General features: G+C 43.7%; 3 protein-coding genes and 2 long non-coding RNA genes across 7 annotated transcripts; 2 read left to right on the forward strand and 3 right to left on the reverse strand.

Annotated features, from left to right (window-relative positions):
* Positions 1-623: 623 nt before the first annotated feature.
* Positions 624-3,003, reverse strand: LOC128807615 (uncharacterized). Its single transcript, XR_008437213.1, has 2 exons — positions 2,921-3,003; positions 624-2,623 (listed from the first exon to the last, which is right to left on the reverse strand). It is a non-coding gene; the product is annotated as an uncharacterized LOC128807615 (long non-coding RNA).
* Positions 2,727-11,981, forward strand: PHYH (phytanoyl-CoA 2-hydroxylase). Its single transcript, XM_053978109.1, has 9 exons — positions 2,727-3,106; positions 5,305-5,360; positions 5,480-5,590; positions 5,682-5,847; positions 6,445-6,526; positions 7,488-7,669; positions 8,434-8,583; positions 9,599-9,730; positions 10,963-11,981. The coding sequence occupies exons 1-9, from the start codon at positions 3,008-3,010 to the stop codon at positions 11,014-11,016; spliced, it is 1,032 nt and encodes a 343-aa protein (XP_053834084.1). The 5' UTR covers positions 2,727-3,007; the 3' UTR covers positions 11,017-11,981.
* Positions 11,982-15,773: 3,792 nt separating this feature from the next.
* LOC128807969 (uncharacterized) lies at positions 15,774-16,222 on the forward strand. Its single transcript, XR_008437334.1, has 2 exons — positions 15,774-15,877; positions 16,130-16,222. It is a non-coding gene; the product is annotated as an uncharacterized LOC128807969 (long non-coding RNA).
* Positions 16,045-32,850, reverse strand: MCM10 (minichromosome maintenance 10 replication initiation factor). Of its 2 annotated transcripts, none has more exons than XM_053978713.1 (20): positions 32,672-32,850; positions 31,887-31,937; positions 30,773-31,093; positions 29,888-29,992; positions 29,171-29,305; positions 28,801-28,975; positions 27,926-28,091; positions 27,240-27,407; positions 25,783-25,899; positions 24,552-24,751; positions 23,524-23,624; positions 22,415-22,516; positions 22,199-22,316; positions 21,637-21,865; positions 20,647-20,806; positions 19,858-19,976; positions 18,883-18,996; positions 17,991-18,136; positions 17,737-17,779; positions 16,045-17,356 (listed from the first exon to the last, which is right to left on the reverse strand). In XM_053978713.1, exons 2-20 carry the CDS (start codon positions 31,891-31,893, stop codon positions 17,273-17,275), a joined length of 2,610 nt encoding a protein of 869 aa, XP_053834688.1. In that variant the 5' UTR covers positions 31,894-31,937; positions 32,672-32,850; the 3' UTR covers positions 16,045-17,272. The 2 variants fall into 2 exon arrangements, with proteins under 2 accessions (XP_053834688.1, XP_053834687.1); XM_053978712.1 differs by having other exon boundaries at positions 32,668-32,850.
* A 1,875-nt stretch (positions 32,851-34,725) lies between these two features.
* Positions 34,726-51,233, reverse strand: OPTN (optineurin). Of its 2 annotated transcripts, none has more exons than XM_053978174.1 (14): positions 51,130-51,233; positions 50,288-50,464; positions 48,438-48,640; positions 46,106-46,261; positions 44,949-45,025; positions 42,747-42,878; positions 41,568-41,649; positions 40,203-40,318; positions 39,385-39,534; positions 38,306-38,399; positions 37,482-37,640; positions 36,669-36,799; positions 35,855-35,934; positions 34,726-35,694 (listed from the first exon to the last, which is right to left on the reverse strand). In XM_053978174.1, the coding sequence occupies exons 2-14, from the start codon at positions 50,451-50,453 to the stop codon at positions 35,573-35,575; spliced, it is 1,668 nt and encodes a 555-aa protein (XP_053834149.1). In that variant the 5' UTR covers positions 50,454-50,464; positions 51,130-51,233; the 3' UTR covers positions 34,726-35,572. The 2 variants fall into 2 exon arrangements, with proteins under 2 accessions (XP_053834149.1, XP_053834148.1); XM_053978173.1 differs by having other exon boundaries at positions 42,747-42,881.
* Positions 51,234-70,111: the final 18,878 nt, after the last annotated feature.

A 70,111-nucleotide genomic window follows, 5' to 3' on the forward strand; every position in this document is an offset into this window, starting at 1 on the left:
CCTTAGGGTAAGGGTTGCCCAAAGCTTGGAATTCAGCAGAGGCCAGGAACTGAAGCAAAGCCCAAGGCAGAGAAGTCATCGAGACCCTTGACCTTTTCCATGTCCTTTGTCACTATGCCCCTTATTTTGTTCTCTGGTTAATCCGTATCTCCCTTTCCCTCCTTCTCCCTTCTACCATCCATAGAAGCCCTTCTTGACTCCTCTGGTGATGAGAAATGAACCTGCGTGTTGGTGGTGGATTTTGTTGTTATTGTCTCATCAACATCTGTTTTCCCTGGCATCTCAGTTAAAAAAGCTAATTTTGCTGAGTTGGAGCAGCTGCCACTTGCCACCACAGTAAATTAAGCTTTCAGAAGACCTCATCTTTGGAATTACAGTTCTGATCATAATGTGGATTTTAATAGTCAATTGAGATGCTTATTAAATTATAAGACTCTGCATTAGGAATGTTCCTGTGCTGCTGGAGGAATCTCAATCGTTTAGTTTTTATTAGTTTTGTGATTTAATGAACAGAAAACATTAAAACAAAAAGCCAAATGCAAACCATCTGTATAAAAATGTTCTATAAAATTCAGGAAACTGACAGACATAGCTGTAAAAGTACTTTGCAAAGACACAGCCTCTCTTAAATGCCATCCATTTTAATACAATGATTAATGCCACCATCAGTTTCCTTAACAAAGAAAATTTCTCCCTTGTTTCTTTTCCTGGGTTCATGAGATTCAGTCTGTATTTCAGTGATGCTTATCAATGGGTTTGAAAAATATTAACTCTGGTCTGTTTAGATGCAAAGGATTTTTTTTTTTTTTAGGTGTCCACACACTTGTAGTTCTAGGGGGTGTGGCTACACCGCAAGCAGCCCCCGTGTCACTGTGTGGTGCCCGCAGCGGCCGAGATCGATCTTTTGTTGTGTTAGAGTTCGATCCATCAGCAGGAGGGTACAAATACAGGGCAATGACCTCAGCCACCCGCTGCTCCTGCCAAGGTGGGCGAGGTGTCCTGAGTTCTTTGGTGTGTGATAGAATACAACAGGGCAGTCCTGTGACACGGGAGTCACTGGTAGAGATTGCCAGAGAGGTTGTATGTAAAAGGAATAATGGTATTTAATGCACAGAGATATTAGGGTTTTTGAGGCTCTTCTTGTTTAAAAATACTTATATTAGGAAAGGATTCTTCATCCAGAGGATGGTTGGGCACTGGGACAGGCTTCCCAGGGAAGTGGTCACAGCACCAAGGCTGACAGAATTCAAGAAGCCTTTGGAAAACATTCTCAGGCACGGGGTGGGATTCTTGGGCTTGTCTTGTGCTGGGCCAGGAGTTGGACTGATGGCTCTTGTGGGTCCTTTCCAACTCAGGATGTTCTATGATTCCATCTATATTTATGTGTATATTATGTATATATAAAAGCATCTTAGTTCTCCTAAGTCAGTACAGCCAAATCCCTACTTTTTGTTCATTTTTTACAGGTATGAAAGACACCTTTGCATAAGATGTTGTCAAACACATACCTGTGGAAGAAGTATCTATATTGCAAACAGGTCCATGCCACAACAGGCATTTGTAGTATTATTCTGCTTCATCTTTTTGATGGGGCTTTTACCTAAACTTTGAAATAGATGAGATTTATTGAGGTTCCTGTTTCAGTTTGGATTGTGAAAGCAATTGCAGCATAGATCTAAATTATATATAGGCCTTTCAATGCAGTTATAATTAGGAGTTCAATAATAAAGCTATTACTCTTGTTGCTTTTTTTTCTGTTCACCCTCACTAGTTTGATTTGAGGGACTTTTAACTTTCTGTTTTCTTATGACTAAGAGTTTTCCTATGGCTCAGGAGTCAAAGGTCTGATTTTGTTGGCAGTGAAAGGTGCTGTCACTCTGTCACTGCTGCTGCTGTTGCACCTTCACTCTTGCCTCTGTGACTAAACAAAATTGTTTAGAGAGGATTTTTTTCCTGGGCTCCCAACCTTGTTTGTCCCACTTCTGTGAACAGCCTGTTCTGTTATGCCGCTGAAGGGAGTGACTCCACCAAACATACCATAAGAGCCATAAACACGAATGCATCACTGACCAGAGCAGTAAACCTGCTGTAGGTTACTTAAATCAGTGGGACTTTGGCCACTGAGTTTTAAAGGGAACCAGCTTCCAGGATACAGGTTATGTACAGGAGCCCTTCCTACCCATGCCTTGGCTTCTGTTCATCTGCATCACTAACAGGAAGCTTAGTGTATGGACAGCTGAGTTTTTGATCCACCAACATATCACCCCAGATTCCAGCAAAACCTGTTGCAGAATGGGAATTAAGCTTCCTAAAGCAGCTGTAAGCAGAATTTTGCTGCACACCCTGTCATCATGGGCCTGCCTGGAGCTACAGGAGACTTGTGATGGTGCCTCTTTGGGAACAGGGCCTGGACTGCTCATGAGCGAGGGTTTTATGGACAACCTGGCAGCTGTGAGATCTGTTTTCACATTGGGGCTGCAAGAATCTCTCCAAACGTTTTCATGGAGGGAAGAGGCGAACTCTGACAGTTTCCTTGGAGACAGGAGATAAGGCATCGATCCATGCCGGCCTCAAGAGTGCACTGTGCCAAGCGCTGCTCTCCACACGGGGCTGATGAAATTCACTGCTGGCAGAGAATGGGAAAAAGAGGGGAAGCGGGAGGAAGAACGTAAAGAAATCCGCACGGAAAATTCCAAGCTCTCCGCATGCCCGGCCTGGCCTCCCTCAGGCCCTTTCTGCCCGGGGGTGCTGCCGGCCCGCGGCTCCGGCGCTCTGAGGGCGCAGGGTCCGTCACGGCCTCCTCCCGCCCCGCACACCCGTGGGACCGCGGCGCCCGGCCGGATCCGGTCTCTGAGGGCACCGGGCCCGCCCCGGCTTCCCTCAGGCCCTTCCCACCGCCGTCCCGTGTCTCCCGGCTCACCCGGGGCTCTGAGGCCGCTCGGGCTCTGAGCATGCGGCGGCCCCGGCTCCGCCCCGGCCGGGACAGCGCTGAGGCCGCCTGGGCGTCATGGAGCGGCTCGGGGAGCGGCTCGGGGGGCGCGGGGCGGCCCGGCTGGACACCGTCCTGCGGCACCTCTCCCCGCGGCCGGCAGCGGCCCCGGCTCCTGTATCCTTCCTGCTGTGGGATCGGGAAGGGGCGGCAGCAGCACGGAGGCCCCCCGTGGGCCGGGGCTCCGCTTCGCCCAGCCCGGCGCGCTTTGCCCCTCGCCCCCCGCGGCCTTGTGGGCCCGTGGTTTGTCCGACAGGGACACCGGCCTGGGAGGGACACACAGGGCGAGTCCTGCCCTGTGTCCTGGTGCCGAGGACAGCGCTTCCGTGGCAGCCCCGAGTGGAATTTTGGGGTCAGTACCTGTCCCACCCCAAAGCCTCTCCCTGAGCTTCAGCCCCGCAGGCTGTGGGGAGCCGGGATGTGAATCTCGGCAGTGCCCCTGCACAGCCCCCCCAGCACCGAGCCAGAGGCTTCCCTGCAGCGAATTTTCCTCCTAGAGATTCAACTCCGCATGACTTAGAAGTTGCACGGCAAGTCACAGATTCCGTTGAAAGGTACAGACTCGACTGGTAGAGCAGCAGCAGGAAAAACAACAGGGTTTGCTTTGTGAGCGGGAACCGAGGTGGAAATGTTGGAAGCTGCCAACGTAAGGCAAAGGAAACCTGGGTACCAATAAGTTTTTACGTTGATATGTCCGTGGTTCTAAAAGTTAAATGGAGACTGCTTGCTGAGAATATTTTTAAAGCTGCTCTCATAAATGTTGCTTTAAAAAAAAAAGCTTTTTCACAGAGCAGAATGCTGACAAGTTACCTCTGAATTATAATACGTACAGGAAGATGTGATCAAACAGGATGTAGAAGTCCTCAAATCGATTAAAAATATGAAGGCAGATGGATAGTTGTTGACTTAGACTGACATAACGCAAGTAGGAACACAAAATTAGGAATAAATGACAGGAAAAACACCCTGGTTGTAAGATACAGGAAGTAAGGAGAGGTGCTGCACAACCTGTTTTTAAATCTGGGTGATGATGCAAATAGCTTTGGACAAAAACATAACTAAGCTGGGCTGGAGCAAGAAAGGTGTGTGCATAAAGTAAATGGCAGACTGTAATAGGAATAGATTTATTTGATACATCAAATGGTACATCACTTCACTGGTTTTGTTTTAATTTCTGCACCTCATGGTTTCAGTTGTCCAAGCAACCCAGACTTGTCCTCTGAATGTTGCAGTGTCAAGAGCAAAACCAGTGAGAGGAAGAGGCAGTGCAGAGCCTGGGAGGAAGGTGCTGAAATGGAATCCAGGACTGGGTGGACTTGTCTGCTGTCCCCCAACTCGGGGAGATGGAGGTGCTGAGGAGGGCCCCATGCTGGGATTTAGCCAGTGCCTGTGTCTCTGTCAGCTATCTGTGGACATTTAGGAGCCTGAATGATCAGGAGTCCCATATTGACTGAAATTAGGCCTGAAATGTGGTGTGTGGAGCACTGGTGCCCTCAGTTGGGGGATTCCTTGCTCTGGGACCTGCTGTGGCAGTTGCCAGCTGGTCTCCCATGTTCTCGCTGTCTTCCATCCAGTTCCCAGCACCTTTTCCTCCCTCTGGCTCATCATTTTTGCCAAACATTTTTGCATGTGTTGTTCTTCTCCCACTATATGTGACTCTTGACACGATAATGTTTAAGCATCCTGGCGTGGGGACCACAGATACAACTGGTGTGATGAAACCTATTTCTCATTCCCAAAGCATTCATGGTTTTATGAGCAGTAGAGGAAAGTCAGCGGTTTTCATAAAACCCTGAAGCAAACATGCATGTGCAGACCAAAAGATCAGCATGAAAATGCTCATTTTTGTTATGGATGACTCTTCAATACCATGCATAAAGCTCTTGTGAGGCTTCTTTAGCAAGTGGGGTTTAATTGCCCTTTTGATGAGAATGTGTCTCTGCATAAGAGAAAACAAATGCTTTTTTAAAACCTGTTGAAATGACTTGAAGTGGAGGACAAGCCTAAAGCTCTCCTCTCTTCCTTCTGTCCCTGTCATTTGGAAGGAACCTGGTCTTTGCAGTAACTGGAGAGATGGTGAGGGTTTGCAACACTGTAGAACGTGAAACCTCAGGTTTACTTCTATTGCTTTATTGTTTTAGATTCTTTTCATTTATAGAATATTTGGTATTATAATTTATTATTATAGAAGCATTGAGTGTCCAGCACAGCACCTGCCTCTAAGAGGAACAGCACTGTAGGATCAAGGACTCATGCCTGTAGATAATGTTCTAATCTATTTTGCTTGATTGTATATTCCTTAATTCTCACCCCAGATAAGCATTCCTACTTCAGCCCAAGTCAGTGTTGTTCCTCATTCAGGGAGGTTTTGGTAAGCTCCATCTTCCCTGGCAGAGATGAAAGCAAAACAGCCTTCAGAGCTCAGCTCTTTCTTCCCCAAGCACACGTGTTGGTCACTAGACATGGTTAACGTGTCCCTCTGTGTCCCAGCTACACCCTGGACAACGATCTGCTGACCACAGAGCAGAGGCAGTTCTATGAAGACAATGGGTACCTGCTCATCAAGAACCTCGTTTCTGACGAGGACATTGAGCGCTTCAGGTTCGAGGCACTTGCCTGATGGTCTGGGGGAGCTCTGGGAAGCTGGAGATTGTTGAGTTCTTCCAACATGGATGTTCCCTCTGGTTTGCAGGAAGGAGTTCACGAGGATCTGTAGAAGAGAGGTGAAGCCACCAGGAATTATGATTATGAAAGATGAGTCCCTGAGATCCCAGTTTGGTCAGTCTGAAAATGTGGTTAATAAAGTGCAGGACTTCCAGGAAGATGAAGAGCTGTTCAGATACTGCACTCTGCCAGAGGTAACACAAAGAAAGGGGGGTGGTGGTGGAAGAGCCTGTATGGAGGTATCTGACCCCACAGGTCACTCCCATAAACACACAAGTGAGGAAGGAAGATCAGGTCAGCTTTTAAGAGTGTTCTGCATGAACAGGGGATGGATGGAGGTTGGGGCAGAAGACTTAAAGCAGTGCTGTTCTGCCCCTGGTGTGGAGCCAGTCAGGAATGTGACTTGGCCAAACTGTGCCAGGCTAAAGGGACAGATCAGCCACATGTTCTGAATGTGTTTTATCCAGGCAAACATCTGGGCAGATCCAGCCTTGCAGCCAATATTCATGTGGCAGATATAGCTCTGTGGGAGTACCCTCCCCATCTTTTCCACCCCTCTCAGCAGCCTGCAGCTCCCTCTTCCCTCTTGGCCTCCTCCCCCCATTCCCCTTTGTGTACCAAGCCAGATCCTGCCTCCTCTCCTGCATCACTCCATGATGACACTCCTGACGTTCTCCTCCTGTACCGTTGTCCTCAGCCAAACATCCAGCTCCCAGTGCTTCCTCAGCAATATTTCCTCTTGTTTTTCATGTTTCTGCTTTTTTTTTTTGCTAATGTTTTCTTCCTTGTAGGTCCTCAAATATGTTGAGTGCTTCACAGGGCCAAACATCATGGCAATGCACACCATGCTGATAAACAAACTTCCAGATTCTGGTAAGGAAAACTTGGATTAGAGGAAAATGGATGAATTATTGTGTGTATGCCAGAATTGAACTTAGTATTTTAGAAAAGCTGTAAAAAAATTAAACCCAAATAACACTGAAAATTCACAAAGCCATTTTGGTGAAAGTTTATTTTCTTTTTACCTCGGTTTAATGAGACAACATGAGAAAACACAGGAGAGTTTTTGAGGCTGCACAAAGTCTAAATAGTATGGAAAATGAGGCAAGTAGAAATGTCCTAAATGTATTTATTTAAGGTGCAAAATCGATGGCAAAATAAGTATATAAATTATATATAACAGGCTCTTCTGGTGTGGATGATGTTTCCATTTCCACGGGGGAAAAAGAATAATAAGCAAAACTTCAAGAATATTTATTTATGTTTAGACTTCATGGAAGAGAGCCTCTAGGGCAGAGACTCTCTGTGGAGGCTGCAGCCCATAAATTGAGATATTTTTTTTTTTCCTTCTTTTAAAGAGAAAGCTAAATAAACATGAGCAGGGTGCAGCACTGGTTGATTCTGCTTGCATCACAGCAGTACATCCAGTGCCTGCAGACAGCACAGCTGTTGGAAGCTCTTTGTGCTGAGGAGGTTTGTGCAACACTGTGCTGGTTAAAGTTCTCAAAACTGGAAAGCAGCCAAAATGAGTGATGAAAATGTGTGGTGGTGGTGGTGGTGAAGGCCAGCAAAAGGAAACTTCTGAGGGGTCACAGAGCTAAGCAGCCTCCTGGCTTTCACTGTGTGACCCAAGAGCCACCACCATGGTCCATTTTGGGCTGGGATGGCAGCTCACCTGCTTGGCTTCCATGGCTGGGCTGGAGCAGGCACTGAGTACACTGAGTGACTCCAGTGGGAAGCAGCAGCTCCTTAGGATGTGCCACAGTGGTTTAACAGGAAGGAAAAGGCTGTGTCACGTTTGATGAGGCTGAAGGTTTCTGAACCTGTGTTGCAGACAAGCAGACCTTTCTGCACCCCATGCATCAGGACCTGCACTATTTCCCGTTCCGGCCGGCGTCCCGCATCGTGTGCGCCTGGACTGCCATGGAGAGGGCTCACCAGGACAACGGCTGCCTGGTCGTGCAGCCAGGAACACACAAGACAGCCCTGAAGCCTCATGGTTATCCAGAGTGGGAGGTAGAGAGTCATGGAGGGTTTGGGAAGGGCATGCAGGAAGGGGATGTATTTTGGCTGGGAAGGACTCACTGTAGGGGGAGGATGTGCAGGTCAAAGCTGAGGTTTTCAGTGATTTCTTTTTTCTGTTTATGCAAATATTGACATTGATTTGGGAGAGAGTTTCTTGGGTGACCTCACTCCATGTAATGTGGGTAGATTTACCTCTGTTCCCACCTTCACCTGGAAAATGTCCAGCATGTTGTGGCATGACAGTATAAACACATGCCAGCGTTTTCCACTGCCCTTGCCAAGTCTGAGGGCTCTGTCTCCTCCTGTTTCTGCCTGGTAGCATGTGTACTGTCCCAAAGAGAAGTCTGACAGTAAACAGCTGGATGGAATAAAATACCAAGTGGTATCTTCCTTTTAAGAGTGTGTGTTTCCTGGCCTGGATTGTCATTGGTGATGGTTGTATCAGGAGCAGAAGGCTGGACTCCAGCAGTGGCATCAGTCCACCCTTGTGGGGTTTCCCAGTGCTCTTCTCTGTTCTCTCCAGCTGAGAATGTCTTTGTCCAAATCCAGCTGTAGAAAATACAGAAAGTATCGTTTTTCTGTGTGTCAGGCTTGAGGTAGAAGGACTAGTAAGCAAAAGTCAGACTTCTAGCTTGGCATATGGAATACTCTCTCGAGGGGAAAGCAGATTCATAGCTGTCCCTGCTGTGCTCTGAGAATCAGCACTTCCTCTAATTCTAGCTGAGTGATTTCAGTTCAGCCTTTTTCTTTCCTAGGGTAAAACCAACAGACTTTTCCATGGGCTGCTTGATGAGGAGGAGAAGATTCCCAAGGTTCACCTTGTCATGGAGAAGGGAGACACAGTGTTTTTCCATCCCCTGCTCATTCATGGCTCTGGGATAAACAGGACATCAGGTTTTCGAAAGGTAGGAAAACATCCCTTGATACAGCTTTTTATATTCTTGATTCTAAAAAAAAAAATATCCAACTATCCCTCTATTTTTATCCCCCACCCCCTTTGAATCCTTTCTCAGTTCATGAATATGTGGATGAATGTTTTAAAGAGTTTTTATCTTCCTAATATACTTCAGCAGTCTCTTGCTTATTTATTATTTTATTTTTAAACATCTGTCTTCTGTAAGAAGAGCATGCTGTGCAGCTGCTTGAGAAAAATAGACCAGGAGTAGAAATTAGATATTGAATCTACATTTAAATTAAAGCCTGTCTGGCTGTAATTGCTTTTCTGAAAGTTCCCTTTCAGCTGTCCCAGATATCAGGACTTTACCTAATCTTTTTTCCCTGTCTTCTTGGTATCCCATCTCTGGATAACAGGAATCTCCATCATTCAGTAAATAATATTTATTTATATCATTGCACAACCCATTTTTCTATAAAAGATTTGTTGACATGCATGATGATTTAACTGAAACAGGGAAAAGTGCCCTCCTTTGTAGGCCTGGTCCTGTCTCAGAAGGGATTCATCCAGGCACTGCAGCACAGGCTGCTGTTTTTATTTTGGTTTGCCTATTGTGTGGCCTCTTCTTTCAGCCCCTGTGGCAGTTTGTTGGTTGATTCAAAACAAGTGGGTTGTGACCCTAGGGTGCAGGAACTAAGAGCCCTTACAGAACACACAGGTCTGCCCCAGCCCTGACTCTCCCTATTTCCACTCCAGCTGCTGATATTCTGAGATCAAGTAGTACAGCTCATGCTGAGGGAGTGAGGGGGAGAAGGGAAGGAAGAAGAGCAAGAGAAGGAGGTCAGCAGCAGGAGTATTTCTCCAGGGGGACACTCTCCAGAGCACTTGGAAAAGGAGGAAGGAATTTTCTGACATGATCTGTAAGGAAGGAGTGATGTGTCCACAGTCTGGAATGCACAAGGGTTTTTTCCAGCAGTTGTTTGTAGTTGATGTGACAGTGAGTGACACCCACTTTCCTCACACAGAGCATCAGCTGCCACTTCGCCAGCTCAGAGTGTCACTACATTGATGTCAAGAACACAACTCAGGAGCACCTGGAGAAGGAGCTGCAGGAAATGGTTTGCAAGAAATACAATGTAGCTTCTGTGGATCTCAAGGTGAGACTTGGCTCAGTGTCCTTTGTTACAAACCAGGTCAGTTCCCCTTCCCAAGTCTCTCGTGTGGCACATTGGTGCTCTTTGCTATGCCTAGCTGGCAGATCAGGCTGTACCAGGCAGAGGTGCTTGGCAGGATGAAAAACCTGATGTTCAGAGGATGACTGGCAGGCTTTTTGGGGGCCTTTTTCCTCATAATGCCGTGTTCACTGGCAGCCCCTTCACACCATTGATCTCCAGAAGTTCCTTCTGAAGGTCTACTTGTAAATAAAAAAATGGGGTCATTTGCCCTGAATTCAAAACTATAAGTTGGAATAATTTCAGTGTTTGCCCAGTTTTTATGTCCACACTTCTTACAATTTCCCTCCTACTGGTAGGTGGGTTTTCCTTTTAAAACAAGCAGCCACATCTGATCACAATAACAAATGGATTTTTTTTGTTAAATATAATCCCACATCAGTTGTTTATACTCAGGGCTACAGCAGGTTTGTCAGCAGTGATATACATCTGCCTCAAAAAAAAAAAAAAAGGGACTAATGGACTCTTGCTGAATAATGAGACCATTGAGTAAAATAGAAAGCAAATGTAAATGCTTCAGGGATCCAGCCACTGAAAGAAAAATAAACCTTGTTACTGGGGTGAAAGAGTTCTGAATATCTTAATCTGCAGCAGGTCCTAAGCGTGTGGAAAGCCAGTATCAAGGCAGTAAAGTCTAGATGTAAAAGCAGCAATTTTCTTTTGAAATGTACATGTTTTACAATATTTGGGGCTTTCTGGAGGCGGGGACTTTCTTTATCACCCTTGGCGTTTTTGTGTTGTTCTGCACATTTCCCCGCAGTGTGCCTGGGTGTGGTGGGGTGCCCAGCTGTGTTTTGCAAGCTGATCTTTCATGTCTGTAAAGTCACAGCTTGCTTGACTTTCAGTTCCTGGGGTTATTTAGGTGCTTGGTGAAATCCAAAGGGATGTGTAGTGGGGCTCTCTCCTTCTCCTGAGTGGAAATGAGGTTGTTCTTACAAACCCCAGAGAAGTCTCTGTGTTCACATGTAGCTTTAAGGATTTTTTTTTTAGCCAGAGTTGGAGTTTTCTCCCAGAGGAGTGCCCAGGTCTTATTTCACCTTCACAAGATGATAAGAACTAAGTAATTCTCTACAATCTCTGTAAACTGGAATCCTGGTCATTTTTTTCTGTGACTGGCCCTCAAGGTGCTTTTCCTTTGTCTCATTTGTGTTTTGAAGGATATGTGGAACTTTAGAGCACGGCTTGTGCAAGGAGAAAGAATCAACCTGTAGAAGACCCTGTGCAGAGCAGGATGGATCACATGGGCCTGAGAATGAGCTTCTCTGAGGGAAGAACACAGACCCTGCCTGGGCAGGCAGAATTCCCTTTATTGACCTCTGTAATGGTAACTTAGCCAAATGCTCCACTGCAAAATCGTTCTATGCTAATTCATAATAATTGCACTGGGCTTGGACAGCTGATGTATGTCAAAGGAAACTTAACCTAGAAAAACAGATTTGCTGCAGGTGTCTTAGACAATCGAAGAATCAAAGTCTTGAAAGAACACCTTGATTTTCTTGGTGTTTTCATTCTTGTTTCTTAAAAGTTTTTAACATGACACACCTTTAGAATGATGCTATACCAACATAAGATTTTATGCAAGAATTTCCAGTATTTCCAACTTCCTTTCCCGTGCCAAAAAAAAAAGAAAAAAAAAAGTTTCAGACAAGCCCTCAGTGATATGGGGAGTTACTAGTGTAGCTGATGAAGAAGTGGGTGTTAGCACCAGCAGAATCAATGGTGTAAGGAAGTGGCTAAAGAGAAAACAGCAGCCACTCACAGAGAAAAATGGGATTTATGGGCAGGAATATGATTGCTGGTAGAGTTCCTCAAGCATGGCTTGGCATGGCATCATACCTGACCAGGCAGCTCTGGCACAGGTGAAATAGGAGTCTGACAGTGTTGGGAGCTACTGGGCCAACAAAGCAGCCTCCCACTGGCCTTGCACAACTGATCCAAGGCTGTGTGAAGTGGGGGAATCCTTTGAGTCTGGCAGGTCTGGGATAAGGAGCCTTTTGCTGCTGCCAGGTTGAGGAAGTGTTTGGATGCTCCCCGGGGTGCAGTGGTGGCAGGGTGGAGTGATGCACACTGAAATGATCCTCTTGCCTTTGACAGTGTTTTTCCTTGCTTTCTGAAAGATTCTTTTGCTTTCAGAATATATTTTTTGAAATAAAGAATAAACCAGAGCAAAACTGCACTTGAGGGCTGTGTTGTGTCATTGCTGCTGCTCAGAAACTGGTGCTGGGGATGTCACTGAACACCCCAGTGCAAAGCATCAACACTCAGCTTGTTTCCACTCCCTCCCAGTCCACCCAAAAAAGAACCAAAGGCTGCAATGATGGGCTCTTGTGGCACCTTCTGCCTCGTTTTGTGATTCTTCATCTTTGTGCAGCATATCTAGATTTTCTTGTTTGTTTGTTTTTTAAAGAAGGTGAGGTTTGAGCACAGTTAAGTATTGGTCCTACACCCTTGGTGCTGGAGTGAGGTGTCTGCACTGTGGTTCCCACCTGGAGCCAGACATAACCTCTCAGCAGCCTCTGGTTTGACAACACCAAGAAGTCTGATGAGGGGTCGCTTAGGACAGACCCCCGGCCTGGCTCAGTGGGTGATTTTAGGTGTCCTGGTTCCCCATGCCCTCTATAACCCTGGCACTGACCAGCTCCTGTGGAGAGCATGAGCCCAGGTGGGTAATTTCCCGTGAGTTGGAGATCCCTCTGGTGACTTTGCTGAGTCTTTTCCATGGGATTTTTGTGAGAACTTGGTGCATTCTGTCTGGTTCACAGCACAGGACTGATGGAGACTTCCCTGTCTGGTGTCACTGGTGGAGCTGGGTTGATGCAGAGGGAGCTGTGACCACAGAGAAGAGCTACAGGTGTCACATTCCCAGTTTCAAGACTGAGTTTCTCTTACTATAGCTAGGAAAGAGAAGAAAAGGAAGAAGTTTACCTTTGTTTTTAAAAATTTATGCATCTCTGCCTATGGATTTCAGCTTAAAATTGCCTCTTTCAGAAGAACAAACCCATCAATGACCTCAGAGATCATCTAAACTCAGCAGTTGTCCCACCTGATGAGAGACTTGTGTCCTCATTCCTTCCACTGTGCTCATTCTGCTGGGCAGAGCACAGTTGGATGAAGCTGGATTCTCCCAGAATGGATGTGTGGTGTTGCTGGATACTTCTTCTGTAGCAATAATACCTTTGAGAAATAAACTTCCAAATCTGTTACGCAGAGCTTCAGGAGACAGGGAAATGCAGAAGCTGTTGAAATGCTTGGGTTGCTGTGTATTTTAGTGAAGCAACTTACCCTATTAGAAATGTTGCTTGAATTGAATCAAATTAAAAGCAAAATATTTCAAGTTATTTTGGTAATAGTGTGTTTTAGTTTAGCCCTGGCTTGGTGGGATGTCTCTTATAATTTGGTTTGCTGTAGGTGTTCAGGTTCATGTGTTGGAGGTATGTGTGTGCTCCTAAATTGATGTAACAGCATGTTTCATCTAACTTCATTTTCAACTAACTTCATGTTCCTGCAGGTTAGGTTAACCATGTTAGCCCTTGGTTAATTTTTTTTTAATAGCAGCATCCAAGATTCAAAAAGAACCATGTAAAAATTAGACATCTGGCTGCTTATTTGGCCATCTGCAGTTGCATGAAGCCCCAGTCTTTCAGAAACTTTTTTTTCTGCCTTGACATTTCACACGTGTTGAAAATAAAAGCTTCGTGGAGCTTGGTAAAAGACAATAAACACAGAGAAGATACTTTGCTTCGAATTTATGTGCTCTTTTCCAGACTAGCAGTTCAGAAATGTCAGATTTAGTCTCACTCCTGACCTTGCTGACAGTGGTTGCACGCTCAGTGCTTTGATGTGAAGACACTGGGTAGGTGCCAAAGGATTTTGAATCCCAGCTTTGGCTTCTAGTGCTGTAGATCAAAGTCTTACTTCATGCAAAAGAAATGGGGAGGAAAAGCAAGTTTAATTAACTACATTATAGTTTTTTCAAAGTAGATTTGACTCTATAAGCCAATCTGGGATGTAGGAGATCCTTTTCCAGCAGTCATTTGTAATCAAAGTGGCAGTGAGTGATGCCCAATGTCCTCACACAGCTGTCACCTCACCAGCTTAAGAGTGCTACTACAGGGATGTTAAGAACATGATCCAAGAGCAGCTGGAGAAAGAAGTAATTGAACTTGGACATGCAAAATATAAAACGGTTGCTGCTCCAGACCTTGTGCTAATCTTAAATCACTACCTTATCTTGTAACTCACAAGTGATTTTGGCCTTTCTGCTGATAAGGTTTCTTGTTGCCTGCCTGTGCTGGAGAAGCATCCTTGCTCCACACACATCCCTGAAAATCAGCCCAGGAGCTCTGCAAATCCAGCTCTACTCATCACTATTCCCACCTCTGGGCTGGCAAATTTGATTTCATCCATGTTCTTTGTTATCTTTTCAGTGGAAATCAACCCAGGTAGGACGAGCTTGTGCCAGCAGCCATTTAGATAGGAGAGGCTGTAATTCAATCCTTCTGTAACTGGATTTGCAAGAAGAGGACATAGTTTATGAAACGCCCATCCAAGCACCTTCTCTGCTCACCACATCAATCCAATGAGCCTTTTGGCTTACACCAAGCAGGGTTTTGTGCCTCGGAGCTTGTAGCTTTTAATTTAATTTAGTGTTGTCTGTACATTTCTGTTTGAGACTTGGAAGAAGCGGTAAGTTAATGGGTGTTTTTATGGCCAAACAGATCTGCTCATACCAGGAAGAAGCAGGAAATACTGCATTCAAAGATGCTGTTTTCTAGGTTTGTTGTTGCTGGGGTTTTTAAATGCAGGTAGTTAGGAAGAAATTAGCAAAGGTAGTGTAAGGAAAAGAATCAATCTTTAAAGTGACCTCTAAAGACCAGGATGGGAAACCTGTGCTGAGCATCAGCTTGAGGAGCCAGATTCATGTGCTTTTTGCCCCCTGTGTAGGGAACTTGCCCCAAATGCTGCATTACAGAAGTATTTAATGCTAGTAGAAAATAGATGCAGCAAGGTGGAACAGCTGATGGACTTCAAAGAAAACCTGACCTACAAAATCAGATTGCTGCAGCTAGTTTAGGTAATGAAAGATTATGACGAGTTGTGCATTACTTATTTTTTCTAGTCATTCTCTTGATTTACTTTTGGGCTGACACTGTTAATGTAAGGTTACTAACAATATAGTTGGTAAAATCATATTAATATCATATAGTTGGCACAATAATATTAACACATATCATAAAATTCCATGTGTAATTATGTGTTTAAAGTTTTTAACATCCTTCTGCACAAAATCAACCAGTGAATCAGTTTCAGTATAAGCTTACATGGGAAGTCATTGTTACACCTGATGGAGAATGTGGATTTTATTTTGTTTTTGAAATAAAGATTAAATTGTAGCAAAACCAGGTTAATGGCTGCAGTGGATTGTTTCTGTGGCTCAGAAATTCTGTTATGGCTTGTGTGGCTGAATAACCAAAGTGAACCCTGGAAAGGCAGGTGCTGGGTATGAGACAAACATTGGGGTGCTGCAGCTGAGAGCCACCCAAAAATCTGGTAACTGCTGGTCCTGCAGGATGTTTGGGCCAAGCCCATTTTGGAGACAGCTTTGGGCAAAGCACCTGCCACTATCTCCTTGCTGTAACCATCCTGACTGATCCCAGCTTCCCTGTTGTTAGAGCAGAGTATTCAGGAATCGGGGTAGTAGTGCAATTTCTGGCATAAGAAAAGCATCTCAAAATAGTGAGGCATATAAATTCATCCACCCATTCATCCACATCCATCTCCCCCACTCCTTGTTTACTGCTAGAGCTTAAGCAAAGCAACTGGTTTGGTTTCTTCACCCTATTTTTGCATACAAGCATTGCTTTCACTCCCATGGAGATATGTGTCTTACATATCCCAGTCCTGGAGGCATTTATGAAAATAAAGCATTAACCCTCCTTTGACATTTTAATTTCTGCAGAATCTCCTTTCCTTGGGCCCAAGAGACAGGAACTGGAAAAAGTGTGAGCTTTCAACATGCTGGCTGAAGGCTGATACCAACATGGAATTTCATAGTGGTTTTGTGGACTCCAGGTAAGAAACTCCTGTTAAGTCTGACTGAGCAAATTCTGTGAAAGCTGAAGTTACAGACCACAAACTAGTTCCTTTTGGTGATTCAGCACTGAGCTTGTGAGAAAACAAAGATATTGAGGAGGCAACTCATCCTCTTCCTCAGAGAAATACCATGCAGACCTAGGGAGTGTTTTATTCTATACTCTATTTATTCTGAGGAATGCACAGGAGGTGTTGCCAAGCAATGTCACAGTTACTGATTTTGTCCCCTAGCAGTGACACCCCACTCAGCAAATGGTACCAACAGGAGACTGAAATGAATGCTACACGCCAAGTTGCACCAATAAAAGCACCAGTAAGAGATGAGGGCTGCAGAATGCTGAGGTGAATCTGTCCAGTTGCTTCAAATGAAGTAATTTATTTCTCTTCCAGCCCCTCTGCAAGCAAACAAGAGGCATTGACAAGACCTCTGGTCCATGTGAGATGTTTAGTGGCACTTTGATCGAATCACTAAGGTTAGAGGGGGTTTTGGTACTTAAAAATATCCTGTGATCCTACTGGACATGAGCTAGGGGCAGGAAAAGGCTCAGGTCCAGGATAAGCTGGTTAAATGCCTCAGGCATCCCTACAGAGGTGTGCTGTCAGAAAAATGCCAGTATGGAGACAGCAGTTCTCAGGAGCCACCTCTTGGTCTGAGACAGCTACTGTTCCTATTTAAAATACCAGAAAAAGGGTAAAAATTTTAAAATGTAATCACTCAGCTCTTTAAAACCACTCACAAAGTGGTGCCAGATTCATTAAAATGTTTTTTAAAGTAGGAGCTACAGGTCTGTAGCTCTGTAGTGTGGATGGTGCTGAGGGACAGGGAGCTCTGAGTTTCCACCATAAACACTGCTGGCTTGCAGGGCCAAAGCCATGGAAGGGTTTTGTAACAGGTAAGCCAAGGAAAAACTCGGGACATCTGTTTGACATCTATTTCTAAAGGCTCAGAGTAATTTTGAAGCCAATGGAGAATGCTCTGTGCCTACAACCCTCTCACACCCCTTTTTGTCCAAGAGCTGAAGACAGGTTGGCATGAACACACCAGAGTATTAATTTCATAAGTGCTTATGGAATCTACAGTCATTCCCATTCATGATGATTTGTCACCTAATAGCGAGGACACTCTTGTGTTGTTAGTTGGAAAGAATAGGCATGACTGTGCATTTCATGTGAAGTCTTACTCAGTCAATTAAAAAAAGATCAAAGTTCAATATCCATGCAGCAGCCTGGTGGACACTTGGCAGATGATCTTTTCATCAAAAATTGATTCCCCTACTGAGTCATCACAAAACCTGAATCCTCTTGGCGGTCCAGTATAAATGTGTCTCAGATACAAAAATCCATCCATATGTTATGGAAAAGATCAATTCCAGGTCACTTAAGACTATTGAGAAATTTTGGTTGTTCTTCTCCTCTTGGTAAAAGCGTTTCTCCACCAATCTTCGGACCTTTTTTCTCCTGGAAACATGAACCACGGAGAAAAGAAGTTAAATGTGTGTTAGGTGTCTCCCAAACACTTTTCTGGCAGAAATTGTGGTAGGGCTAAATTACCTGACTAAGCATTGACAGACCCTCTAGGGACCTTGACATTCTGAATTCTTACAACTTTGTTCAAATGCCATTTCCCCACGGTTAAACAAAACAAAGCTTTGAGAACAGAAAGCAAAAAGTAGAAGTCCACTATAACACAGCCTGCAGGCACCTGTGTGTACCTGACAAAATGCAGAGCTGTTGGCTCTGCTGGGAGCTCGTAAGGGCACAGAACCAAAGAGGGGGACAGAAGTACCACAGAAAGCAGCCAGAGTGCTGAGTGCTCAGAACTGCTGGCTTACACTTACCTTTAGCATCCCATCTCGCTCCCACTTGAAGAGGCCACAGTTACTGAAAGATGAAGATGGCATGTGAGGACCACTGTGCTGTGTTTGCTACACAGTATGAGGGGATCCTAAAGTAGCCCCACACCCAGCCCACGCTCCTTGGCACAAGGGCTAACATTGCCCTCTTAGGACACAGTTTGGTGACTCACAACAAGTTACTTGTGAAGGGACCGTACCCAAGTCCCTGTCACTATTTTATGAGGTTCATTTCTTACCTGCAGGGCTTTTTTGGAAGCCTGTCAAGGGAAATAGCTCTGCTTCCACAAGGACATTTGAAAAATCTCTTGATGGCATCATGCCAGAGGTAGTCGTGGTTATTCTGCACACAAGTCTCCAGAGGCTTGAAATAGGTGTAATTACACTGTCAGGGAGGAGAGAGAGAGCGTATGAGACCTGTTCTGGGGGCTGGCAACAGCTGAATGTTCAGAGGAAAGCATCCCTGTCCTCTCCCATCCTGAGGAGCCCAGCAGTTGGATCACCACCCCAGGCTTTGTCACTGCTCCTTCTAATGCCATCCTCCCCTTGCCACCACCCTGTGGTCCTGTTTCCAGCACTTCGTGGGGCACAAGTGTCCCTCTATGCAATCCCAAAACAGGTAGGGAAGGCAGCAAGAGGGAAAGCTCAGCAGGGGCTGAAACTTTGGAAGTGGAAGGTAATGCTTTCCTTCCTCTCAGTACATTTGGAACAGTCATAAAGCTCCACTCCTCTTCCTGATGGCCAAGTCCCTGGAAATGCAGATAGAGGATTCCCACCCAGTGTTAATGTTTTCAAGGACTTTGCTTATTTTTTCATGAAATATGGGGAACTGAGGGTCCTGGTACAAAACACTTCATGGAGGAAACGGAGAAATTCAGGACAGCAATACCCATGGAACCACTGGCATAAGCACTGAGCTGAGATGTTGAGCACAGCACTAAAGCCTTGCCATGTCTCAGTCACTCTGTGCACAAACTGCTCTCAGCAACAGGCATAAGGAACGAAACATCAATCCCTGCCCTGGATCACAGCCAAGAGAGTGACAGATGGGAGTCTGCAGGATACTCCAGTACCATTTTGTAGAATCCATGTTCCACTCCCCTGCTGGTACCCTGGCTCCCCTTCACTCACCGTTTTACATGTCACAACTCGGCATTTCACTGCTTTAATGTTCCTCATCTTCTCTTCCAGCTCTTCCTTTTTCACCAGTGGCTGAAAGTATTGCTCCTGCAGTTCAGCCTCAGCCTGCAGGGCACACAAAATGGGTTGTGAGGACACAAAGAGGGGAGAGGCCACTCCATAAATGGCCTTAGAACAAATTATTATCAGGCCTGCTTGAAACAGACTGCAGTCTGGGAGCAGAGAAGCACAACATCTCTCTTGTTTTAAACAATCTATTGTTGTACACGTGCTGTACACCAGCACTGACATGAGCCACCTCTGAAATGCACGAGTGGGAATGTTTAAGAACAGCAGGAAGTACTGAAATGAGCACATACCCAGGAGGACAGTGCAGAGAGAAGTCAGGTAGGCAGATGTAATTAATGGAATAGGTTCTTAGGCAAAATATTACTCCCCAGAAGACCTTAAAACAACTACTACTTCACGCCAATAAGTGTCCAAGTGCCACTGGAGGTGCTGTAACCTTGGGAAAGTGCTCAGCAGAGACCCCAAAGTGAGAAACCAAACCTCTCAGCTCTTCAGGGCACCTGATGGCATTTCACAGCTGACATGAGCCCCAGATGAAGGTGGCAGCTGGCTTTATGTGGCCAAGATGTCAAGTAATGAGGGACAAAATAGGTATGTGGCTCATTTGATTTTAAGGCAAAGGGATTTCTTTGATTATCCACCAATAGGAAACTGCACTGATTCTTCCCAGCACAACAAAAAAACTGGTGTCAACTGGCAACATGACCTTAGCCTGGCTATGGCAGCAGTGCTGACTTGTAGGCACTGTGCTTTGTGTGCCCAGAGACACCCAGCCCTACTCCTTGGGACAATCTGGAGCCTGTGAGATGTTTGGGTGCCTGCTTCTTGCTGAAATCATGAGGAGTCCAGTCAGGTCCTGGTTCTAAGCTCTCAGTCACAGCTGGATGGAGGTCATACCTCTTTTAGGACATCTGTGTGCTTGGACTTGGCCTTCAGGATTTTCTGGAACTCTTCTGACTCCAGATAGGCCAGCTGCTCACGCCGTTTCTTTTGGGCAGGTTCCAGTCCATCCATTTCTAGGGAGACAAAAAGGTTCAGTCCTACAAAACAAGGCTGTGATGGCTAAACTTGCTCACTGCAGGAGATTTTGGAAGTCTCAGGTCTCTTGGGCAGATGTTCATGTCAAACAGCAGCCTTTCATAGTCTGGGAACATGAAAATAAGTTCAAATATGGCTTCAGAAAAAAATAAAAGTATTTCATAAAAATAACATTGCATCTTCTCTCAAAGCACTGTACTAGGAATTTTCACATTACTCCCAGGAGTGCAAGCAGTGTTCCCTCACTGACTGATGAAGAAACTTTAAAGGGAATTAAACAATTCGTCCAAGATCACACAGTAAATCACCAGCAGGCAAACTCAACTTCCCACAAAAAATTCAGATACCTTCCCAGGTGGGAAGGTTCTTGTTTTCCCTTGGTGAAGTCAGCCTTGTACTGCAGATGCTCAAGTGCCAGAAGAAAGGGAACAGAGGTTAGCACAGAGAGCTATCAGGGATTACATCTCACACTTTCTCCACAAGGTTAGAGATTTTTTTTAGTCTTTCCAACAAACCCTTGAAGTTCCAAACATACCTAACTTGGCCTCTTTTCAGCACAGCAATTAAGTCCTTAACCCAGAGCAACTACTTCTTTGTCAGTAGAACAGAAGCACATTTTTTTCTGTTCTAGAAGCTAACAGTACATACCATTGTCTGCTTCATCACCTTGTGGCTGAGCAACATTTTTCTCAACTCTTTCAACAATTTCTAGGACATCCTCAACATCAGTCCGTTTCCTCTTGACGCTGTTTGGGTCTGTTTTAGGAATAATCTGGCCTTTTGCTCGTAGTCGTTGTATTGCAGCCAGCTAGAAAACAGGAAAGAGCAGGGGAAGTGTTGGTGACCTGTCTGGCTCCCAGCTCCTACTTCCAGAAGTAGCAAAGGAAGGCTGTCAACTGGAAGAGAGAACATCCACTGGCCTCAGCATGGAGCTGGCTGGAGAAATGCCCAATAAAATTCCCAGCTCTGACATGTACCCAACCTCTTGTGACTTCCCAAACCATAAAATGACCTCTCCACAGGTGCTACTAGGCCTGGTGTCTCTGCAGCTGGGCTTTACCTGCTTCACAAATCACTAAGTTTTTCAGAGAAATCAAATAACTTGAGATTTCCACATAAATTGATAATAAGTAGGAACTAATAGAAAATTTATTACAACTATTCCTTCTAATACTCCCAGAATGCTAAGACTTCCTCATTCTAGCTGGAAAAGTTTATTTGACAAACAAATTAACGTATTTTTGCAAAAAAAAAAGATGCAGTCTGTTTTGGTTAAAAAACAAAATTATCCAGAGTCATGACAACACAACTAAACCAGTTGCTTACCTACCTGTCAAACAGAAAACACCTGCAGTTCACTACACTAGCAGTGCCAGAGTTTAGCACTCCAGGAATTTTCAGCAGAAATCCCTTCCCTTAAGAGATTGGCTGAAGGCAAGATGGCAGCATGGACTTTGGCACTGACAGCTATCAGGAACCACAGGTATCCTGTGTGCTGGAATATAGGCCAGTGTGATCCCAAAAATGAGAAAATTCACCAACACCAAAACTGAGCTGAACAAAGACTATTCTTTTACTACAAACCAAACTTCCCTTAACCTCTCTTTAATACTTTAAAGATTGAAAGAGAGCTGGTACCTTTTTGGCTTCTGCCAAGCTGTCTAGCTTTGGCCTTGGAGGAGGAGACTTGTCAAAGAAGAGGATATCTTCTCCTTCTGAGAAGCCTGTACCTAGCCTGGGCCTTTGAGGAGTTGACATTTTTGCAGCTTTGGGAAACTCTGCCCCAGGCACTGGGGAATGGAGGGAGGTCTGTCTGGAGGAGGATGGGAGAGCAGGAGTGCTGGCTTTACCCGTGTTCTGGAGAAACCTTGTAAGACAAGAATAATTCATTCAATTAGGGATACAAATCACAGATAAAAAGGTTTAAGAAACAAATAGGAGGGGATACAGACTACTATTTGGCCTTTAATTGCCAAAAGAATCACACAGCAATTTTGGCATTCAGGAGAAGAAAAGGCTGGTAAAGGACTTGCTGAAATCAAGAGTGACTTGAAGAAGTCACCAGAAGGAATGAATGACCAATTGTTTTGAAAGCTAAAATCAAAGAGAAGCATCACACAAAGCTGAGAAGAAGTGAAAACACAGCTGTCCTTAGGGCTACAGTAACAGAACCTTTCCTGTGAAAGACAGGGTGTCTTACCGCCTCTGAATCTCTTCAGATCGCTTTTTTCTGGCCTCCAGCAATTTCTGTTTCTGTTGCTTGAGCAGTGCTGAAGCAGAGATAGACTGGAAATTTGCCCCTTGCTTCTTTTCAGCATCTGGTAAAAAATAATAAAGCAAAATAAAAAGCCACTTTGTTCAGAAGGAGGTAGAGTGATTTTAGGAGTGGGTTGTCCTTCAGGCAAAAGGACAATACCTGTTTTGGTCCAGTGCTTGCGGAGGTTTCGTGCTCCAAAGGTTGGCTGTGCCAGCAGTTCCCTGAATTCTTCAGAACACTGCATGGGTCTCTTTGCTGCACCTGAGTGGAAGAGGCAGAAATACAACAGATTTGACTTGAGGAAGAGAAGCAGGCCTGGCTTTTGAGATGTAAAACTGTCTAGTTTGGAGGAAACCCTTGTAGGTCAGCTGACCACTTCTCAAAGCAAGACCAACCTTTCTATTCTATTTGTTTGCCCAAGGTCTTGTCATTTGTCATAGACATTTCTATCCCTTCAGCAACCCAATCACTCAGTTCCTCATCAGCCTTGGCTGTCTGTGTTACTCCCACCATTCCCATTTTTAGGATACTTGACAGTCCTGAAGGCTCCACACTTTATACCCAGAGAATTTAGAGCAGCTAAAAGCTGCTATGGACATACACTATGTTGTCTGAAATGGAGTCAGCGAAGTGATGGAACTGAAAAATGTAAATAAGACTAAGTGGCACCTAGAACACAGTTTGAATAATCTGTCACCCGCTGTCCAAGGAGCATAAAGAGTGTAATATTAAGTGCTTTACAGAAACAAAACAGAGGCAGGGAAGACTGATGACATCCCAGGGGCTACAAAAGGAACATGCTTTGACACAAAAGACAAGCACTAGAAACAATGTGGGTTCTCAGGAGGTTGCCTGCATTGCCGACCTGACTGATTTATACTTGGTATTCCTTAGAAGCTTTCAAGGTGGCAGAAGTAATTTGTTTTAATCAAATAAAATAAATCCTCTGGTTCAAAGTTCTTAAAACTTCCAATTCCCATTAATCTGGAAAAGATCTTCTGTCACTGTCCAAAGACAGAACAGGAGACTTAATTTGGGGGCACTGATGAAAAAAAGATGTATGAAGCCACACAGTTGCCTATTACATTTGCCTTGAAACTGTGATCTCAAGAGGGAAGAGGAGTTTTGACCAGCTGAGGAAGCAAATCACCCCTTCTGCAGCAAAGGGACTGCCAGGTTCAGTCAGTGACTAGAAGGCCCTGGGACACATCTACACATCGAGCTGGGAACATCTAGAGACTGAAGAGACTACTTAAGTAATTGGGTACCAATTTTCTGCCTGGTTTCCTGGACAATTGCATCAGATCCTTTCACGACCAGGTTGGAGAGAGTGGTTTGAATCTTCCTTTTCGGCACAGCAGCTGCTGCACTAGAAAGAGGAAACAAATCCAGAACATCAGAGTTTTCCCATGCTTAGAGCAAGGACAGAAGCCTGAATACTAGCCCAGTGCTACAACAAAACTCCAGCCACTCTAAAGGGCCAGCTGTCTGTGTTTTGGAAGGATGTGAATCTAAATCCAAATTCCAGCATAATGTTTAGGATCTCCCATTTCTCCCTTTGTTGAGACATGTAGTTCCTATGCATTACAGAACAACTAAACATAGATCAAAGCTTTGCTTCGCTCACAGGTCGTTCCAGGGATGGAAAGGAGGTTGGAATTGCTTCATTATTGTGGAGTCACACCAGGTATCAGAGGGCAGCAGTAAGGGAATAAAAGCTGTGCCCAAGCACAGGGCTGGATCCAGCTGTGACTCATCTTTCCACAGCTGTCTTCATGGGATTTGGATAAAGGACCTGGCCACTATGAGATGCATACTGATCTTGGTCAGTCCTGTTTCCTCACTAACCCAGAGTAACGCTGTATTATTTCAGCCAGGGAAGACATGAGGAAATACAGAAAACACCAACTCTGGCATTAAATGCAGTAAGCCATAAGAAAATACAGTTACAATCTCAGAGACTCAAATGCTTGGGATCTCATGATCTCAAAGTCCATTAATCTACTGAAACACAAAGCTGCCTGACTTCACACCACAGTATTAATGTAGAGGTAAAAACAACCCTTACCACCTTAGTACCAACTGAAAAATTTCCTGTCAAACAGCAGCTTTGCTACCCCATGTGGCCAGTAGGATTATGCCAAGTGTGGGGCTTTATTCCTTTTTGGTGAACGTAGTTAAGGCAAAGGCATTCTCTAAATGAATAAATAGACTCCTTTAGACATAGCTTCAGGCTCCCTTGTATATGTGAGGGAAATTCTGTTCAAAAGCAAGGGAAATAAATGGTTTATCTTACACTGAGGCTGCATATGCTGCTGAAGAGACTCCTCCATAATAAAACCCATCCTGACACAGCCTCTCCTTCAAAGTGGGATTTTTCCGACCAACTTTTTTGGGAATGCGGCCACCAGAAAAGGTGGACTGCAGATCTGCCCGCTTCGAGCTGAGCTTCTTGTACTGGGACTGTATGTGATACTGACAATATTCACAGTCATTCTGAAAAGAAACAGGAGAAGCCTGTTACAGAACACCAGCAATTACAATTTCCTTTGTTCCTCTAGCCCACATGCATCATTGTATGGCTAAAATGAAGTAACATTTCTACTGTGATACTCCAGCATTTGACCAAGCAAAAATATGTCCACACTCGAGCAATGAAAAACAAATTGCCTCTACTAATCACTAGAAACAACCCTGTGCATCAAGGAATTTTAAGGCCATTCCTTCAAGTCAACTCCTATCTCACCCAGGACCTCTTGCCCAGATTCTGTATTCCCGACTCTACTCAGTTTTATGTACTGTATGCACAGCCTCCTCCTGGAGTGGGTCTGCAAACACAGACTTGACTGGCTACAAGTACCTTCTGTATTTTTCTTCTTCCCACTTCCCACACTTCCAGCTCCTCCCCAGTTCTTCATTCCTTCATTTTTTCTCCTCCTTCTGATACCCTACTATCTACAACCCTTCTCACTTGGGCAAGGTTCCTTTCAGGGATCACAGCATCACCATAGCCATGAAGTAACATAATCCACAAGTCCTTTAAACTAGTACAAGTCAGTAATGTCCTAAAAGAAGGATCCCAAAACTTTTTTTCTCTCATTTCCAGTGCCCTACATTCAGGTGTAAGTACTCTAATAGCTTGCAGGTATGCTGGACAAGGGAGCTTATTGGGTTAAAATCATTAAAAAAAATATAGCCATTCCCCAAAAAATCTTGTGTTGTTTTTCTCTGGATGAGTTTTCTAGTGCAGTGCATGGAAGCTTGCACTGGAGCAAAGAAGAAAGGGTGTGGCATCATGGGTCAATACCATCCCCTTTCACTGCAGCACCAACCTTGCATTGGGAAAGCCCCTGCACAGTGACAGCACAGAAACAGCTCCTCGGTTTCATTTCTCACTTTCTCCACCCACTTTAGTTAGTTGCAAGTCAAGATCCAGGAACAAGTAAAAAAGTCAGAGTATCAGTACAAAATCAGCAGCCAGATTTTCACCAACAGCTTAGGAATGCCCTAACTACTGAGATACAGACCAGGTTCACAATCTGTGCACAAGGATCACCATTCTTCTTCCTGGCTTTGCAGGTGCCCATATCCAGAGCTTCTCCCATGAGGAGGATCTTCTGCGGATGGTCAATGGACAAACACACCTAGACAGAAATCAGAACACTTCTGAATAGGCCTCTTTCTAAATGTCACTGGTTTGTCTCTGATCTGGTTCAGTACCTCTGGTACTAATAATGTAGTCTTAAAATGCAGGCCTAGCTTAAGAAAGCCACATGCTCTATTCAGATTGAGAAATGGCTCAGTTAAAAAGAAAAAAGTGAATTTATTTCTCACAAAGAGATGAAAGACATTTGAGTTCTATGCTCAGAGCCTCAGGAAACCAAAAAAACACCTAAGGCAGTTCTAATTGTGCTGTAAATGGTCCTGTAGAGCTGCTTGGCTCTGATACCATCATGACACCCACATCCAGCAAGGGATGGAAGAGCTGTACCAGGGCTCTCTGTCCTTCTCCAAATGTCTTGGTCCAATCAAAACTGAGTCCTGTGCAAGAAGAGCATCTGCTTCACGCCACCAAATACACCAGGGACTGTGTCTGTAGCCAAGGGACAATTTCAGAAGTCAGTTTTAATGTAGTAACAAATGTGAACAATTTAGCTAGGAAGAGCCACTCTTGACAGTTAAATGCAGCCCTCTTATTAAATCTGGTGTGCCTTTCTGCTCACCAACAGGACTATCTACTGCTTATTCATGCTAATTTAAGCAATTATATAGCTTAAAAGACAATTAATGAGAGCCTTAATTTTTCTATTTGGAGAATTTAAAATGCAGAACACCACATGATCAGCTACTAGACTGAAATTTCCCTTGACAGAAGTAACTGGAAACAGGTTCCATTCCAATACAATTAAAAATATACTAATTTATTAGCAAAATTAAGCCATCTTAAATGTTCTGAATTTATAAATAATCAATTAAACAAGTGAACTACTATGTATCAGCCAACAAAAATTTACATAATACATTGTTTGTTTAATAAATCAAATATTGCTGCATCTCTGTTGTGATTTTTGAACCAGAAATATTTTGTAATCGTATCTCATGCTTGAATTAGAAGAGAGAAAATGTGCTTCTCCATCTTTTTCAGCTTTTAGAGACCTCTAGGCTGAAATAGCTGTTACACTGAAGTAGCTGAATAAACTGAAATGAAAATACACTCCCTATATTTGTGGAAGAGCCAACTGCTACCGACAGCAGATTAAAAACTGGAATAAGCTCTGGGTTTAAATGCTTAATAGGACTTACTGAAGTCTCCCAGAAGGCCAGGAGCAGATACACACCATGCAATTACCTGAATGCAATTCAAACTGTTGTGCAGACTGCTGCAATTTCAAACTGAAGATGTGCTATAAAGTGAAATCTCAGCCAAATATGAAAAGGTTCAGCTATAGGTTTTTATCTACAGCTGAATGAAAAATCCTCTCACCTCATCTGAGCCTTCTTTAGGTTTCATAGGGTTGGCATTGAGCAGGCCAACAACGGTGCCTTGGTCGGTCTTCCAGTGCTCCTTGTGGACTTCACCAAACAGGAAGAGCGAGACGCACTCATTGAGGTCCCGCAGGTCGTTCAGCCGCCAGATACTGAAGGTTCTGCCCTGGAACAGACATTCCCTTTCCTTTCAGCTTTGCTGCAGACATGCTGACTGCATCCCCTCTGGCTGTTTGTTTTAAAGAGCTACTCTGACTTTCCCCCTCCCAAGGTTTTCATGATTTAGAAAAGCATGGTTTATAACCTCAGTAGAGCTTCGATACAGTATCTCCAGCCATCCATGTTGCCAGTTCTAGGGTTCTTAAAGGCCAAAATAGCAAATAATTCTGCCATCACCAACCTTTTTGATATCAAAGCTGAGCAGTACACTTGTTCCTTGAATAAAGAGGTTTTTACCCCACTGAACACACAAAACCACTGCATATCCAGATCTGTTTCATCAATGACTTTCTACAGGGCACAAACAATACTTGATGAAACCAGACAAGCCAAGATCTCTAATACAGAAGTTTTCCATTAACTACATGAAGTTGGCTGATTAAGTTGAAGATCTAGGAAAGTTTCTCAGGAAAGACCACCGGCATTTCACTTGAACAGAGCAAGGGATACAAGGAAGTTACTTACATTATTTGCGCTCTGAGGAGTGACCTTCTTCACTATGACTCCAAATGTTACCCAGTCTATTTCCTCCAGATTTTCAGTAGCAAGTTTGCTCTTCAGCTGAGACAGTCGGATGAGCTTCCTGTTAGCCATTTTCCTGTCCATTTCGGCCGAAGACACCCGGGGTTTTCTAGATCCAGTGAAAGCAGGTAAAAGACAACATATCCATTGGCTTTGATCAAGCAATGGACAAATGGACAATGAAAACCAAACAGCACTTCCCTGGGGAGACTACATCTTGGTGCAATCACCTCTGTGCCTTACTTCACCCTGAGGTCACTTGAAATAAAACCCCCCATAACAGAAAGCTACTGATGACACTCGTTTTTGTCCAAATAGCTACATTGCAACTCAGCCCTAAGCCTGCATTAATCTGCTCATTTCAGACTGACCAAGAATGGCTGACTGAGCTGGGCATACAGCTCAGGTTCTGGTGAGAACACCATGAGGATCCGGAGTCCTCTTGTGGCCACGCTGAGTATAGGGATGGTGAGTGGCTCCTGAGGCTTCTGTGTGCAGCAAAAACTGGCTCAACTAGAGCTCAGCTGGGCTTTGCACATGGCCACTGCTTCCTGGCTCCACCACTGAGGATATCCCAGGGAAGGCAGTATTAGTGAAATTAGAGCTTTTCTGTTAGAAAAGAGCAGAGGTAAAAACAGAAACATGGTATTAAGCCCAAAGTCAATGATACATGATTACTGATCAAAAAGCCAGTGCTGTGGCTTTGTGTTTCATCCCTTGACTAATCTGACACAGTTAAACCACGTATATACATTGTGTTTTCTTTGCCTTTACTGGAGGGGCTGTCCCCAGACGGGGCTCAGAGCTGGGCTGCTGACCTTAATCTCAGTCCTGAGAAGGTTTCCACAGACACTGGCTGCGTGGTTGCACTGGAGCATGCCGGCACGGGAGGAGTTTTCTCTCTGGTCACCTTACTGGGTGTGTTCCCTACGGCAGACTTGAGAGGCTGGAACGCCAGACCGAGGACTTGCCGTGGAGGAGGAATTTTGTTCTCTTTAGCAGAAGAAAAAAAGGCATAGCTCCCATTATAAAGAATACAATAATAACAAGCTCTCTGCCACTGTGACCAGATCACTTCTGGTGCACTGAGTAGTATAACACTGTCCTGGATGTGTCCACACTGCTGGGAACTATAAGCTTTCAACAGAAGTTCAGTGTCTTTAGTAAAAGGTAGACTGAGAATGGTACCTGCTGAGGATGCTTTTGATTTCTGCATTCCTTGCTTGGCTGGTGGTAAAGGATTATCCAGTTGGGCCAAGAAGCATGGTGACTCTTGCAGCTTCCGAACTTTCCTTTCCTTTAAGGGTGGACGGGGAGATTTACCTGGCCAAAGGAACAAAAAACAATGAGACTTCAGGATCCAGACTCAGACTCTAAGCACTGCTCCAAACTGTGTAATTCCTGAATAACAAGTCCGAGTCAGTGCCCCACATGGAAACCTTTCAGCCAATTTGTCAGCTGAAATGCAACAGCTGGAAAAGCACCAAAGACTCTTCCTCGTGACGACTTAAGACCTTGGATGTCACTGCAACTTCAAAGCTGTGGAAAGTAGAAACATCCCCTGTTTTGCTATCTTTCCATGAAGTTTCATTACTACATCCAGCACGCTATAGCAACAACACAGCTGCATATACTGGGTGTTCCAACATCTGCCAGTAAGAAGGGACACCTCCAGAAGAGTCTGGAGCACTTAGTCATGAAACCTGTCCAATGTAGAATTAATCCATGATTCAGAGACAAAAACAGATTTAATCTGTAGCTGTAAGAAACAACCTGTGTGGGAATACACCAGACCACTATCCCTGCTTGCTACTTAGGGCCCACTTCACAATTATTTTATGTCCTGCCTATAAACTCACATGGGAAAGCCAATAAATCATAAACCCATTTAATCAGTTTCATTACCAGGGGTTTTCTTCTCAGGGCCTGAACTGGATTGCTGCCCAAGAGCAGTCTTCTGCAACTGCTCCTGTAACATCTTCATCTGTTCTTGCAATTTTCTCAGCTCAGCTAGGAAAGAAAGGAAAGGAAAAAGGATAATAATGAAGACAGCAGGAAGCCATTGCATACAGGGATTTATGAGATCCTTGGAAGTCTGCATCATGGAAACTTAAATGAAGACTTGAGTCATAATGCAGATTTACTTGATTCTACATAGCTCATAGTGAAGGCAAACTTTTCCATACAGCCTGGAGATGGGTCCTCTCATAAAAGTATTTTACTTAATTGTGGTGTGTTCCTTCCCATGTTGAATAAAACTTTCCTGCTCACCATAAGACAATTTAAATGGCTGATGATTGCACTCCTTAGCATAAAGAAGTACTTCCTTATAAAATCAAATACACAGCCTGGACACAGGAAAGCTGTGGCCAGCTCTGCTTCCACAATGACTTCCACACTGGTAGGGCAGAATCTCCTGTCAATAAGTCCTGAGGGGGACAGAACTGCTGTGCTGGTGAAAGATGCCAGGATGATATCTGATGCCCTGAAGAGTGAGGAAACATTGCTCTTCATCAGACAAGGCACAGGTACCCAGGCAATCTTCCCTATGCTACTCAGCACAGCTCTATTAGTCTCCCTGGTTTAAGTCCTCTGTCTTTCTTTTGGGAAAACAGGTTTGGTGAGTTTGGCCACTGGATGCTGAAAACTGAACTCAGAAACTTTCACAAGGCCTTACAGTATTTCCTCTCCAGTCATCACCAAGAACAGGCAGGCCATACCTCCTGCCTGTTAGCTCTCTAGAGACAGAATATATCAAACAAAACACATCAAAGATGCTGTTGCAGAAACCTTGTAGTTCTTCATTGGTTTTCTCCTTTGTCTGACTGGGAGCTGAAGTGGGGACAGCTTTCTCTGCCTCCTCCTCTTCCAGCAGGTCATCTACATCTCCAAACAGCGTAGCCAAGTTCTCCTTCTGCTCATCAATCATGCTGTCCTCAGCATCAACCTCCTCAGTGTAGGATGCATCATCTTCTGCATCAAAGAGCTCATCGTACTCATCTGGTTCTCCATCTTCATCCTCAGGAGCATCTTCCTCCTCAGGAGAATTCCTCTCCTCAGTTGCTTCGTTTTCTTCCAGAAGGGAAGCCAACAGATCCAAGTCATCATCAGCTAAGGCAAAAAATAGACTCAGAGTTATTTCTGTCCAGTTAAAGAAAAGCTGCTAAGGAATAAACATCCAAGACACCTTGATTACAAGCTAATGACAACTGAAACTAAATCAGAGCAGCAAGTAGCATTTTTTTTTTAATACACTTCAGTTTTAACTAAAGGCATCTAGAGCAGCTTCTGGCTGTGAGGCCAGATGGAAATGTAGTTGCAGATGCTCTCAGCTTGTGGCACAAGCTGGCAAGTCGGTAGAAAACTTGCCAGCTACTCAGCACTGGCTTTTCCTCCTATGCAGTTCCTTGAACAGCAGCTGCTGTTGCACAGAAAAGCCTGGAACCTGTAAACATGTAGCCAACAGAGACACTCATGTGGCTTTTGCCAATCGAAGGGGAAGAGGGATATGCAAGGCAGGCAACAAAGCATATCCTCAGATACAGTTTGCTCCTGGAAAAACACGGAGAACAAAGAAATAGGGACAAAAATTGAAAAGAGATAAGTACAGAGAAAAGAATGGGACAGACAGAGCAGAAATGAAAACTGGAGCAAAGCAAGAAACTGATTTAGCCTTTGTTGCTGAGGAAAACACCAAACCAGGGAAGGCAGAGAGCAGCCTCACAGGAAAGCGGCAAGAAGGAAAGCAAGAGGCAACCTCAAAGGACTCAGCAAATAAATTCAGTAGAATGTAAATTCCTTTGCTAAAAGCCTTACCAGGTCTTCTGAACACTTGAACTTACTAGCTAACAGGCTGATAAGAAGACACATTTCCCACTGAAAGGAAGAGAATTTTCTCCCTTACCGTCCATAGTTTCACCAGGATTTCTCCAAGAGCCCCTCAAGGAAAAATATTCTGTTATGGGGAAAACAAAAGTGATACTGTTAAAGTACATATAGCTCATCTAGAAATATATATTATGTTCAGGCTCCTTATTTGGTAATTTGCAATCTACCAGCTTGGTTTTGTTTACAGCTGCAGATGAGGACTCCACTCAGTTTAAAACCCTCTACATCAAAACTCTGACCCATGCTGAACCCACTGCAGTCTAAAGACACTACTTTTATAAAAAAGGCCCATTACACAGAATTTAAATTCCTACCAAGTTCTCATAGTAATAACCATTTCCACCTCACCTGATTACACTGAGTACACCATAATTAGAGCTAGCATTTAACTAGTTATTAAAATCTAACAGTTGTTATTCTCAAAGTGTACATTCTGCGTTTCTCACAGCTTCTCCATAGGTCTGTGAGAAAAAATCAGCACGGGCGGACATGAATGGACCAGGGAAGCTTGGGATATCCACTGAGGCCAAGTGAGTCAAAAACCCAAACTCCAATTGTGCTTACAGATCTTCCTGCTGCAGAATCTTTTGTTTCGTCCATAAACTCCTCTTTTAATAGTTTTCTCATGCTCCAGAATATTAATTTTCAGCAACACCGCTTAACTCGCACGAGCAGGGAAGGCCAGGGACCACCGCGGACCCCGCGCTTTTCCCCTCACGGTTCCGCTCTCCGCTCGGCCGCCTCCCTCACCCAGTAGAACCCCGAGCTCCTGCGGGGCTCCCTCCCCCGCGGCTCACCGACCCTCGGCCCAAGCTCCGTGTGCCCCGGGTATCGCTCCGTGTGCCCCGGGGATCGCTCCGTGTGCCTCGGGATCGCTCCGTGTGCCCGGGGATCGCTCCGTGTGCCCGGGATCGCTCCGTGTGCCCGGGGATCGCTCCGTGTGCTCGGGGATCGCTCCGTGTGCTCGGGGATCGCTCCGTGTGCCCGGGGTCGCTCCGTGTGCCCCGCTGCCCCCGCTCCCCTCACGCACCCCGCTCACCGCCGCGCGCGCCACCAGTACCCGCCAGAATTCGGACCGGCCCCGCCCCTTCCCGCGCATGCGCGCACGCGCCATCTTTAGTGCTGGCAGCCGCGGCGCTGCCCGGCGCCATCTTGGCTGTGGGCGGAGGGGAAGGGGTGGGTGCCCGCTGAGGCGGGGCGAGAGCGGCCTGGGGATCACAGGATCTGTGGGATTGGAAAAGTCCTATGGAGTCCATCCTGTAACAAATTACCACCTGTCAACTAGATCATGGCACTGACTGCCACGTCCGGACTTTCCTTAAACATCTGCAGGGATGGTCACTCCACCAGTGCCGAATCACCCTTTCTGTGAAGAAATTCCTCCCACTGTCCAACTTAAAGCTTCCCCTCGTGCAGCTTGAGGCCATGTCCTCTCATTCTGTCGCTGGTTGCCTGGAAGATGACCCCGACCCCCACCTGGCTCCACTCTCCTGTCAGGCAGTTGTAGAGAGTGAAAAGTCCCCCCTGAACCACCTTTTCTCCAGGCTGAGCCGCCCCAGCTCCCTCAGCTGCTCCTCTTCAGACTTGTGCTCCAGCCCCTTCCCCAGCTCCATTGCCCTTCTCTGGACCTCTCCAGCAGCTCAGTGCCCTTCCTGAGCTGAGGGACCAGAACTGGGCACAGGATTCAAGTTGTGGCCACACCAGTGCTCACAACAGAGGGAAGAATCACACCTCTGGTCCTGCCGGACACATTATTCCTGATACAGGCGCTGGGTAAACCCATTTAGCTGCAGAGTTGCCCGTGTCTGGGCAGAGTGGCCTCAGGGAGGGGTCACAGCAGGTACTATCCCATCTGGATAACTTAAACAATGTCAACACTTGTTTTACACCAACAAATGCAATCCTTGTTATTGTCACATGCAGTGGACAAAATTTTGTAGGTTGGTCAGTTTTTCTTTGGTACAACTATAATTCTGTGAAAAATAGTTCTGAGGATGTACAAGGTCATTGCTGGACTGCAATTAGTAACGACAGCAAAAAATAATCTACCCTGTAACATGAACAGGTTTGAGTGAATTGTGGCTTTATTCTTTGGAGTTCTTTGCTCCTCCTGATTTGTACTATTAGACCTGTTCTTTCATCTTTCTATGAAGACCTATTTCACCTAATGCCCATGTTTTCCTGTTAGCACTCCTGTTCTAACATCCCCTCCCTCTGAAACCTCCTCAGATGATTCATTGTGACTTGACGAATGTGTAAGTAATTCCTTCTTCGGCCTTTCACATTGATTTGCTGTGTATTCATTAAGGTTAATACTTCTCAGATGAAATCAGCTCTATTATTTAGTTTGCTTCTGGCCTATAGCATTTCCATCAGATTTTAATCACTGCAGAATCTGTAACCGTCACAGCTCCCATAATAAAATTGGATTCAGGGTAAAAAAAGCCTATAAATCCTACTGTCAAAAGGAACCAATTAAAAGCCAGTAAGAGATTACATCTGCTGGGACTACTTGTAATTGAAGAAGGTGGTTGCAACGAGGCTGATGAATACCTCTTCACAACAATCAGCTCTTGTGTTACCTGAAATTATGGATGAAGCTATAGATGAGCTATAACAGAAAATAAAAATCCAGAGTCTAAAAGTGATAATTAGAACACCAGTGACAACAAGCAAAGTAAAAAACTTACTCGAATTAATGACAAAATGACAAAAAAGGGATTGTCTCCTTTGAGATAAAAACACCTGGGAGGACAAGAGTAGAACTAATCCACTACAAGTTGTTTCTACACAAGCTTTTCAGACATAGGAATTTGAAATCCTGTTCCAGTCTCCCACATACTCGCAGGCAGAGATAAATTTATAATTGTAATAGCTTTATTTTGATACATGAAAATCCACTCTACTCTTTTTAAATTAGGTTACATCCATCTCAGTGCTTTCTACCACAATACTGTACAAGTTCAAATGCTTTTATTATAATAAAGAAAAATTAAGACAACATCATAAAAATTAACAGTTCTATAAAACCAAGTGACTTGAGTACAGCAGGAGCTACATATATCAGACCTAGCTGATCTGTTTTAAACCTTACCCACATCTGGCTAAAGCAAGAAGTTACATAAGCCAAAAATTTAACATCAGATTAGTATGGTCACAAGGGCAGCAATGAAATGGCCATCTGGAGAAAGAGCAGGGTTCATTTCAAATTCTCGATGAATACAGCACTATTCCATTTTGCTGAAAGCTTCTCAAACAGCTTTTTTTTTGTGTATTACTTTCCTGGTATATAGTATATAAGAGATGAAGTATTTACAGGCTCATATATATATATATATTTGATCAGCAAATATCTCATCCCTCCTCCAACTTCAGTAATTCAGCCCCATTCTGCAGAGTAGCCATAGAGCAGAGCACTTCAGGGAATGTTCCTGAAAGGTTTCATAGCAGCAGACACACTGCAAGTTCTGTAGCACATCCATGTTGTTAATCCATGAAAACTCCTTCCCTAAAGCAGATTACAACAACATTAGTGACTAACGGCAGGGGAAGAGTGGCCCTTTTCCCATTGACTTAATAAGCAAACCCCTGAAAACCTCCTTCATAGGACATATGAGCTGAGCATAATTTGAGCAAGAAGGAAAAAAACCCAAAGTGTTTGGCAGGTGAAATTCCAGAAGACGAAAAATTGGAGGGCATCACTCAATTAATGCAGTCCATAACGTGAATCTGCAGTGTGTCCAAATCAGGTAGAATTTCTTCACATTTCGGACACGAATAAATTGAAATATTCCGCTGCTCTGGCCAGTCTTGACTGTTAGTTCCTGCAAGCAGAGAAGATAAATGATTAACTATTATATTACCTGATTTTGCTCTCTGCAGCTACCCAGCTACCAGAATAACCACAGGGAAGGTCTCTGCAGCCAAGCAAAGCTGGTTTAACCTGAACCTGACCCCGAGGGCTGGAGAAGGTGCCTGCAGTACCTCTTTGGACAAGGTGAGGTGAGTGCTCCCGATCTGGCATCCTGGCTCCGTGGCGACTCTGCATCTCTGCCAGAGAGGTTCTGTGGATAATAAACAAGTCAAGGGCTCTGAAAACAGACTCCTGTCAACTGGTCATGCATTTAGTTCACAACTGCTGCTCAGAAACAGGACCTAGAAATGCCACTGCTTTGTGAGATCATGCCAGAGGTCTGCTGAAATCAGGGTCGTGCAACTGACACCAGCAGCAGGATTTGGGCAGCCACACACCTAGGGATCTAAGGCACCCTTCTCTGGAAAGCTCCAAGGACTCTCAGCTGTTCAGGGAAAACTGCAAATTGGCTTTAAGTAGAAAAGCAAGTGATACCATAAAAAGAACTCAGTGTACAGTTAATGTGAAATGTAACTTGATTCAACTACCATAGCACTCAGAACTGTGTACTGACCACAGCCTCCTGGAGAAGCAGCAGATATCCCTGGCACACATGCAGCAAAATTAGCTGCAGATTCACAGCTAAAACTGAGGCCAAAACCCAAAGCAACTCACATGGATCAACAGGGAGAATTTACCAAGCATGAATCATATGAAATGAAAGCTTACTAAGGCACCCAACTAACACACTTTACAGAGATTCTACCAGAAAATTCAGAAGTCAGCCAATTCACTTTTTTTTCCTTTTAAATTCAAATTAAGCAAGAAATGTCTGCAAAGTCATTTGCCTTTCTACTGAGACACTCATAAAGACAACGTTGGTCAACACCAGTACACAGAGTAACAGGACAGTGCAAAGGCAGTTCAGCCAAACTCTGTTCTCACCGGCCAAGATCTTCAAAGTTTTGCTGCTCTTTTAGTAGGTATGCCAGCTGGACAGCCAACTGCTCCTTCTCCTCATGGATCTTCTCTCTTGCTGCCCTCTCAGCATGGAAATCAGAACAATAAACCTCCATCTGATCAGAGAAATGAAATCAGAAATGAAAATTTGTAACTTCGACTGAACCGTTTTTGTATATTACATGTCAAAATCACAAATCTGTATCATAATATGCATCTACTCAAAATACTGCAAAGCCAAGACCTGCACTTCCCACAAGGTGAAGGAGACCTAACACTTTCTGGACTCTGTAAAAGATACTCTTTTGTGTCTTACCTGGGACAGTATTGCCTCTGCTGTACAGAGGCAGAAATGAGGCACAGACAAGCAGTGAGGAGGTGACTTGACTGTTTACACTGGCAAATCTGTGGTTGAGATAGTGGAACCAGGCCAAGATGCCAATTCCGTGCCTTCAATATGAGGCAAACCCTTTTTAGTCACTTAACACATGCTGGTTTGAGTAAAATCATTCCTAAAACATATGCAGTGATTCTTAAGCCAGTGGTTCTGGCTTAATACCCATCTACTCCTAGCTTCTGTTCGTTGTGCCAGACTCCAGCATACACAGCTCCTCCTACAGAGCCCTAGAATACAGTGGGTAAAGGCTCTGCAGGTATCTGCAAGGCAAGCCAAGTAAGGGGTGTTATGCTTTGACGTTGAGAAAACGTATTCAGCATTCCAGAATGAGCCACTAAATACCTCCTGGTTTCTGAATATTGGGTGGGGGAAGTAGCCAGTTTGTGAAGAAGAGCTGATACCTGAGCACGAAGCACAGACATAGTTTCAAGGTCCTCCTCTTGCTTAGCAATTATCTGCTTCATTTCATCTATCTGGAGCTGCTTTGCAGCAAGGGCTTGTTCTGCCAACTCCACCTTTGCCGTCAGTTGTTCCACCACAACTTTATCTACTCTGTCCAGCTGCAAAGAAGAACTGATTATGAGATGAACTCGAATATGACCCTCCTCTAAGTGACAGTCTGCTTCTTACTCCTGTCATTGGAAAAGGTTCCCATTTTGGTCACCAAAGGAACTTGGACTAAGACAGCAGTGGGGACTGATATTTTACCTTAAAGATTAGTTTTGAGCTTTCAAACTACATTGTATCAAGTTAAAAGACAACCCCCTAGTGGACACTGAAAAAGACATTTTCCTAGTTTCTGAAATTACACAGAACAATATGACACTTCCATGGTGCTTCAGTTCCTGACAAGACCTCACTGTGGCAGGCATTCTATTTAAGAATACAAAAATGCTTAGAGATTTACCTTCCCACGTTTTTATAAATGATGCTGCAGGAACACTGATGTATCTATCACTTCTGTCTAAGGACTGGACTCTATGCTGCAATCCACTGCAGATTAGACCTTACCCAGAAAACACCATGGAAGTACTGATGTGTGGATAAAGTTTTCTGTAACTGACAGCACAGGAACTATGTTTATCAGAGCAGTGCTGCTATGTTGCATGCAATTATGTAGAAGGGATGACAGTTGTTTCCTGCCCAAATTTGATCCTAAAGATGTTCTTCCATCCCTTCCCTCTCACCCCTAATTAATTATGATTTCTTCTTGTGTTGAGTTTACCTCTTTGCGTTTCATTTCATCAATTTTTTTCATTGCCTCAGTGAGTTCTGGAAGGACTTTGCTATATGAATCCTGGAGGTTATTGTATCTTGCCCTGTTTATGACAAGAAAAGAGATGAAGGTTTGAAACAATTATTTGAAATCTAAATAACATTAGAACTTAAAAAATATCCACTACCAGCTCCTTGCATAAGTGCATTTCTGCAAGTGTGCATTTCTGGTGAGAAGAAGTCATGCTTTGTGTCTCAACATCCCTCTTCCAATGAGTTGTGTGCTGCTCTATCCATGGACTAAGTGCAAACCAATGTCCTTACTGATCACCTGCATTTCATATTGAAGAATCTATCACTCAGTTTTTTTATATGAAGCTCACAAATTCTGTTCAAAATGTAACACCCCTCTTAGGAAGACATCCAAGTCTTGACTCAGATTCCAAGTGAAGGAGAATTTATCAGAATAACCAGAAACAGAGTCCAAAGATAACGAGCAGCTTCTGCAGCAGCTGAAAATGTGTCCTTCAGGAAGTTCAGCCTCTCTGAACAGCTTGGACTGACATTTTCACACTCCTTACATGGACTGCACATGAAAGGGAACAGGGAGCCAAAGCAAACAGCCTCTCTTTACCTCAACCTGACCACACACTTGACTCTCCTAGTGCAAACATATTGTAGGGATTGCAGACCTCTTCATTAATGCCACTTTCCCAGCACTGTCACCACCTGACTTGTCCCTGCTCTCCAGGATGTGTCTGCATTTACCCCTGCTAGTCAGTGGCACAGCTGTTGTCACCTCTCTGCTTCTTCCACTTGTATGTTACACCCGGCTCTATTCCACCTTGGACTTTATGATTAAAGGAAGATACAAGACAGAGATGACAGCTCAAGTATTCCTAAGTGAGGGGTTCAGTAGATGAAAGAATACAGACTTCTACTTCACACTCTACAAACATAGCATAGTTTCAAGGGGTACAGGACACAAAAGTAGTACTTCAGACTCAATTCCCCTTTGGCCAGGTTCCCTTGGACTTTGCTTCTTCACTGACAATACCTTCCTGGAATATAAAACTAAGTCATACTCACTTTTCTTCATGTGTCTTGGCTTGTTCCAGCTTGACCTCTGCCTGCATGCTCTCTACCTGAAGTTCCAGCTTCTTGATGGTGTATATTAGCTGCTGCTTCTCCTCCAATTCTGATGCAGCAGCCAAGCTTTTTCTTTCCAGTACCTGGCACCTGATAGAAAAGGAAAAAAAGGTTGATTTCTTCTGTTCATCCTCTCCTGATGGATTTTTCCCATGAGGCATATAGCAGAAGGAGTATTTGTATGGTTCACTTTAAAGGCTTATTTTGATGAAAAACGTGGAAAGACAAAAATCAGTCTATACACAACCATTATAAAACAAAGCTATAGAAACCAACATTTATTTTCTTACTATTTAGAATCTCAAAGAACTGGAATTTGACAGGAAACTAAGCAAAAAAGTGAGGGTCTTGTAACCATTTTTATAACCTAAACAGTTTTCTTCAAAAGCCCAGACAGCTCATGTGAAAGGTTATAACCAAATCCCTTGGCTTTTCCCCCTAAAGACAGAATAGGGACTGATTATGTGAAGGAGAAAACAGGGAAGATTTTTCTTTACATCATGAAGGGTTAAAACCCAAATCTTATAATTCAAAGCACTCAGGTTCTATTTGTAGAACTAGGCTGGCAGCTCAGATTTTCTGACAATTTCTGTATTTCTGCACTTCACCACTTACAAAGAAGGAGCACTCTTTAACAGAACTTCTATGAAACAGTTATTTAAGTTGATATTTGTAGAGATGGTGAGTTTCCCAAGATGGGAGTTCATACAAGTATGTACTGGGTGTCATGACAGAACTTTTGCTCTTCTGAGCCTTACTTTTCTTGAAGTTTCTTCTGAATCAATTCTGCTTCTTTTAACTTCTCATGGGCTTCCTGAAGCTCTTTAAACAGAGCACAAACTTGCAGATTTAGGGCTTCTACTTCACTGCCAACCTTTTAGAGAAAAAAAAAGAAAATTATGTATGGACAATTCAAGATAGTAAGTTACAGGCTAAGAAAGATAAGTAGGAAGTCTCACTCTACAGAAAACAGCCTAAGTTAGTTTGCACAGTTACAGTCTATACTCAGTAAAAAGGCCGCATTTACAAGGCTTCACAATTATTCCACACTGCACCCCCTCATTGTTCCATTAAAGATTTACATTTTACCACAGAGGCAGGTAACATGAGCTCTGCTGACAAGAGCCTTTGAAGAAACACAACAGTGTACACGGAAACAGCTGCCAGCACAAGCAAGTGCTGACCTCAGTGTCCACTTTAATGAGGAGTATTGGGCCCAGGCTGTAACTCGGAGATAAGAGCACTGAAAAACATTAATTAACCAAGACATCATCAGCTTTCCCTAGGAAGGGCATCTCTTGTCCTGACTGCAGACTGGTCTTGTTTAACCAACCCAGCCCTGCCCTGAAATACTTCTCCTGACCTTCAGAAGGGCACAGGTCTCCAGCAGGTCCCATATCATATTTCCAAGCACTTCAGAAACTCACACACCTCACATACAAGCACTCTTAGTTGCCTGTATTATGCAGTTGCACTGAATGAGCATGGTCCGCCAAGGCTATGGGATTGCACTCTCACATCACACAGAAGCTTACAGCTGCAAGCACAGAAGTTTAAGTATCTGAATGGAGCTGAATCCCAACCCCAGTACTCTTTCAAATATTAATTGAGAACATCAGGACTAAGTTTTTGCCTGGAACTGTATCTCAATCCAAGATAGTTATGCCCCACCATTGTAATCCCACTAGAAACATGAACAAACCTAAAGTAGGTGCCATATGAACTCCACATTTAAAGTCTGTTTTACAGTATGCTGTCACTGGATTCTGATCCAACAGCTGACCTGGGCAGCAGTGAGGAAATTCACACAGCCTAGATGATTTCCGGAGAAATCATTGTAGAAATTATTGTATTTCTCTCTGTTTAGTGGGTATGGGCCGGGTAATGTGGTATAACTGCAGTTATGCCAAGCTTCCTGAATACTTGGCCCCCAGTCCCATGCCTTTGCAGTGGCTGGTGTAATTTGGAACCACCTCTGAGATACACCAAAGTTCACTTCCATTACCTGTGCAGGACAATTGCCCCTTGCTCCCTGAGTGCAAGTGGAAATCTAGACCCTGAGGTTGGTGACCTCAACAAGTCAGCTGTATGTTGTTATATCTTGACTGAGGACAGGAACTTACAGCTTCTGAACTCTCTTCTTCCTGTTCAGTTTGTGTCCCACTCTCCAGACAGTTTCTGGTCTCCTTCTCCAGCTTTGACAGTCTGGAAAAGAGAAGGAGCCAATAATGATGGATTCAGCTTATGCTTCAGGTGAGATTGTGTCTATACAAGGATTTCATGCAAGTGATGACTCTCTTTGTAACATCACAGCCGCAAAAAAACCCACAAGGCAGAATGGAAAGCACAGACATGCAGGAAGGCCTGCACAATCATGGGGGTTCTCGAAGAACACAGGACGCTGTGTACATTTAATTAAAATGGATGTGTAAGTCTGCAGGTGCGATGAAGGTCATGGCATTCAGTCCAAAGTTTGGTACAGTCCAAAACTGCCAACTCTTTGGAAATAGGTCATTCTGTTCACTGAATCCAGTGATTAATATTGTCTCTGTTTTCCTGTGGTATTTTCAGGGGCTGAGGTTTCTAAGAATTGTTTGGTTATGGCTCATTACCTCTTCTAGGAAGACCACATAGAAGCAATTACTGTGACACCAACCTTTCATAGTAGATAATGTCTTACTCTGTTTCTCTGAAGTGAGGATCTGGAACTTCTTGGGGAATTTGCCACTCCTGAACAGTCATGCTGATTTACACCCACAGAACTGAGCTGAGACAGACCGTCATACAGATCTCACTGTGGAAACTCTCTCTTAGGAAAGTTTGGAATTAAACTTATTTTAGACATTTCTAAGGAGCTTTTGCAAGCTCACACACTGCTAAATGTAGCCTTGCCAGTATGATGAAGAGAACTATAATCCTGTTTTAGACATAGTGATTTGGTTAAGGCCCCACACAGAGATGATTCATACAAAGCCAAATAACTACGGAGGAGTGAATGGAGACAACAGCCTCAACTAGTCATCCTATCTTTCTGAATAATCCAGGGATAGTTCAAACCCAAGAGGAAATGGGTAATTTGCCTTGATGTGTGGCACTTCAGGAAATCAAAATAAAATCCCTTGGAAGAAAACTGTGGTTTATCCCTATATGGACAACCACAAAATGTTATTACAACCGAGTGCTCAGGAAATTCCCCAAATCACACGGCTATTTCAGCTTGTTGCTGATCAATCAGAGACTTGGTAACTGCAGCAGCCCTGAAAGAAAACAGCTCCAAATGTTACAGTGCACCTGCTTCATACCTCTCTTTGTGATCCTGCAGCTCCTTCTCAAGTTTTTCCCTCTTCTGAGTTTCATTTCTAAGGCAGCAGAGCAGCTGGCTCACAGTTAGCTCCTCAGACTCCAAATTCTTAGATTCATCTGCAGATTTGCTCCTGCTTCAAACCAAACCAGAGATAAATAACAACAGCTACCCCTTTAGCAGCCACTCCCTAATCCAGTCTGAGAGGCCACCAATTCACACAGTGCTGGAAACCAGTGCTCTGTGCAAAGGGCTCATTCCCAGTTGCCAAGAGCCAAGACCACTAGCCACAGCCCCTGTGTGTGCAAATGAAGAGCACAGGCAGTCCCCTTCCAGCAGAGGGAACAATTCAGCACTTAAGCAAGGAAAGCAAAAGCAGTCATGACAATACAAAACCCAATGCACTTATTCTGACCTATTTTGCAGCCCTTTCTGCAAAGTGCTGCTGTCTATTCCTACAAACAACTTTTTTTCACAATAAAGCACAGAACATTTCTTATCTCTGCCTCACTCCTTTATGGAAAAGAAAGCATATACCACTAAAAATGGTCATCAGAAAATCACTTTCTTGTTCAGAAAAAAAAATCTCTTTAACGCTTTACCCTCGTCACATTCTATAGCTCTTTTCAAAATCATATTTTGCTACTGTAAATTGAACCAGAACAAATACAAAGCTCCAAAAAATAGGATAAGTGATAAAATACTGTGTTCCATTATATCCATTTTTATGGCCATCTAGACAGAAAGTCAAAATCCCTGAACTGTATGGAAGACAAGCAAGTTAGACTGTATATTTCAGAGTCTCAGCTGTAAAAAGTTCTCAGCTCTAAAAAGGCTCAGCATGTGTTAAAAGTTCTACTTTTGTACTTCAGAAAAGAAAGCAAAGCAGAGTCTTCTGTGTGCTTCTGAGAGCTAGAAACCTCTGGTGAGCAAAATTCAATACCCAAAAGACAGTGTTCAGCCAGGATATTTTAAGTAAATAACTTTTATCAGGGGATTTTTAGTGCAGTTCTACCCTTACAGAAATAAATCCATCCTGAGTGGATCACATTTCATTGAACCTGTTAACAGCACCCATCTAAAGTTTCAGTGCTGGACAAAGACACGTGGTGACACTGGAAATATTTTAAGAGGTACGTATGCCCCCTGTTCTTGTAGATATGGCCCAGATTCTCCTCCAAAGGTAAGCAAGTTCCACAGGGAATGTCTTCTCATAATCAGTGTTCTCAAAAGTGACAACTAACAACAAGCTTAATACTTGCAGCTTGGTCTGTGGTCAGCAACTCTTTCAGTTTTGTCCACAACTGTAACACCTTTTTTTTTTTCTCCTTCAACTTCTTATCTGCGTGCTGAGGGACAAGTTTCTCTGACATTACACTGAAGCACTGCTCTCCCTTGCAGTGACATAGGAGTGATAACATGGAGCACAGCTTTCTGGCCTGCTAGGATACATTTTCTGTATCCTTCCCTTTCAAAAGCAAAGGCACAAAGTAAATAAGAGTTCAGCCAAAACCATCTAGCTGCTAAACTGGGCAGTGTCCAAAATGGAAAGCTGAACAGTATCAGATGTCTATGTCCACGAGGAGTAAAGGTTCAGCCAGGGGCAAGAAAGTCCCTTATATCCTGGAGCTGATGTAAAGATCAAATTTTGAGAAGTAACCTGAACAGAATGCTACTATCTTAAACCCAATAACCTGAAAAGCAAGGACTGTACTGCACTGTGTGTCTACCCCATCGTGGATACACTTCATACCAACCACACTCCAACAGGGTCAGATCTGAAAGACTATAAGACCTCTGACTCTTACCATCATCAGTATAATTGGGTAGAGGACAGATATTCTATTAGATGGTCTCCAATGATTAGGAGGAAGAAGTCCCTGCAGCCTCTATCTTTGTCTTTTCTCTGTGGCCTCCCTTAAAAGCCTGAAGAGTTGGCAAGTCAGAATGTCCATAAATGCCTGGCCAACTGGCCAGAATATGCACTCCCTCTTGTCAGCTAGTAAATATTGGAAGGAAACATGTCAGAGAGCTGAGGGTCTTACTGCATGCTAGGAGGTAGAGCTACTGCAATGGAGGGATGCAAAGCCAAAGAAAAAGAGGATTTTCTAGTGCATTCCTCATTGAAAGAAGTTCCCTTACATTGAAAATGAAACCCGAGGCAGAAGTCTGAATCACACACATCACACAAGAACCTACGTACATGCAGACAGCAACATTATTGGGCATTTCACCACTATTCACTTGATGTTCCTTTGCAGCTGTATTTATTTCCCCTTCCTAGGAGAGAAAAAACCACTATTAGCTCAGTATTTTATCTAAGCAGGACAGGAGGACTTTATTTATTTGAGTTAAGGAATGAAGAAAAACAGGGAGAATTGCTATCATGGCAAAATACAGATAAATAAAAAACTCCCCCAGATAATCTTCATGTTTGGAAATTCTTAATTTAAATACTTCACATGCCTTTCCCTGTATCTCTTCCAGCTTGATTAGAGAATAGGAACAACAATGAGATTTGCCCTTCTCCATTCATCAGCAACTTCCACAGCCACTGTCCCCTGTGAAGATGACTGGGCACCACACAGCAAGTCATGGCATTGCAGGTGACTTTCAATATAAGCCTAGAGATCACTCTCCAGCCTCGTACAAGAACCTAAAAAACTCTTCTTTCCCACTACAAACCCCACTCCTTGACAAACTCCCCACTCGTACAAACCCTGCTTTGTAGTCCAAAGGAGAATCCTTCTAGCAAATAAAAAGGAAAATGCACCCCTGAGTTTTCTCTGACACCTCAAAAAATTTTTAATTATATTTTTTTAATTTCTTGTTGCACATCTACTTTCCAGAGAGAGGATATGGGGAATAGAAGGGTAGCAGAGGTCTGCATTTTCACATTTCAGTTTGTGAAGAACTTCCAGATACAAGAACAGTAAAAAAAGTACATTTTTTTGCCTCTAGGGAATACTCTCTAGAGTTTTGCACTCACGTTTTGTTTGCCTGCTTCTCTATTTATTTGTTAGTAAGAAGAAAGCCCCATTTTCAAAAAAAAAAGCCCCATTTTATGCACAGATGTTGCCCCTTAACAAAACATAGTACTGATGTTCCCAGAAATTTCAACTAAGACAAGACTTAACATTTTTAACTAGTGCAACAGAGGCTATCTATGAAATGAATTTGCTTAGAGCTTTAAAGTGGAGGGACAAAAACTAATTCCAAGTCCTTTACCACTACTTTTACACTATCTGGTAAGACACAAGTGCTCTATGGCAGGTAATGCAGGAGACCAAAGACTGACAGAATTTCTTAGCCTGGCACCTGGCTGCAGGTTACTGTTCTCCTGTTGTTCCCTTTACTTACGTTCATCCCAATCTCCACAAAGGAATCCTCTGCTGAGATGTTCAGCTTGACCTGCAGCTCTGAAATGATGGCGAGCAGATCTGCCTTCTCAGCCTGGAGCCGCTGCACCTGGGACTTCAGCTGCCTCACTTCCTTCTCGGGAGCCATGCAGCCCTCCTGGGATAAACACACCCTGCATTAGCCAAGCAAAAGGGAACACCAGCCAAGGAGCACACAGCCTGAATGTAACAGTGTCCTACATCCTTTCCTTTCTGTTCAGGCTTGCCTGAAAACCCACAGTACAGACCCCTAAAGCATGTTCTGGCTCACTCAACAGCAAGAAGTCTAAACTGCGAAACCAAGTAAATTAAACACTCGCATCCCACTGCTGGAAAATATGGGACTGGTTCTCTGAATACACACATAATTAGGGTGTAAATTTTTGCCTGAATTTTTGCCTTTTGCTACCACACAGGGTATCAACTGACCTCTAGAATTACTGCATTTTTTCACCCATATCCCTAGTCCTCTTCTCCCAAATCTAACCAAGATCCAAGGAAGAAAAGACCAGTGGGCAGAGAACTTTCCCACACACCCCATTCTTAGCCTTTCCCCACCTTCTTGTTCTTTGTACCCCATTTCTATGTATAAATCTTCCCAATTCCTTGACCTTCATACAAAGTCCTAGATCCCTTCCATAAAGTCTCTGTTCCTCAGAGATTCTCCCCAAACTTCCCTCTTTCCAATCATGAACATCTCCTTTGCCTTCTGCCTTTTCCCTTTCTCTGGGTTACTCAAAACCCTCTCTTAAGCCTCTACATAACCAGCAAGACTAATTTTTTCCTCTCCTTTAAATGCTGCTCCCCATCATGAAACTTTCCCTGTGAGTTTGTTTCTTCCTCATTTTGTAATCTGAGCATCCACCTCCTGATAATGCCCTTATTACAGCACATACCATCAATGCAAACTCTGAACAATTCCTGGCGTCTGAATTACATTCTAAGATATGATTATGCCAAATCTCCAAATTATCTGTGTTGACAGTGCCTCTCATCCCACAATATCACTCTGCCCCTCTGACCTGCTGCTGCCTCTGATTTTGTGCTTATATTGTAAGAGGATGCATTTAGAGTCAGTTCCAGGGAAGAAGAGAGATTTTAGATCTCTCAAGTAGGCTGGAAAACTCTGGCAACAGCATACTTCATAAGAAGTTCTACAATAGATAGATTATAAATCCTCTACTTTCCCTTAAAAAATATTCCAGATTTATGAAATTCTGAACAATTTATGAAACCCTGAATTTTTTTGACAATCCTGAAACACAGCTTTCAGTCTGTAAAGACCGTGTAAGTAATACTTACACAATCACACTATTTAAACATGACTTTCTTCCCCCTTGCATCTTCTGATCTTATTGGCCAATTTTGATTTACATGCTGAAACATTTCTTACAGAGTTCCAAAAAACAGTCAGGAGGAAGGGAGAGTCTACTAGTGACTCTGTTGAGAAAAAGGTTAATACATTCATTTTTCATCAGACAACAGAGAATCCACACAGGTCTTGGAGGTACCAGACACCAGAATGCATCAGTTTGGCTCTGCATGGAACTTCTTAATTAACTTTTCACATGACTGTTTGGGACACAAAGCAGGTTTTGTTTTGGTTGGCTTTGCCCACAGATGCCTCCAGTACCACCTGCAAAATGTTGCCTGGCTACTGTGCAACCACCTGCAACATTAGGAATGATGTATAACAGTGCCAAAGGCAGGACACGGAGAGAAAGCTCAGTCAGACTCAAATGGAGCAGCAGAAGCACAGATCTAATCTGACCTCAGCAAAAGAGCTTTCAGAAAAGCAGACTGATATAATAAAAATAGATGACACATAATTTTTTTTTTTTTTTTTGTGCTTGTTTACATGTCAACTTCTCTCTGGAAACATGCTCCCGGAAACACAATACAAAAAGCAATTAAATGATCATGAGAGACAGATAGTCTAACAAATAAAGGGAAGGATAAAGTAAAGAGATATCCAAGAAAAAAATGAAAAATTAGCAAGAAATGCTAGTTCTTATTTATTATGTAAAAAAGTTTAATTATTATTGTTTACTAAATGCTAACAAAAAAAGTAAATTATTTCAGGTGTGCCATAATTTTCTGTTACTACACTCTGAAAGGCCTCACTTTATAAAGTAGGTCAAGTGAAGACCCTTTCTTAGAGCTAAGGATAAAAATGGAGATATTAACAAACCTCCAAACCATCCCAGCGTGATGAATCCTAGAATCATAGAAGGGACTGAACGTTCCAGAGTTTCAATTCAAAAGCATGTCAATCTAACCAATTCCTTATTTACCATTTCAGCTCCTTCTTCTCTTTCCTTTAAGCTCTGAAGTTGCTGCTGTAGCTGTTCATTTTCAATGCACTTGGCCTGCAAGCACTGCTTTGCCTCCTTAAACTTTAACTCGTAAAATTCTCGTTCTTCTTTCTGCTTCTCTCTCCAGGTGGAAAGTTCCTCATATCGGTCCTTCATAGCTTGGTTGTGCAACTTCATGGCCTCTAAATGGTAGCCAGAGAGAAGACATTGAATCACATTAATCCTCTGTCCATGAAACAGCAGATTTCCACTACACTCAGCTCAGCATTCTTCAGCATCAAATGGGTTGGCAATAATTGGGTGTGAAATATGAGCCTCTGTCTGGCATATCTTAAATACCAAAACTAAACTTATCATAGTCCATTAGCACTATAATAAATGGCTTTAAATCCACTGCTGAGATCCACATGCCCAAACTCACTGACTTCTTGACTTTTTCCTAAACCAAGAAGCCAAAAGGATTGTTCACAAGAGATACTTGGTATCTTCCTCTGTGTGGTATTTACATGATCAGCCCAAATGAAACTGCAGAACTGTGCTTCTGAAACTACTGAGACTTGGCAGGGAAAACATCCTAGACTGGTAAATTACTGCATTGAAACAGATGCTATCAAATCAAATGTCTCAAATATGCCCAACAATGCCCTCCCCCAACATCTGGTTAAGATATGATTGCAAGCATTGAAAAAATATACCAAACAACTTACAGCCAAGTTAGTTCCCTGTGAGTAACAAAGTCAGTATGTAACAATATCAGTCTTACTATTGCAAAATGCTGACAAGATTTTTAGGCAGAGTCAGTGAAATTATTTTAGACGTGCTTTTTTAAAAGCAAACAACTCAAAGCTGGTTACTTAAAAATCCTTTATACTTGTACTTTCCAGTAACTTCCATTACATCCTGATGTCATATGATAAACTGCCCATAAATCCTTCAGGTTATGAAAAAAAAATAGTCTGGAGAATGATTCTGCATGTTATGGGTTACACCAGCTGTAAATACGTCCCAGAACATTATCTTCTATAAGACCTTTTAGCAGAATACCAGACGTACTTCTACAAACAACTTTCCTGCTAGATTCCCATGAGACAGAAAAGTTGGACCACATTCAAAAATGATTCAGGAAGAATTTAAACACCGGTGTAAAATCACAACACAGGAGATATGTGACTTCATGCTCTGCTGTCAAATAAACAGTGAGATACCTCTGTCTTTTACACAGAAAATTCTCAGATCCCCCAGGTTTTGCTCTAGTCATTTAAACGAAAAAATAACTGACACCTAAATTCCAGATCCAGAAGAATATGTATCTCCCACAAAGGACTCAAATAATTAGGAATTTTCAGGGAATGCTACTGGTTTCTCCCAGCCATAGCCACCACTCTTTTTTGAAGTATGGAAGGCACAAAATCCACCCCTCCTAATGCAGCTTTGGCAAAATGTTTGTAATGGATCAAACAGTTCTACAATACAAACCAAAAAAATCCTTTAGAAGTTGGTGAGCAAATAGCACATCATAGGAAGAGATTTTTCATGTCACCCTCTAAAATACACAGTGCTTATATATAAAACTCAAGAGCAAGTAAGTCACCCTTACATTGGGCTGTTCTCCCCCTAATCTACCACACCAATTCAATTTGATGTGTGCTACCAAATATCCTACTGATGTGTATTATCAAACTGGCATTGTCACTTGCAGAGTTGTTTATGCAGCAAATGCTACCCAGCAAGGGCAAACAAGCACAGAATTCATACTCATTGAACAAACAAAACTTTCAGAAGAGACTCAGGGCTCTTGCATTTTAAGATCAGCTCACGTGTGCATTCACCTTTTAACTCATTGTTCTCAGTGATTAATTCTTTCATCTGCTGCACCATCTCTTCTGGGGTGTAGGTGTTAAGGGCTGGGGGAGCCATGCTGTCCACTCCATTTTCCATTTTACTCTTGGAATGCTCTCCATTTTCAGCAGGGCTGCCCTTCAACTTGCTGGACATCTCCGAAGCAGCTGTTACAAGGTTTGCCAAGAGAAAACTTTTAATTTCTTGCCCAATTATAAAGAAAGCATTATCACACACTCATTTTATGAACACCTGCAAGCCACATGCCTTGTCACAGCACATAGGCACCTTCAATCCCTCTAACCCCGCTACACCCGAGTAACCGTGAGTGTACGTTAATCCCCCAAGGGCCTAAAACACATCATGCTCAACACATGATGTTAGTTCGGGCTAACCAACCCTTCCTCAGGAGCCCATTTCTCTGGGAATGAAACGAGACTCCCGCCTTGCCCGCTCCGTTGCCATCCCTGACAGCACTCGGGCCCCGCCGCCCACCCGGCCCTGTCGGCGCCCCGGCGCCGCCTTTCACGCCGAGAGCCCGTTTCCGCTGATTTTTAACTTTCATTTTCGCTTTCCTGTCCCTCTCCCCGCTCTCCTGCATAGCCCGCCACGGTGCTGGGGAGGCTGCGGCGCCTGCACCCGCCGCTGCCCAGGCACGGCCGCTCCGTCCCTGGGCCAGACCGGCCCCCGGGAGCCGCAAAACGGCGTTTCCCCGCCTTGCCCTTCCTTCCCGCAGGCCCACCCCGGATCCGCCGAGTCACCGGGCGAGCCCGGCCATGGCGACCGCCACCCCCCGTTCCGTGCTGGCCTCAGGGACTTCGTCCCCACTCACCCCTCACGGCGCACCCATGGGGGCAGCGACCCCGCTCAGCTGACGGACGGACTGCCCGCCCTCCGTCCCCAGCGTCCCCGTCCCCGCCTCCGCCTCCTCCTCCGCGGGGACCTCCCAGCTCCGCGCCTCCCACCTCCCGGACACGCCGCCTTCGCTTCCTTCTCGCTTTCCCGGCTCCCGCCTTGAGCTCCGCCGGCCCAGCGGGGCGGGAGCCACGTCCCGCATGGAGCTGCAAGGTGGTGTGGGGAGTACTGCCCTTCAGGGGGGAAAATCCTGCGGGTCGATGAGGTTGGAAAAGACCTCTGAGATCTTCGAGTCCAGTTTATGACTGAGCACCGCCTTGTCAACCAGGCTTTCCTTTACAGTCACCTCCAGGGACAGTGACTCCACCACCTCCCTGGGCAGCCCGTTTCAATGTCGATTCACCCTTTACGTAAAGAAATTCCTCCCTATGTCCAGCCTAAACCTTCCCTGGAACAGTTTGAGGCCATATCCTCTCATCCTGTCGCTAATTTCGTGGGGGCAGAGCCTGACCCCGCCCAGCTACACCCTCCTGTCAGACAGGGGTAAAGTCACCCGTGAGCCTCCTTTTCTCCAGGATAAACACCCCCAGCTCCCTCAGCTGCTCCTCACAGGACTCATGCTCCAAACTCTTCCCCAGCTCCATTGCCCTTCTCTGCACCCCCTCCAGCACCTCAGTGTCCCTCCTGAATTGAGGGACCCAAAACCGAGCGCAGAACTCGAGGTTCTGCGAGTTCTCACCCCTGCCCAGTACAAGGGGACGAATATCTTCTCCTGGCATGAGGCCAAAAGACAGGATCGAGAGGTGGGTGTGAGGTGAACAAAAGGGAACGCTATTGCACAGGACATTTTAGTGATTTTTGCCACAGGATCAAATCAATTAGGAAGGGGTTTGCCGTGCTGTGGGTTTGCCGTGCTGTGGGGATATAGTCCATTAATGGCTGTCAAACAATGTGGTTGGAAGCCTATAAATGGCAGATAGCAGGGATGGGGTTAGCTGGGGTCATTCACCCTGCACAGCCCCAGTGCTTTTGCACTGTGTTTAGAAGGATGAGGGCCTGGGAGTACCTCAACTGTCTGTTCTCAAGTAACAAAGCCAACCTGGACATTTTGGTTCCTTCCTTTACAATATGAAATATTGTAGCCATTGTAGCTAAAATGTCAGTTTCCAATGTGGAAAATACATGGCTCAAAAATAAGCTCTTTTGATTTGAAAATGCTGCTTTGCCATGTCCTAGGAGTTGTGAACTGCCTGTTGTTTAATAAAATCATGCCTTTCCATGGGCTGGTCTCCCCAGCTGCCCTCCAAGTGCCACAGCCAGGGATTTCCCAGGATGAAGGAGAGAAGTAAGGTGCCTGTTGGATGGTGCATGGTGGACACTGGCAGGGAAGAGTCCTTTTACAGGTTCAGCCTTTAAACAGGGTGCAGCTTACAAATCTCCCAAGAAATAAAGCCAGCAAATATTTGGGATGCCCTACATGGTGCAAAGAACAGGTCTGATAGCAGATTTATGCATGCTGAGTCCATAATCCATGTGCTTTTTGCTTACACTGCTCATGAGCAGAATCTGTCTCCTTGATGGCAGAATGAGATCTTCTCTGTGGGAGGGAATATGATTTTGGAATTGCTGTCGTCTCCCATCACTGAGAGTGGCTGGATGTTAGACAGGAGTCTATGGGAGTTAGGCAATAAAGAAACCTTCTGAGAGACTGAGGAACAGAATTACTAGCAGCTCATCATGGCTTTTTATTAGAGCTCTGAGCTAAGTTCTTGCAGACAGCAAGACCTTACTGCACATGCAGCAAAGAAAATTGACTTTTATTTGTCAGAGGAGTTTAAATAAACATTTGCTATTTTTTTGCACTTCTGATGATAGCTGTTTGTTCCCTCAATAATCCCAGGTCTGGTTTTAGTACCCAGAATTAATTTTTGAGAACAGATTTTATTTAAGCCACAAATACCCAAGTTTTGGGGGAGCATTTTATCTTTTCAGTGTGTACTTCACTGCCAGTGAGATTTATGTATCTCACAATGCTTTGAAGAGATCCAAATGCAAGAATAATCCTTGCTTGCAGTTCTAAAATGGAGGTGGGTTGCCTGGAAGCAGAAGTCATATATCTGATTCTAATTGGAATTATACACTTGCTTTTTAAAAGCCAAAGAAAAATTAGAGTCCTTGTAGATATGTAATGGAGATAAATAACCAAAGAGGCTTTGTGAAAAATAAAAAATGTAAGACAATTTATTTACATGAAAGAAAAAAAATGGCTTATGTCTAAGGAAGATTAAAGTGTTTGCACAAAACTCCTGTTGCATATCAGCCTTGTGGGAATACATGAGATGAAGCAATTGTTTGGGCCCACCTATTTTATTCAGATATTTTTTTTCACCACAGTTTCTCATGTGATTAATCCTTTTATCCATTCTGCAGTTTACAGGTGACACACAGAAATGAATTGTGTGGGCTCTGTGTGGGAAGGAGATCTGTTCTGACTCTCCTCGTGAGTGGTCTGAACTGCTGGGCTGAGTTAGGAATAGCCCATCTCTCTATGCCATATGGCATAGATAAGAAATATTTGGAGGTAAAATGTATAAAAGTGTCCACCTTTCCCCAAACCACTCCATAACATTTGTTTGCAATAAAAGACATCGATCTGCTCTGGGTCTGAGGGCTCAGATGCAGTCAAGTTACTTAAGAAATTTCCTTGTGGCATCTGAGCCATGGAGACAGTCTTTGTGTACACCCTGACTCCCTAGCAAATGTGGGATAATTCAGTTTAGCTTGGTCTGAAATGATGAAGAATTGTGCAGAATTATCACATCAGTCTGGGCTAACATCTTAGGTATTGTTTTTGCAGTTATCTGGGAGCTGAGTCCTGAGAATCAGCCAGGGCTTGAACTTTGGAAAGCTTTGTTACAAAGAACACCTCTCTGTAAATATCTCTACATATATACACTCAGGGCTTACAGTTTATCCATCTCTCTGTCTGTTGTGGATTATGTGGAACTCATGTGCCTCTGAATCTCTTCTGCTGGCTTTACTCTTCCTGTCTTTCAAGTCTCAGCATTGTCTTCTTGACTATTGCTGCAGTAGCTGCTGGAAACTCCTGATTTTGGCCAGGATCCCATGGATAATGCACAGACATAGCCCAAAGACTGACTTCTCTCTCAGAACACAAGGAATAGGCACTATCCTGGTCTGGATCATGTCCCCTGAGCAGCTCAGGTGCCTAAAGAGGCTTTGCTTTATTCTGCCAGAGAGCTATCTGCACATCTGTGGAAGAACTACTAACCTTGATTAATACCTGGGCCTCTTGCCAGCATAAATGCTGGAGTGTTTGCTGTGACTTCAGATTTGCTGATTAAGCTCGATTTCCAGCTGACAGGTAATTTGAAAACACCATAAAGATATGTTCTTTGCAGGCTTTGAACAGATTAGGTGGAGGAGAGGGGTTGTTATAAAGCACATCCAACTTCTGCAGTCAGCAGTACTCTGTGATGAATGTCACCATAACCTAGAGGGAAGTAAGATGATGAAATGCTTTCATTTCTTCCAACAATTAGGTGCTACCATGGCCTGGAGAGGGCTCAGAGCCAGCTAGTAAAATTTACATTATGCAAAGTCAGGCCTTAGATTATCATCTACAGTAAAACAGCTACAAAGAGCATGCAAGTCAGATGTATGATCTGAATGTTTGTCTGCCCCTGACAGATGGTATGACATGCTAAATCTGGGATCATCATGGATTTTTGATTATCAGTCCAGTATTGGATCTATTGCTATTGATACTATTCTTACCTTCCAAGGGAAAATCATCAAAAAGCAAGTCCAGGAAGCCAAAAGGTAACAGAAATAAAGTAGTAGAAAAAAATGACCCAAGGTCCTGTTTTCAATCTAATAACCCTGCTGTGGGCAGGGTATGTGAAGCAAAGGTGGTGCCAAAGAGTGTGTCTAACTGCTTTTGGCCCGTTGTGAGTTTAATGCAGCGTATTGTGTACCTCCTTCCCTCCCACATACAGCCAAACTGATAACTTCTTTTACAACTGCAGTTATATAACACTCCTGTGCAATGACACAAGAGAGTAAAGATGCTCTAGTACAATTTTGGATGATTTAATACAGAGACTGCTGGCAGGTAGGGAAATTGTGATATCACAGTTTTATTTTTCAGATTTTTCCTTCCTCTAGTGAGTTGCAGTTGGATTGTGCCAAGCTGCTGGAATTCCTCACCAGCAGCACTGATTTCTTTCTTGAAACCAACTCACTCTGTCACCAGTCAAAAAATTATCTGTATTTTTTTCCTAATAAATTTAGTGATTTGAGTCAAACTAACAAAAATATCCCACTATGGACAGTCTAGCATGAGCAGCAGAAATCAAAAGTATTCCACACAATTTCCTCTAGGTACCTGGCCCTGCCTTAGGAGCTCTGATGACAAAATAATTTTCTGCCTGTCAGTAAGCTGCTTCAGAATTTTTGCAGAGGAGAAGAGCAAAATGTTAACCACAGGTCTGGTGGTTTTGTGATTTTGTGTCTGTCATTGCAGAGGAGATGAACTGGCTCCTGGCTGTGGAATAACTACCACAGACAGCGCTGTAAGGCCCTTGTTCAGGCTGTTTTCTCTTTCGTGACTGCTCAGCAGATACTGGTGTCAACTCAGGATGCAGTACATTTCACTCAACAGCTGCCATGCCAAAAATAAGATGGATAAATGTGCAGAAAATCTAAAAACCAAACTGACCACCATCCTTATTTTCTCCTTCCAATAGATGGCAGCAGTTCTCTTTCCATATTATCATCGGTTGAACAGGTCAGGAGCTCCAGAATACCAGCAGAGTTTAAAAACGCAGGCATCTTTGCCCTTTTCTTTTGCTCTTTCTGCGTATGAAATTTGCACCAAGAAGGCAGTGGACTGAGAAAATGTCTGAAGCCCTTGGAATGTGGCACTGCTGCCAAGTACAGCCATGCCAGGCAAGCACAGGCAGGTCAACGAGCAAACATGGCCCAGGGCTCAGAGACGGGGAGGGAGGTTTTCTTTTGCCTAAGAATGACCAAAAGTAAAAGTGGGACTGTTTTAGGGTTTAATTAAGAAGGAATTGAAGAGCCATGGAAGAAGAGAATGGAACATGAGGATTCCAGGTCAGATGGGGAAGTCTTGGACAGCCAAGGAGCAATGACAGTGCACCTTTTGGAGGAAGAATCACACACAGTGGACTGTCCCCTTGGAAGAAGTGACTTCTTAATTTTTGTATAAATCTTCAAGAGGAAATTAAACAAGAATGGAGCTGAGGAAGCCTCTCTTCAGAAAGTATTGTGGCAAAAGTCTCTCACAGATAAGACTGTTTGCTTTATCCTGAAATGCACCTGTGTTCCTCATTAGAAGAGAACAGCTCCATACCACCAGATGGGCCATGGGGAGGGATGAGCCAGGCTCCTGTCATACATTATGACATAAAGAAAGCATTGCTTCCTGGCTGCAAAGCGATGGTCAAAATAAAAATATTTAGGCTTAACGTTATTTTAAATGTAAAAAAAGCATTATATTATTTTAAAAACATTATTTAAAAAAGCATAACTCTCAACTATAGCCTGGAGGCAAATGAGTTCTTAATGAATTTTGCCACTTAAATCCTTTTAAAAAAATCTCTAGTGTTTTCAGTCATACATGCCCCTTATTTTCTTTTTACCTCAAATGTCTTGCTAGGATTTTTGGTTGAAGAGCTCTTTGACTCCACAAGCTGCTTTCCTGCTAAATGTGGAAAATGTCACTCTAGTGGGTTGTGTAATTGCACTTCTCACTATTTCTCTTTTTACATAATCTGGAGGAGAGAAATAGTGCTACCCCAGTGAACTGAGCTGCACTGGAATTTTTGATGGGATGCAGCAAAGACAAACCACTAAGAGGACAATTCCAGAACATTATGGATGTTGTTACAGTAGAAAGTTTTCCAATAAGACACCCCAGATCACACTCCTGATAGGAGCTAACTGGGTTTTTTCCTAGAGCATCTTGTGAGTGTACAAGCCATGAACCCTCAGCAGTACTCCAGGGCACATGGGACCATATCCTCATCTTGCTCTTGAGATACTGTGGTTTCTACTGGGTGGAAATGAAGCTTGCAAGCACATCTCATAAATTGCAGTATACCCCATATCATTTAAGGGATATTCTCATGTTGCAGCCTTGGCTTGTCTCTGTGATGACTGTAGGAATACCCCAGCATATCTGGGAATATAGCTGCTGCAAGGAGGCTTGGAGTGCAGATTGTATGGTGTTTAAGCCTCTTTGAGACAGCACTGCCATTGAAAGAAGTGCAGGTGGAGACATACAGACAAGCAGATCAGAGTGAACCTGGCCAGAGGTTTTTAACCTGGATCAGTTTTTACCTAAAACAGTTTCGCTTGTGCTGACTCAAAACATGCTCACACGGTTTTGGTAGAAGGCTGGGGAGAAGTAGCCTTTGGACATGTTGGAACAGGTCCAGAAGAAGGTCATAAAAATTAACAAAGTGCTGAAGCACTGTGAACAGGCTAAAGAGTTGGTGGTCCTGTGAACAGGCTAAAAGAGTTGGGGGTGCTCAGCCTGGAGAAGAAAAGGCTTTGAGGAGACCTTATTGAAGCTTTTCAATAGTGAAAGAAAGATGGAGAGAGACTTTTTAACAGAACTAGTAGTGACAAGATAAAGGAAAACAGTTTTAAACTAAAAGAGAGTAAGTTTAGAGTGCACATAAGAGTAATTTTTTTTTTTTTTTAATTTTTTTTTTTTTTTTTTTTGCAAGGAGGGTGGTGAAAATGGGCCCAAGTTGATCAGAAAAGCTGTGTTCCTGTGCCTGGCACTGGGAGAGCAGGGAATACTGAGAATAATTTGGTTTGCAAGAAAAAGTAGAGAAGGAGAATTTTTTCTGAGGCTATTTGAGGCAGTAAACTCAGACTGAAATTTTGTCAGAAAACAAAATGCTTTTCAGACAGCTGAGGGCGCTGAACGCTTCTTAAGTGAAGTTGGCGGTTTGCAGGTTTGGGCTTTAAGTTACAGCACTAAAATGCTCTAATCACACCTAGCACTGCTGGTGAGCAAAGCCTGAGCAACGGCTTAGGGTCCAACATTGCCAATAGCTGAAAAATGAAAGACCCAGAGCTGGTTAAATAGCTGCTTATGTGCTTCAGTACAAGCATAAATTTATTGCCTTAATTTTAATGGCACCTTGAAAGAACTCTTTGATCACTGATTTCCCCTTCTGAAGCAGCAGGGTTTTGTTTTTTTATTGCAATTTCAAGTAGCACCATAAAAGTAGAACTGGAGAAAAATGTTAGGCTCGTATACCTGTATATTTGTATTCTAGTCATCTTCTGTCAGTTTTCTCTCATCGTGGTTTTATCCTTATCACTGAGATCTGCTTCTTTGCATGACACAGCTTTGCCAGAATCACCACCTATAGCTGTTCTGAATTTCCCAAGAAATAGCCTCTCTTGTGGTGGAATCTGCATTTTGGGCACGTCTGTTCAGGTCTGGAAAAAAGACACAGAGATTTCATTTCACCCAGACTATGATGCATGATTCTTTTTAGGGATTTTTAATATAAATCATATTTATCTGGATTCTCATTTATCTCGCATTGATTTCTCTAGCTTATTCAAGCTTCTTAAAAGCTGGTTTTTGTTTATTCAGCACTTTTTATTAGCAAATCCTTTAATTCCTTAGTGCTTCTAAAGCTTCTTAGGACACGAAACAATGCTTTTGATTTGTTAACTCTTATTATTACCTCTAGTGGTATGAATAAAAATTAGTTTACTTTGACGAAATACACTTAATACATACACTTATTTTATTAAAGTCAAGTAATTACTGCAACTAAAATCTTTCTTAGTTGGATACTTCATGTCTTTGGAAGAAAGGTTAATCTACTTATTGTGGCAGTCATTTCTGCAATTTTTTCAGCTCTAAAGGGACATCTTGGCTTAAAAAGTTAAGGAATTTTGAGTCAGTCAATTGCCTTGTTTTCATCCACAGAAACTTTGATTTGCATTTTCAAGTACTGGTAATTAAACTGAATAATCTGTGACTTGCAAGGCCATTTGCCATTGGACACGTAACACATCTCTCAGTGTCTTAGGTCGCAAGATGTATCTGAGGGTGTGTATTTATTGCCATCTGTTAGAGGTGGGACAGTTATCTTCTGTTAATTGGGCAGTTTTCTTTATCTCTTCCACAACCAGTCCTCCCTTCAGGAGATCTCTTCTGCTCATGGCCAGTGAGTGTTCCTGCATGGCTGATAAAATTCCATCATCCCATTGAGAGATGCTCTGCCCAGGGGGAGGAGCCAAGCATTCCTACCTGGATACAATCTGACATTTGGAACACCAGAAGCAGCCTTGTCCCACTGGACTCTCAGAGGAGCAGCTTTCTTCTCCACTGCATTCCCAGAGGAAGCCCAGGCCCATCTACAACACCCCTGGAGCTTCAGAGGAAAACTCCAGCCTTGTCCAGGATCCCTGCTCCAACAGAAGCACAACTGGCACTGCAGGAGGGCTAAGCCACCATTGAATGGGACTGCTGCCACCTCCCTGACCCACAAGGTGCCAGGTCTATTCTGACTCTGGCAGTGGTTCGTTTTCTTTTTTGTACTATTGCAATTGTATTTTTAATTTTTCTAGTAAAAAACTGTTATTCTTAGTCCCATATCTTTGCCTGAGAGCCCCTTAATTTCAAAATTATAATAATTCAGAGGGAGGAGGTTTACATTTTCTGTTTCAAGGGAAGCTCCTGCCTTTTCAAACCTGTCTTTTTAAACCAAGACACTTAGGTACATGTGTGCATGGTGAATTCTCCATATGGACATAAATGTCCTTATTTAGGGTTTGTATATGACAATGTGGCTGTGACAGTGTCTCCTAACCTGAGCTGTGCAGAGCCTCAAGACATGAGGGTCAAATGGGGGCACCTCATTTTTTGTTCAGGTGCCCTGGTACCTAAGGCTCTACATTGTGTCATATAACAAATGTCTTCCTCTTTGTCTTCTGTGACCCTGCAGCCAGGCTGCAGCTGGCATGGGACCTTTGGGAGGGATTTGCCTTTCATCCCTAAGCACAGGACTTGGCTCCTGAGCTACTGAGCTCCTCAGTTTCCCCACTGAGGGATGAAGCACAGAGAAATGGTTCTGCAGAGAAACGACACTATTCACTGAGAAAACGTAATTTCTCAGTACTCATAATGTGGGATTCCCAATCCATCTCAGCATTTCCAATAATATAAAAAATGGCTTTGTCAACACATAAGTTCCTCATGGTAGAGACAAGCAGCACAGGGACCATCTATTTTCTCCACACGAAAAAATACCTGGGTATTAAAGAGAGAGACATGCAGAAATCAAGTCCAGCTGCCTGATGAGATGCAGACTGATCCCCAGATGTCAAATGGTTGCATCCATATTTCTGCCTGTCAGATCTGTTGGGGGTGATTCAAACTGGATTTCTCAAGGGGTAGCCTGTGGGTGTTCCCAGTGGCAAGTGATCTCTCCCAGGTGTCTCCTGCTTAACATTTTGTCTATCTTTGGCCTTTGGGTGCTCTAGGCAGCACCATAGCTATCAGCTATCAAACAGGGGGCTGTTTGAGGGGCATGGGCCTCTGGACAGGTCAGTATCTCACAGGTGTGGCCCATGAACTCTGTGGGATGCAATTACACAAGACAGAGGCATTTTATCCCTCCTGCCAGCCTTTCTGCCTTCCTCTGCAACTTTGTTCTCCTCTCTTCAGCCAGGACCAGATCCAGGTGGGGTTGATGGCTGGAGGCTCTGTATCCAGCTACTCCAGCTACTGGAGTCAGACTGCACCACTTCCTGAATCAGGCAGCCTCAGGCAAGTCAGGGAGGGGATGGATGCCACAGACAGCCACCACTCTAAATCCCTGCTGCTTCCTAAAGTGACATCCAGCCAAGGAACAAAGGAGATGAGGGAGCAGATCTTATGATCAGGTTTACAATTTGATCAATTATTATCATAGCTGCAATAAGCTAGTTACAGAGATGGGAACAAGCTGGTGTCATAGAAAGTCAGCTATAAAAAGTGCTGAGTTCTTGGAAGACAGAGAAATAGCCTATTGAAATATTTTGTTAACACACAGGTTGTAGACTCAAAGCTGCTGCTCGCTTTATATGTGTTTTATTTTTCCTCTCATTTTCACGTACTTGTTTCTTTGCTGTCTTATGTAAAGGGATATTGTTTTATTTGGGTAGATTATTGGATAATATAGTGTACAGGAGGTAAACATTTGTGGTTACTTCCATTTGCTCAGCTCCCTCAAGGTGAACAGGACATGATGCAGACCCAAACAGGAACCCAGGCAGTTTCTTTGCAGTAATTCCTATGACGGAATCATAGAATATCCTGAGTTGGAAGGGACCCACAGGAATCATCAAGTCCAGCTCCTGGCCCTGCACTGGACAAGCCCAAGAATCCCACCATGTGTCTGAGAGTGTTGTCCAAGCACTTCTTGAACTCAGACAGACCTGGTGTTTTGACCACTTCCCTTGGGAGCCCGTGCCCAGCCACCCTCTTGCTATGGTGTTTACTGTCTCACTCGCAGCCATCTCTTCTTATGTCTGTTTTTCCCTAGCTACCTGATTTTTCTGGTTGGCCATTGGGTTAGAGGGTACAAAGGAGAAAGGATACCTGGCCTCAACTCTGTGCTTAAGAGAAAGAAAAGTCAGTCTTGTGCTTGACTGAATTACATCACTACTTCTGTCTATTCATTTATTCAAGAGAAAATGAAAGGGGAAGGAAATTTAAAAAATTTTAGGCACTTGCTCTCACTGAAGGGTTAGGATAATAAATGAAGATAATATTAGTTTGACTATTACATTATTTTTTCCTTATGAATTTATTAGCATTGCAATGTCAGAGTAGGGTTAAATGACAGAATTCCTGTCCGGGTCCCATTGCTTTGATTTAGCCTATCATTCTCCAGGGAAGGGACCTGTGCCAAAATCTGAATCAAGCCCAGTGTCAAACATCACTAATATCAAATATCACTGCCACTATTCCCAACAAGGTTTCAATTTGAGAGATTGTTTCTACTTGCAGTTTTTCAATAACGCAGTGACTGTAGGGTCTGAGTTCCCCTTGATGCTGTAGTAAAACCCTATAGATCTATACACAAGAGAGTTCTATTTTCTGCAAAGTTTTTTTCTTGGTCTGATAACTTTCCCTTTGAAACCATCCCCTATTTTATAGGCCATGCTCTGGGTGGGAATTTAGTACAAATCTCTTATTTAAAAGCCCCAGTAGTTGCTCCTTGAGGCCAAATCTGAGCTGAACACACTGCTGCTGGAGTCACAGCTGGACATGGTGAGTTTTGGCAGCAATACTCTGTCCCAGAGTAGAGAGAAAATATGGGAAGGCGCTTTAGGGTCCTGGAGGATTTTTGTATAGGATATGTGAACTTAGGGCTGGGTCAGGACACCTCAGGGAGGTAAACTTCTCAAGAGGCATTTTCTCTCCTTTATTTTTTGAAAGCAAAGGGCCATCTAAGATTTTGGGCTGCCTGAGACTGTATCCAGTAAAGTACATTTTGGGATTAAACAGGGGAAGACTGCGTTTGACAGTGAGAGCTAGGTTAATACATTACTTTGGTTTTGCCCCTTGTAAGCTCTTCAGTATGTTATCTCTACATAACAAATCTCAAAGAACTTCCTAGATTACAGCCAGCTCCTGTAAAGGTATCATTTGCCCAAGCCATTACCCCAGACACATCTCATCCTTGAACCTGGGAAAGAGGAGTAATGTTGAGTGAATGTAACTAGAGGAATTTGAGAGAGAAAAAAAATAATTGCTATGGGAATGATTTTACACAGATTAATGTATTTCATGGACCACTTGGATTTCAGGTGACTGAACTGTTTTGGAATGTGCTGTTTTCTCCTTGTTCCTGTGCTTGCCACTTCCATTTTTCAGCGCTTGTTCACCACTAAGCTCAGAGAGGCAAAATCAATAGTGCTCCAACATTAATAATTGAGCAAAGTAGGCAGCCAGCTGAGTAAACCCCATCTCACTTGAAATCAGAGCAGTTACTCCTGGCTTGAGCTAATATATCTGAGAATTAGGTGCAGGCTGAGGTGGAAAATGGGATAAAAATACCAAAATAAAATAAAAAAGCCAAACAACTGGCTCCCCCCTGTGCTGTGCTGTCATGATTCTCACCAAAGGAGTGGCAGAAGTAAATAAGGATTGCTCTCTTGAATCATCCTGTATCAGGATGCAATCAGGCAGAATGGTTTGAAAGCATCTTTGGTTTGTAGGAATGAACTCTCCAGGGGTCTGTGTGCTATTTCCAGGTTTCATCCTAAAGCATAAATCATGTACTTATTGAGAGCTGATCATATAAAGAACACAAAGAAGAAAAGAGTCTGAGCTTTTAACTTGGGGAGTGAAAAAAAAAAAAAAAAAAGCAATAAACACACTACTGGAAGTGTTTCTGAAGGGCATTTGGATACTCTCACAATGCAGGGTGAGAGCCCCACTCATGTGAGAGAATGTGATGCTCCACAACATCCCCTCACTGAAATGTTGCCATTTCTGGAAAAGAGTGCAATAAATTCCTAACACCCATAGTGAAATTACACAGTGCTTAAGGGACAGGGTCTCTTAATCCCAGTAAACCATTGAGCAATAGGATGTCACATCAGATTGTCATATCACCCTGGTGGCTTCTGCAGTTTATCAAAGTTGTCTACATATCTTCTTTGAAAGTACTGGGTTTGGGAATCTCTAGCTCAAATGTGCTCATAAATATTGAGAAGAGGGGGCTTCTCTGACAGATAGTCTTGTTTTAATGGGGCAGAATATCAGTAAAGGCATAAATCATGAGACAGCAGGATATAGCTGGCAAAGGAATTCAATGAGAATTAATGCCAAGGTGTCATCAATCCAGGAGATGCATGATAGTATCACTGCAGAGCCAACAGATAAAAAAATACCATGTAAAATTGTCCTTTCTTTCAGGGAATCTCCTGGGTTCCTTTTGCAGTGTGTCTAGGAAAAGTGCTCTGAGTCCTAAGTAGTGTGAGGAGGCAGACAGCCTGATTTAAAGGTGTTAAAATATTGCCAAGGGATGGGAGCATCCACAAGGACAGCTCTCTGGGGTGGTGCTGAGCACTCACTGCATCAGGGCTGTTCGGTGTGTGTTGAGGATGAGCTGTGTGATGCACCAAGTTATCCCATCAGGAATTGTGTGCCATTTCTGCAGGAAGTAAAAACTGCCTGTCTTCTCTGTAAGGGGGAACAATCAAGAAAACATTATGAGCTGGTGCATGGGGGAATCCTACTACTGTGTATCAAAGCATCCTTTAAAGGGACAACACAAACTCCAGATGGGGACCCAGTTTGTTATTTGGATGAAGCCTGTAGGAGTGAGTTTATGAAAAGCTCAGCTAGGACTGCATTTCAGCAGGGTGGAGTTTGTAGCCTTTCTCCCAGAACAAGATCAAAGTATTTTATTTACATGGCTTGCAATGTGTTTTTTTATTATTTCTTTTCAATGGCCTGCAACACAACAAGAGTTATGGCACGAAGAGATGATGATATTCAGAAGCAAAAGCTTTTCTAGATAGGACCCATCTGTATCTTCTCTCCAAGCTCTGTCTTTCTCCTTTGACTCTTTGTGCAGCAGTTGGCAGTATGTGTAAATCCAGAAAATCCTTGGAGAGTCAGGGGAAACCCAGGAGGCAATTAATTCATCTTGAAACAGCACAGCCTAAGCAATCACCAGTGACCCGGACTGTCTATACAGAAAGTTTAAGTAATTGTGCTGCCAACTTGCCATCAAGGCTATTTTTTTCTGAACAATTTTTTGCAGTGAGCAGCAAATATTGTCTTTAAATATATCAGTGAAGGAGCAATTGCACAGCTCTCAGCTGCAGCAACCACTTCTGGTCTTGTGGGTGCTGCCCATCACTCTTTGAGACCAAGGTGGCTCCCGCAGAGACCATTAGGTTGAACATGGATCTCCAGCCATGAACTCAAGGGCCAGAGGAAAGGAAAGAAAAGTAGAGGCTTGTTTGTCCCTGATGATCCTCTTGGATGTGTGCAGCCTGGAGGTGTACAGCTGGAATGGAAAATAAGACCATATAGCGTTATTCAGCTGATCCCAAACAAAGGTTGGGGCAAGGAATTCCTATGTGAGCAGAGGGAAGCTTTGCAGGGAATTTCCCCTGGCTGCCTTTCAAAGTTCTGGCTGCTGCATATTGACCTGTGAGGCATTTGTTTGGTTTGGCTTTTATCTTCTTTTTTATTTTTTTATTTTTTTTTTCCCTTTTCAGTTCTTGTCTGTTTTGTTTCTGAAAGAATGACATCCTGGCCCCTCACATTTCTGGAGGCAACACACACATTCCTTGCAGCTCTGTGTTACCAAGAAGACAGAAAATAGTCTTCATAATTACACATGATTTGATCATTCCAGCTTTTCTACCTCTTCCCAGAAGTTTTATTATCATAATTAATTTCTCTGGCATCTACTTACAGCTCTAGGCATTTTCCCAAACCTTTAAACACACAGTTAGCAGTTCTGAATGTTTCACTGCTGTATTTCTTTTCCTCAATTTGCTAGTGGTCTTTCCTGCAATGTGAGCTTTATTCATGTAGTCCCCACTACTGTAGTATCATCATACTCCAGGATCTCTTCTTCACCACAGCACCGTGATCAAAGAAAATGGTGTTATCCCTAGTTACAAATGAGAATCTGGGGTACAGTGGGACTAAGAGTCATCTTTTGGTGTCTTGCCCAAAATGCCACAGAGGCAGGAAAGAGAATTACACTCTGGTGTCCCAACTCCAGCTCCTGCTAGCTTTTGCCGTCTTACAATTATCTTTCACAAAATGTATTTCTCTTTCATAAAATGTTCTACAATTCCCAGTCCATCCAGAACTTATCACTTTCTCAAATGCCTTTAAGGAAAGATGAACCAGGAGAGAAGCGATCTTAAGAATCAAAGAATTACTTTTGGAAAATTGTCTTATATCTTCCACATATTGGGCAGAAAAAGATCTTTTGCTTAAGAGAGATCTGAACTCTGATGTAAACTGTGGAGTATTAATCATATGTTCATTATATCTGTATATAATTGCACTTGTCCATAGTAAGTTTCTTAGATTTCAGAGGGATGTAAGAGAGATGATCACAAATAACGTTGGGTTTCAACAGCCAACCCAAATCACATTAAAGACATCAGTTTAGCCTCCTGTTTGTTTCAGTGAGGGTTGGTAGAACACTGAAATGAGAAACTCCAGTCACCATCCAGCTCAGCTCTGGGTGTGTTTCAGTGTGATCCCTCAGTCACCACACAATAGGCAGAGCTGTACATAAGCCTGGATTGCACATCCCCAGGAAAAGCCACAGTTTTGGAATTCATCCTACCTATGACATTGCAAATTAATTGTACAGGCTGCCAAAATTCCACAAATTCTCACTTTTAATCTGTTTAAACTCAACCCCATATAATGCTCTTGACACAGCTCACAAGATCCACAGGTATCCTCAGTGTGAGCACAGGCCACCTGTGCCTTGTTTGCTGGAATGGGAGCAACAGCCCGGAAAACAAAGCTGCTGATGGAGATGCCAAAATCGTGCTCTTTGTCAGACAGAAACTGAGTCAAAAATCAGGTTTCAACCTATGCAGAACTTGGCCAAACCTTACTATTAATTTGGCTTCCAGCACAAGCAGCGCAGCACTGTAATACAAAACTCCCTTGGTGGGTGAACCATTTTCCACATACTGTTGGGTTATAGCTGAGAACGATTAGAGATGACCTGGTGTGGGCAGCTTTCTCCAGTGTTAGAGTGAGAGCTGGGCTCTCTCCTGGCTCAGCACCCTGAGTCATGGCATGGTTCAGTGTGAAGAAGTGGGGAACAATCTGGTCTCCAGTCCCATCAGGTTGTGCTCCTGAGACTGTCACAGGAGGGAAATGGTTACCAAGTCCATCATGGATGGAGACAGCAGCTTGCCAGACTTAGACATTGTTACTAGTGGTACCCAACAATGTCCTAAATAATTTCACTGCATTTACTCCAAATAGACTTTTACCAATTAACTGGGCAAAGCCTTAAAACAAACAAGGAAACAACCACAACATAAAAAAAATCCCCAAAACAAACAAACAAAAACAGGCCAAAAAGAAGAATAAAAAGGACTTCAAAGCATTTCACTTACATTAATTAAGCTATTTGTCTGTGTCAGTCCGTGTCAGCCAACAGATATTCGGCAATCCTTATCTCTACACCGTTGAGCCTGATAAAGGTCTAATTGCCTGAGAAATGTACAGCCCTCGGGACTGCAGTGGCGAAAGCAATTTCCTTCTGCACAATGGAGCCTTAACGAAAACACCTCCTGTTTAATGAAAGCCGGGAAGATGAAGGGACAAAGGTAGGGCTGTGGAGCTGGGCTGCAGCCAGAGGGGTCTGTGTGGGATGGCTGGGGCAGGAGGAGCCCCATGCAGAGCAGGAGGTGCCTGTGCCATTCCCGCTGGTGTGGGGGGCCCTGCCGCATGCCCCAAATCCAGGTGCCACCGAGGGGGCAGCCCTTGCCTCCAGGTGCTCTCAGTCCTGCTGGGCGCAACCAGGGCACCGGCAGCAAAGTGGAGCTCAGTCCCCACAGCTGCTTCCACTTGCCTGAGCAAAATCTGGCCACTTGCTGCAGAAGAGTTTGGAGGTGAAAGGATGGAGGACAGAAGAAGTGTTTGTAACAACAGTGTTTCTTTGTTGCAAGTTAAAGAGCCGATTTTAATGCAGGATGCAAAGCTGGCCCTGGGGTGAAACATCACTGAGCGTCCTCAGAGGCTGCCCTCCCACGCAGGAGCCAAACTCAGAAAATCTTTGATGCATTAGTGTTTAAAAGAAAGAGAGAGGGGGGGAAAGCCCTACAAATTGTTCTAGAGAGAGAATAAAACAGCAGAAGCAGCAAAAGAGCTTAATGTAGATTTTGCAGCAGATGCTGATAAGGGACAATTTCCCCATTTCTTTTCTGGTTTAGGACTAAGATTTCATGGACACAGAGATAGTTATGGAAGAGCTAATGAAGCATAAAGCTGAGTGAAAGGCACTGTGTTCATGGGGCTGCTCACGACTCACAAGAAAAAGCTTCCTCCCTTTTTTTCTCCCCACAATTATAAAAAAGAGGAGTTAACACCTGTGCTTGCTTTACTCCGCCATTTTTCACATTTGCAGTTGTTCTCAGGGGACTCAAAGTGACAGATTTATGCAAAACTGCAGTTTGGATCTTTTCTTGCCCCGGAGCAAGGCTTTTATCCAAGCTTTTCTTTCTCCCTTCATGACGGGATGGCGAAGGGGAGGAATGCATCACACTTTAAAACAATAGAGAAAAAAAATCTTTCACAGCTGTTTCTAGCAGCTGAGATATATTTAATCCAAACTAGAGATTAAGATGCACCTCTGTGGAAGGGATAGTTCACCTCCCCCTGTGGTTGTTATCACCTGTATAGCAGACAGAGCTCGGAGATGAACTCATGGTGAGAGGATGGAGGGCTGCAATGGGAAAGCTGTGAGCAAGTGACTTTGTACTCTTATTCCCAGAAATTCCTGCTGTTGGTTGACTCTCCAAATAAAGTGGACAACTTCTTTGGGCTGTCTACATTATGAATGTCATTCCTAAATGCTTCAGGACCTCAGGTTTGCCTGTGCCCAGCTCTAGCTCACCTCTGTACAGCAGGGTTTTTAGCAGGTTATCGGCAAAAAGCAGCTCTGCTCTAACTGTTGCGTTGGAGATGGGATGAGCAGAGAAGGTCTCTCCCTCTGTCTCAGTGCTACGGGCACGTAGATGCAAATGAGTAATGTTAAATCTTCAGTAGCACAAGAACTCCTGCTGTCTCTTCAGGGCGCTGAGCCATGAGCAGCAGTTTGGAATGTGCCCTCCTAGTGAGCATTTATGTTTTATCTTCACTGCTCAGTGTGCAGATGTCCTGAAATCCCATCCTTGAATCTGTAAGTGTTTGGGAGGCAGAACCTGGGAGGCAGAACTATTAACACCTGAATGGACTTTGGATGTGAATTCACAATCCTTTTATGAAGTAAGAAGCTGGTACCCATGTGACCTACTAGGCTTGGCATTTTTGTCCCCAAATCTTATCCTTCCCGTCAATCTCCTTCTCCATCCCCATGTTTCAGCCAGATACAAAAGTCTTGCCTCTACTCATAGGAAAAAAGTCTCCTACACAAGAGAAAAAAGGCATTACTCTTTAGACTGCTGTGATGAAGAGAGCATTGAAATCTTTTCTACAGAAATCTCACCCAAGATGAGCATGTAAAATGTGATGTTTCAGGCCAAACAATTAATGCAATCCAAGGAGAAGCCAGGCAGCTCTGCTGACAGGCCATGTAATCCAGCAAATCATTTACTTTGGCTGCTGCTGCTGGACCTTGTAACCTTCACTGGCTCCAACAGCACCTGTTTTATACATGTGTCACCAGCCCCTGAAATGGTGGCCAGAGGACAGCTGTCCTGGCCTTGATTTATGACTTTGCACTGGCTACTGCATGTGTGCAAGTGCAACAATCCCTGTACAGAGCACAGCCGTCAGTCCCTGCCACTGGGTCATCAGCAGTTTGTGGGTAAGTTTCAGCTGAGGTAGGTTCTGGAGTTGTTTCCTCCTCCTCTGCCATTCTGATGGTGTGTGTGAGCATCTCATTGCCAAGGAACTTGGGGGCAGAACTAAATTACCAATAGGAACCCATCAGCAGCATCGCCCTCATCACAAGCAATCAAGTGAATTCTTCATGAATGTTGATGGCATTGCTGACCCAGTTCTGGAGAAAAGACATTCCTTTGAGTCAGGAGGACAGTTGTGCTCAGCACCAAGCCAGCTGATTGCCATGAGAAGAGGAGGATTCTCCATGAGGGAGCTGGATCAGAGCCCATTTCACTGCCTTGGCTGTGTGCTTGGGTTAACTCACTGGGTT

The sequence above is a fragment of the Vidua macroura genome, chromosome 5 (genome assembly GCF_024509145.1).
Source record: "Vidua macroura isolate BioBank_ID:100142 chromosome 5, ASM2450914v1, whole genome shotgun sequence".
Taxonomy (NCBI): domain Eukaryota; kingdom Metazoa; phylum Chordata; class Aves; order Passeriformes; family Viduidae; genus Vidua; species Vidua macroura.

Bases quoted from the DNA above. Each gene is read 5' to 3' on its own strand.
- OPTN (XM_053978173.1), bottom strand. From the start codon at position 50,453: ATGTCCAGCAAGTTGAAGGGCAGCCCTGCTGAAAATGGAGAGCATTCC. The intron at 40,319-41,567 runs GTAAGTTCCTGT...TTTCTCTAAAAG, and splicing joins AAGAAGAGAGTTCAGAAGCT to GTTGGCAGTGAAGTAGAAGC. The intron at 35,695-35,854 runs GTACTGCAGGCA...CTCTGCTTGCAG, and splicing joins ACCTCACCTTGTCCAAAGAG to GAACTAACAGTCAAGACTGG.
- MCM10 (XM_053978713.1), bottom strand. The intron at 24,752-25,782 runs GTCTGTATCTCA...GTTTCTTTTCAG, and splicing joins GTGCACAGATTGTGAACCTG to AATGACTGTGAATATTGTCA. The intron at 19,977-20,646 runs GTATGTACTGTT...TTGTCTCCCTAG, and splicing joins AGGTGATGAAGCAGACAATG to AAATGGATGGACTGGAACCT.
- PHYH (XM_053978109.1), top strand. From the start codon at position 3,008: ATGGAGCGGCTCGGGGAGCGGCTCGGGGGGCGCGGGGCGGCCCGGCTG. The intron at 3,107-5,304 runs GTATCCTTCCTG...TTCTCACCCCAG, and splicing joins CGGCAGCGGCCCCGGCTCCT to ATAAGCATTCCTACTTCAGC. The intron at 8,584-9,598 runs GTAGGAAAACAT...TTCCTCACACAG, and splicing joins GGACATCAGGTTTTCGAAAG to AGCATCAGCTGCCACTTCGC.